Here is a 72,089-nt window from a genome sequence, read left to right as displayed (position 1 = left end):
ATCCTTGATACTAATGATGATGAATCAATAAATCACTACAGGTAGTGAATATGAGTGAAAATGCATGTTGCCTGCTGAAAATGAGTTGAAATCACAAGAAGAGAGTCAATATTATATTTGGGTCTTACAGTGTTAAAACATGACTGCTGGTGGCCAAAACAGCCTTATTTCGACGAGAGAAGAACAATTTCAGCCAATCCTTGATACTAATGATGATGAATCAATAAATCACTACAGGGATTGAATATGAGTGAAAATGCATGTTTCCTGCTGAGAATGAGTTGAAATCACAAGAAAAGAGTCAATATTATATTTGGGTCTTCCAGTATTCAAACATGACTGCTTGTGCGCAAAACAGCCTTATTTCGGCTAGAGAAGAACAATTTCAGCCAATCCTTGATACTAATGATGATGAATCAATAAATCACTACAGGGATTGAATATGAGTGAAAATGCATGTTTCCTGCTGAGAATGAGTTGAAATCACAAGAAAAGAGTCAATATTATATTTGGGTCTTACAGTATTCAAACATGACTGCTTGTGCGCAAAACAGCCTTATTTCGGCTAGAGAAGAACAATTTCAGCCAATCCTTGATACTAATGATGATGAATCAATAAATCACTACAGGGATTGAATATGAGTGAAAATGCATGTTTCCTGCTGAGAATGAGTTGAAATCACAAGAAAAGAGTGAAAATGATATTTGGGTCTTACAGTGTTAAAACATGACTGCTGGTGGCCAAAACAGCCTTATTTCGGCGAGAGAAAAACAATTTCAGCCAATCCTTTATACTAATGATGATGAATCAATAAATCACTACAGGGATTGAATATGAGTGAAAATGCATGTTTCCTGCTGAGAATGAGTTGAAATCACAAGAAAAGAGTAAAAATGATACTTGGGTCTTACAGTATTCAAACATGACTGCTTGTGCGCAAAACAGCCTTATTTCGGCTAGAGAAGAACAATTTCAGCCAATCCTTGATACTAATGATGATGAATCAATAAATCACTACAGGTAGTGAATATGAGTGAAAATGCATGTTGCCTGCTGAAAATGAGTTGAAATCACAAGAAGAGAGTCAATATTATATTTGGGTCTTACAGTGTTAAAACATGACTGCTGGTGGCCAAAACAGCCTTATTTCGACGAGAGAAGAACAATTTCAGCCAATCCTTGATACTAATGATGATGAATCAATAAATCACTACAGGTAGTGAATATGAGTGAAAATGCATGTTGCCTGCTGAAAATGAGTTGAAATCACAAGAAGAGAGTCAATATTATATTTGGGTCTTACAGTGTTAAAACATGACTGCTGGTGGCCAAAACAGCCTTATTTCGACGAGAGAAGAACAATTTCAGCCAATCCTTGATACTAATGATGATGAATCAATAAATCACTACAGGTAGTGAATATGAGTGAAAATGCATGTTGCCTGCTGAAAATGAGTTGAAATCACAAGAAGAGAGTCAATATTATATTTGGGTCTTACAGTGTTAAAACATGACTGCTGGTGGCCAAAACAGCCTTATTTCGACGAGAGAAGAACAATTTCAGCCAATCCTTGATACTAATGATGATGAATCAATAAATCACTACAGGGATTGAATATGAGTGAAAATGCATGTTTCCTGCTGAGAATGAGTTGAAATCACAAGAAAAGAGTCAATATTATATTTGGGTCTTACAGTATTCAAACATGACTGCTTGTGCGCAAAACAGCCTTATTTCGGCTAGAGAAGAACAATTTCAGCCAATCCTTGATACTAATGATGATGAATCAATAAATCACTACAGGGATTGAATATGAGTGAAAATGCATGTTTCCTGCTGAGAATGAGTTGAAATCACAAGAAAAGAGTCAATATTATATTTGGGTCTTACAGTATTCAAACATGACTGCTTGTGCGCAAAACAGCCTTATTTCGGCTAGAGAAGAACAATTTCAGCCAATCCTTGATACTAATGATGATGAATCAATAAATCACTACAGGGATTGAATATGAGTGAAAATGCATGTTTCCTGCTGAGAATGAGTTGAAATCACAAGAAAAGAGTCAATATTATATTTGGGTCTTACAGTATTCAAACATGACTGCTTGTGCGCAAAACAGCCTTATTTCGGCTAGAGAAGAACAATTTCAGCCAATCCTTGATACTAATGATGATGAATCAATAAATCACTACAGGGATTGAATATGAGTGAAAATGCATGTTTCCTGCTGAGAATGAGTTGAAATCACAAGAAAAGAGTGAAAATGATATTTGGGTCTTACAGTGTTAAAACATGACTGCTGGTGGCCAAAACAGCCTTATTTCGGCGAGAGAAAAACAATTTCAGCCAATCCTTTATACTAATGATGATGAATCAATAAATCACTACAGGGATTGAATATGAGTGAAAATGCATGTTTCCTGCTGAGAATGAGTTGAAATCACAAGAAAAGAGTAAAAATGATACTTGGGTCTTACAGTATTCAAACATGACTGCTTGTGCGCAAAACAGCCTTATTTCGGCGAGAGAAAAACAATTTCAGCCAATCCTTGATACTAATGATGATGAATCAATAAATCACTACAGGTAGTGAATATGAGTGAAAATGCATGTTGCCTGCTGAAAATGAGTTGAAATCACAAGAAGAGAGTCAATATTATATTTGGGTCTTACAGTGTTAAAACATGACTGCTGGTGGCCAAAACAGCCTTATTTCGACGAGAGAAGAACAATTTCAGCCAATCCTTGATACTAATGATGATGAATCAATAAATCACTACAGGGATTGAATATGAGTGAAAATGCATGTTTCCTGCTGAGAATGAGTTGAAATCACAAGAAAAGAGTCAATATTATATTTGGGTCTTACAGTATTCAAACATGACTGCTTGTGCGCAAAACAGCCTTATTTCGGCTAGAGAAGAACAATTTCAGCCAATCCTTGATACTAATGATGATGAATCAATAAATCACTACAGGTAGTGAATATGAGTGAAAATGCATGTTGCCTGCTGAAAATGAGTTGAAATCACAAGAAGAGAGTCAATATTATATTTGGGTCTTACAGTGTTAAAACATGACTGCTGGTGGCCAAAACAGCCTTATTTCGACGAGAGAAGAACAATTTCAGCCAATCCTTGATACTAATGATGATGAATCAATAAATCACTACAGGGATTGAATATGAGTGAAAATGCATGTTTCCTGCTGAGAATGAGTTGAAATCACAAGAAAAGAGTCAATATTATATTTGGGTCTTACAGTATTCAAACATGACTGCTTGTGCGCAAAACAGCCTTATTTCGGCTAGAGAAGAACAATTTCAGCCAATCCTTGATACTAATGATGATGAATCAATAAATCACTACAGGTAGTGAATATGAGTGAAAATGCATGTTGCCTGCTGAAAATGAGTTGAAATCACAAGAAGAGAGTCAATATTATATTTGGGTCTTACAGTGTTAAAACATGACTGCTGGTGGCCAAAACAGCCTTATTTCGACGAGAGAAGAACAATTTCAGCCAATCCTTGATACTAATGATGATGAATCAATAAATCACTACAGGGATTGAATATGAGTGAAAATGCATGTTTCCTGCTGAGAATGAGTTGAAATCACAAGAAAAGAGTCAATATTATATTTGGGTCTTACAGTGTTAAAACATGACTGCTTGTGCGCAAAACAGCCTTATTTCGGCTAGAGAAGAACAATTTCAGCCAATCCTTGATACTAATGATGATGAATCAATAAATCACTACAGGTAGTGAATATGAGTGAAAATGCATGTTTCCTGCTGAGAATGAGTTGAAATCACAAGAAAAGAGTAAAAATGATACTTGGGTCTTACAGTATTCAAACATGACTGCTTGTGCGCAAAACAGCCTTATTTCGGCTAGAGAAGAACAATTTCAGCCAATCCTTGATACTAATGATGATGAATCAATAAATCACTACAGGTAGTGAATATGAGTGAAAATGCATGTTGCCTGCTGAAAATGAGTTGAAATCACAAGAAGAGAGTCAATATTATATTTGGGTCTTACAGTGTTAAAACATGACTGCTGGTGGCCAAAACAGCCTTATTTCGACGAGAGAAGAACAATTTCAGCCAATCCTTGATTCTAATGATGATGAATCAATAAATCACTACAAGGATTGAATATGAGTGAAAATGCATGTTTCCTGCTGAGAATGAGTTGAAATCACAAGAAAAGAGTCAATATTATATTTGGGTCTTACAGTATTCAAACATGACTGCTTGTGCGCAAAACAGCCTTATTTCGGCTAGAGAAGAACAATTTCAGCCAATCCTTGATACTAATGATGATGAATCAATAAATCACTACAGGGATTGAATATGAGTGAAAATGCATGTTTCCTGCTGAGAATGAGTTGAAATCACAAGAAAAGAGTCAATATTATATTTGGGTCTTACAGTATTCAAACATGACTGCTTGTGCGCAAAACAGCCTTATTTCGGCTAGAGAAGAACAATTTCAGCCAATCCTTGATACTAATGATGATGAATCAATAAATCACTACAGGTAGTGAATATGAGTGAAAATGCATGTTTCCTGCTGAGAATGAGTTGAAATCACAAGAAAAGAGTAAAAATGATACTTGGGTCTTACAGTATTCAAACATGACTGCTTGTGCGCAAAACAGCCTTATTTCGGCTAGAGAAGAACAATTTCAGCCAATCCTTGATACTAATGATGATGAATCAATAAATCACTACAGGTAGTGAATATGAGTGAAAATGCATGTTGCCTGCTGAAAATGAGTTGAAATCACAAGAAGAGAGTCAATATTATATTTGGGTCTTACAGTGTTAAAACATGACTGCTGGTGGCCAAAACAGCCTTATTTCGACGAGAGAAGAACAATTTCAGCCAATCCTTGATACTAATGATGATGAATCAATAAATCACTACAGGGATTGAATATGAGTGAAAATGCATGTTTCCTGCTGAGAATGAGTTGAAATCACAAGAAAAGAGTCAATATTATATTTGGGTCTTACAGTATTCAAACATGACTGCTTGTGCGCAAAACAGCCTTATTTCGGCTAGAGAAGAACAATTTCAGCCAATCCTTGATACTAATGATGATGAATCAATAAATCACTACAGGTAGTGAATATGAGTGAAAATGCATGTTGCCTGCTGAAAATGAGTTGAAATCACAAGAAGAGAGTCAATATTATATTTGGGTCTTACAGTGTTAAAACATGACTGCTGGTGGCCAAAACAGCCTTATTTCGACGAGAGAAGAACAATTTCAGCCAATCCTTGATACTAATGATGATGAATCAATAAATCACTACAGGGATTGAATATGAGTGAAAATGCATGTTTCCTGCTGAGAATGAGTTGAAATCACAAGAAAAGAGTCAATATTATATTTGGGTCTTACAGTATTCAAACATGACTGCTTGTGCGCAAAACAGCCTTATTTCGGCTAGAGAAGAACAATTTCAGCCAATCCTTGATACTAATGATGATGAATCAATAAATCACTACAGGTAGTGAATATGAGTGAAAATGCATGTTGCCTGCTGAAAATGAGTTGAAATCACAAGAAGAGAGTCAATATTATATTTGGGTCTTACAGTGTTAAAACATGACTGCTGGTGGCCAAAACAGCCTTATTTCGACGAGAGAAGAACAATTTCAGCCAATCCTTGATACTAATGATGATGAATCAATAAATCACTACAGGGATTGAATATGAGTGAAAATGCATGTTTCCTGCTGAGAATGAGTTGAAATCACAAGAAAAGAGTCAATATTATATTTGGGTCTTACAGTATTCAAACATGACTGCTTGTGCGCAAAACAGCCTTATTTCGGCTAGAGAAGAACAATTTCAGCCAATCCTTGATACTAATGATGATGAATCAATAAATCACTACAGGTAGTGAATATGAGTGAAAATGCATGTTGCCTGCTGAAAATGAGTTGAAATCACAAGAAGAGAGTCAATATTATATTTGGGTCTTACAGTGTTAAAACATGACTGCTGGTGGCCAAAACAGCCTTATTTCGGCGAGAGAAGAACAATTCAAGCCAATCATTCAAACTAATGATGATGAATCAATAAATCACTACAGGGATTGAATATCAGTCAAAATGCATGTTTCCTGCTTGAAATGAGTTGAAATCACAAGAAAAGAGTCAAAATGATATTTGGGTCTTACAGTGTTAAAACATGACTGCTTGTGGCCAAACAGCCTTATTTCGGCGAGAGAAGAACAATTTGACCCAATCATTGATACTAATGATGATGAATCAATAAATCACTACAGGGATTGAATATGAGTCAGATTGCATGTTTCCTGCTTAGAAAGAGTTGAAATCAAAAGAAACTGCCAAAATGAAAAGAAAATAGTTGAAGTCACATGAAAAGAGTCAAAATGACAAAAAAATGTTGAAATCACGAGAAGTCAAAATAACGAGAAAATAGTTATAAAAAACGTGATAACTATATTTGGGTTTTACAGTGTTAAAACATGACCGCTTGTGTCCAAAACAGTTTATTTTGACGAGAGAAGAACAATTTGACCCAATCATTGATACTAATTTTGACTGTTTTCATGTGACATGCAATAGAAATTATTTTCTCTCTATATCTTCACAAAAGTTATAGTTAGTTACGTCCAAAACATGCTTCTCTCGTCAAGAAAACAACAATTTGACCTAATCATAGAAACTAATCATGGAAGAGGAACTTCAATGAAAATGTTCACTATATAACTTTAAATTACACACTATTTACACATTCTAGCCTTAGCCTCCGATAGTAATACATATTTTTATTGTATTGGAAACTAAAGTGCAAAGATATATTGCTGTATCTAAACAACAATAACTAAAATGATGAATCAAAAAATGACTCCAGGGATTGAATATTCAATATCTAATGTTTCCTGCATAGAAATTAGTTTCCAACTGTATCCATTTAAAACATAACTGCTTATGTCGAAAAAAGCGTTCACTGGGCGAGACAAGCCTCTTTTAACCCAATCATTGATACTAATGATGAAAATATCAATACATCACTACAGTGATTGAATATGAGTCCAATTGCATGTTTCCTGCTTAAAATAGTTGAAATCACAAGAAACTGCCAAAATGAAAAGAAAAAAAGTTGAAGTCACATGAAAAAAGTCAAAATGACAAAAAAAGGTGAAATCACACAAAAAAGGCCAATATGAGAAAAGAAGTTGAAGTCATGAGAAAGTATTCAAAATGAAAAGAAAAAAGTTGAAGTCACGAGAAGAAGTCAAAATAACGAGAAAATAGTTATAAAAAAACGTGATAAGTATATTTGGGTTTTACAGGGTTAAAACATGACCGCAGTGTTATTTCGGCGAGAGAAGAACAATTCAACCCAATCATTGATACTAAAATAATAGATCAATAAATCACTGATGATAAATCAATACATCATACAAGGAATTGCATAGGAGTGCAACTGCATGTTTACTGCTTAGAAATTATTTTCTCTCTATATCTCCACAAAAGTTATAATTGGTTATGTCCCAAACATGCTTCTATCGTCAAGAAAACAACAATTTGACCTTATCATAGAAACTAATCATGGAAGAGGATCTTCAATGAATATGTTCACAATATAACTTTAAATTACACATGATTTACACATTCTAGCCTTAGCCTCCGATAGGAATATAGGAATACATATTTTTATTGTATTGGAAACTAAAGTGCAAATATATATTGCTGTATCTAAACAACAACAACTAAAATGATAAATCAAAAAATGTCTCCAGGGATTGAATATTTAATATTTAATGTTTCCTGCATAGAAATTAGTTTCCAACTGTATCCATTTAAAACATAACTGCTTATGTCGAAAAAAGCATTTACTGGGCGAGACAAGCATCTTTTAACCCAATCAAGGGGTGCGTCCCACGTTCCTTAATTTTCGCCTCCTCTATCCTCTATCCCCGCTTGAACCGGAAGTTCTTTTGCGGGCGCCATCTTTAAGACCGTCCCAAAGCTCTTATTTGTGATCGGAGGATAGAGGATAGAGGAGGCATATCGGAGGAGGCACAAGCGAGGATATTTATTTATTTTCCTCTCTTTTCAACTCAAAACTTCTAGAAAGTTAATTTGTTACTGTTATTTGTTACTGTTAAAATAGTCCTAATTAAATTTGCACATTATTTAATTTACCTATCTGTTTGATGTATTTGTATGTCCTTGAAAAACGACCTTAAATTCTTAACAGTCAATGCAAGGGGTCTAAGAGATAATCTTAAAAGAAAAGCTACTTTTTTGTACTGTAAAAACAAAAGTCCACATTGTGTATTCCTACAAGAAACTCACTCACAGAACTCTGATGAAAAATTCTGGTCATCTCAATGGGGGGATAAAACATTTTTTTCACATGGCTCAACTAGATCTGCAGGAGTTGCAATCTTATTTAATAACTGTCCTGGGAAAATCATAACAACTAAATCTGATAATGAGGGCCATTGGATTATATGTGTGTTGGATTTAGACAATCCTTCGCTATTTTTGGGAAATATTTATGGTCACTGTAGCACAACATTAAATAAAAATCTTCTCTCAGATATCAAAGAAACAATATTAGAACTTAAAGAAAGACATCTTACAGAAAATGTAATCTTAGGTGGTGACTGGAACATGGTTTTGGATGAATGTAAGGACAGATGTCCCAGCAAATTCACAGATCTCCATCCTAACTTAGTATTATCTGATTTCTGTAACACTTTATGTCTTCATGATCCATGGAGTGAAAATAATCCAAATCATCAACAATTTTCCTGGTTCAAACCAGATGCCACAATCAAATCTAGATTAGATTACTGGTTAGTAGCAGACACAATGCTTAATCAAATATCAAACTGTGAAATATGCCCTGCTCCACTTACTGATCACTGCTGTGTTGATTTATCTGTAACGCCTATAATGCAGTCCAACAGGAGAAAAGGTTACTGGAAGTTGAATGCCAGTCTACTAAAACATGTTGAGTACAATAATGGCATCAAAGACCTGATCCAAGAAATATTACAGGATAACCCCATACTTTCATACACTCAAAAATGGGAGTTTATAAAACACAAAATATGCCAATACTCAATCTCCTTCAGTAAACGCATTAAAAGGATACATAGTTTAGAAGAAGAAAATATCATAAAGGAAATACAGTTGGTCAGTAACAAACAATTATTAACAGAGAACGACAAAAATAAACTTTCTTCATTACAATCTAAACTTGACAAAATATATGAAAGAAAAGCCAGAGGGGCGTTTATCAGATCAAGGTCTAAGTGGATCGAAGAAGGGGAAAAAAACGACAGGAGAGGAATTCTATTAAAACTCTTACAATTAATGATGTAGACTGCACAGACCCAAAACTTATAGCAAGAGAAATAAGTATGTTCTATCAAAACCTATATAAATCATCCTTCTCCATAACAGATTGTGACTTCTTCCTGAATAAAATTAAGAATTTTGTTCCACAAATCGACAGTGGTTTCAAAGAAGAATGTGAAAAGGTTCTTACTATAGAAGAGCTAAATAAAGCTGTTATGTGTCTAAAATTAGATGAATCTCCTGGCCCTGACGGTCTAACAGCTAACTTTTACAGACACTTCTGGAGTTTGCTCAGAAATGTTCTTTTTGAAGTCTTTAGAGAAGCTACAACTAATTTTTCACTGCCAGTTATTATGAAACAAGGAATCATTACACTTATACCAAAACCAGGAAAAGATAGTAAATTATTAGATAATTATCGTCCAATTTCATTACTAAACTATGATTATAAATTACTGACATACATTTACACTAACAGATTAAAAGGAGGCCTGGATCAAATAATTAGTGAAAGACAGATCTATACATAATAATATAAGACTTGTGCAAGACCTTTTAGATTATCGCCATCTGATAGAGGATGAAGGATTTATTCTATTCCTTGATTTCTACAAAGCGTTTGATATGTTAGAGCATTTTTGTTCAAGGTCTTACATATGTATGGATTTGGCCCCAATTTTTGTAACATACTAAAATCCTTTTATAATGATACAACCAGCTCAGTAGCACTCACAAATGGCACATCCCCGAGATTCAACATTAACCGAGGAGTTAAACAAGGCTGCAATATTTCCCCATTCTTGTTTATTATGGCAGCAGAAATGCTTGCAATTTATATTAAAAATGTGGATGTTCCCAAACTAGATGTTTTTGATGAACAGATTATTATAAATCAACTAGCTGATGATACCACCATCTTTATAAAAAACTTGGAACAAATCCCCAAATTCTTTGAACTACTTGATACTTTCTCTAAAGCATCAGGCTTAACACTTAATCGCCATAAATGTGAATTAATGGCCATACATGACTGAAGCCTTACAAATGCTTATAACAGATAACATCAGATCCTCTGTGAAATATCTTGGTGTTCATATAACCAAAGATGAAAAAAATCGTGAAACATTAAATTTACAAGACAAAATTACTCAATGTAAATCCAAACTCAACATGTGGTTACAAAGAGACCTAACTGTCTTTGGTAGAACATACTTAACTAAAATGGAATCCTTAGCTCGATGTATTTACCCTGCATACTCTTTGCCCATATCTAATAAATTCATTAAAACTATTAACCAATTGAACTTCAATTTTATTTGGAAAAACCGGGTACATTACATTAAAAAGTCAGAAATGGTCCAAGAATATGAAGATCTGAAATCTGAAAGCTATTGATTTTGAGTGTTTAAATGCTATATTAAAATTAAAGTGGCTAAAATCTTTCCTGATGAACAAAAACTGTATTTGGTATTGTCTCCCCAGAGGTGTTTTTAAAAAAATGGGTGGTATAGAGTTTGTCCTCAAATGTGATTTTCAGGTTGAAAAATTGCCAACCAAACTGTCCTCATTTCACAAACAGGTTTTATTATGTTGGAAACTCATGTTCACACACAATTTTACTCCTCATCAAACCCCAATATGGAATAACAGATATGTCACGAGCAATGGCAAATCTCTCTTCTTGCACAACTGGATGGATAAAAATATCTGGTCCATAACTCATCTAATTAAAGACCAGGGACATTGGCTCTCTTACACAGATTTTTGTTTAAAATATGATTTAACCTGCACACAAGCCCAGTTTAATAAAGTAATTAAAGCAATCCCTGAAGCAGTTAGAAGGCTAAGATCTTAAAACATAAATACGCACTCTGGCGTGATAAATCTTCCTGCACTTCATTTCTATGGCCTTGACTTTCTGGCTAGAGATTGTTCAAACTTAGCCATGCGTGTTCACCTGACCAAAATTCTTTTCCCAATACGATCAAACAGAAATTCCATTATCCAACTATTTCCTAAATCAGACATTAACAAATTGAGAGCCAAATATCTTAAGTATCCTGTAAGCCCCAAAACAAAAGAAGTTCATTTCAAAATCATGAATAATATTTATCCATCCAGTGAACTGCTAAGATTGAGATTTGGTATTGATCACAACAACTGTGCTTTCTGTGATACTGAAATTGAAACTACTGATCACTTGTTTTTCCACTTCATACACTCTGGGACTTTTTGGGAGGATCTGCAGGACTGGCTATCAACTAAAATCCAATTTACTCATCCCACAAGAAAAAATGTTGTGTTTGGTATTATTTTGAAAGATGCCAAATGTGATTTGATTGTAAACAACCTGATAATCCTGGCAAAATTCTTCATCCACACATCCAAATGGAGAAAAACAAAACCACTTTTTAATGATTTTAAAAAGACTCTTGTGGACAATCACCTCAGTTCCTTAAAACTAATGACGCACAAACATGCACTGTCTCTCCTTGCAGCGTATGAAGATCTTAATATTCATAGACCCCTAATTGTATGATGTTTTGACCTGTTTACCTCCCAATTTGTATTCTTTATTTTTTTTACTTAAGCTTTTGTTTGTTTTTTTTATTTATTTTTCTCTTCTCTATATTATTTTATATATATTATTTATTATGTGCCCTGCTGAGAGATGTTACTTGTTGTTAATATGCCATGACATTTTGTACATGATTCTACACGAGAGCATTCTATGCGGAAGTCTTTTAGCGGTGGCCCCGCCCCCTGACTTATTGAATAGACGCAGCAGCTGATCGGACTGATGTTATACTTCGCAACATCGCTGTAGTTTCATACCGGAGTGAAGACAGATCACAGATTAAACTAAAGTGTGTTACCATAAGTTTTATATTTTATTTAAATGATTCACCATGTAGTTAAAATCTGTTTTATTGTGACTCTGAACAACAAAAACACCACAAACATATTTCTACATTTATAATAAATTAAGAGAAAGATCGCTCTAGAAATTTGTTTTCCTTTTTGTGATCTGTTTTTTCCACCATACAGATTTATTATGGATATTATTAAAATAAAATAAAAAAATCAGTAGAGAGTATGAGAGTCTGTCCGTCAGCAAGAAACACTTTTACATTGTTTGTCATTTTCATCAGTCCCACGTGAGGCTGATCATTCCTGAGTGACATAATTTACATTTTACCTTAATCATCCAACCTAATAAAATATTGGCCGGTGTTCAGAGGCCACAATCATGTTCTGGGATATTAAATCATTAATTTATCACCAGGATTCGTCTACTACGACGGCGTATTAGGGCCATGTATGAAAAAATAAATAAATAGGGACCCAGGGGAGAGGGGCCCAGCCACCATGGCATGATTAAAAACACATAACATGAGGTGATGTTACTACATCACCACATTTCATTCCTTTCTACCTGCGGGATGTCTCTTCTTCTCCATCACTCTCTCTGTTTTGGGTGTTTTATCAGAGTGATTGTTTATGAGTGATCCGACTGACGCTCCCCTCCTCCTCGCGTTTTTTTTCATACTTGGCCCTAATAGTCGTCCTAATACAGAAGCAAATAATAATAAATAAACTAGAAAATTTCCTCTGGGGAAATTCTGAAAGGGCCACGGGGGCTACTGCCGGTGTGTGTACACTATGATGAGATTCTTCAGAGATTTCAAACTATGCCCTTTAACCTCAAAGTATGTGCAAAGCATGTGTGTGTGTGTGTATCTGTAACTGTAATCACATCAAAGATCAAAGGCAATCAGATCAAAGCAATCAACAGAATTAACTTACACCTGTTATTGAAAGAGTGACAGCAGCCAGAGGTGGACTGGAATTTCTGGCCTTGAACAGAAAGCATTTTTGGCAAAACCATAATACCTATCATTGATCCGACTTCACTTTGAGCGTCCCTAGTTCTTCCTGAACGTCTACATATGATTTTTTTAAAGAAAAATAAAAAAATAGCTTTGTTAGAGCGATCTAAAAAAACTGTTCCATCTTCCTTTTTTCCGAAATCTTCCTGCGTTTTTAATATGGGACCCAATGAGGCTGTTGGTGGTGTTGGTGGATCATCTGTTCGTCGTACGTCCAAACTATAACTCTGACAGCTTTACCAGAGGATTGTGAGTGAGAAGACAAATTTTCCTACATTTCTATGTATAAATTATTTCTGTAGAGTGGAATTTGCGGCCTGGAGCGCAGTTTTCAAATTTATTTTTTGACAATTTTTTCTCTCCCTCTACACTCTGGCGATGATGTCACACACACCCCGAGGCCCTAATTATATAAAGGCATTCCCCTGACCCTGAACTGGACACAGTGTGTATAAATACACAATGGAGGTTGTTATTCATGTGCAGGTGTTTGTTAAACAGAGAAAACACTTATTATTATTTTTAGTGCATGTCTCCAGCTGTTAAAGCGACTGACAGCTGATCCAGCTGTGATCTGCTGCCGCCGTCATTAGAAATGGATGTCGCTTCACATGACGCTTCGGAGGGAAGGACGTCCCATGTCTCTTGAATCGTTTCCTCTCTCCTCACTTGCGTCTCTCCATGCATCCCCGGTGGGCGGGACTAAGACGCAAGTGAACGGCGCAAGTGAGGGACGCAGGGATGCCAAATAGACGACGTGGGATGAACCCAGGGGGCGGGGCCACCGCTAAAAGACTTCCGCATAGGATGTTCTCGTGTATCCTCGCTTGTGCCTCCTCCGATATGCCTCCTCTATCCTCTATCCTCTATCCTCCGATCACAAATAAGATCTTTGGGACGGTCTTAAAGATGGCGCCCGCGAAAGAACTTCCGGTTCAAGCGAGGATAGAGGAGGCGAAAATTAAGAGCTTTGGGATGTACCCAATCACAGTGGAGGGAAATCACACAAAGGAAGTCAAGAGCCTGAAACGAGAGGGGAAAGGTAAATACAAAATAAAACAGGAAGTGAAGGACAAGACTAGACATGAGTGATTATAACTTGACAAAAAAGTGCTCAACAGAATTAACAAAACTTTCCGTGACATGACCCCTTTATTTTGGTTTATTTTCTTTACTCATTAAGTCACCTTAAAATTGTTGTGTATATACTGTCAACACATCTTTATCTTTGCAAATCTGTCGTGTATATCTCATTAATTCTCCTTAGCTCCCAGAGCTAATAAAAGCTGTTCATCTAAAACCAAAATATAGTGCAATTAAATGTCAATCAACAAGCTAGCCATTTAGGCTAACATTAATGTTCGCCTAGTCCGAGGCAAAGCACATTTTGTAACTTAATTTTGATTCCAAGATGCAAGTCAGCATTCATTTATTTATTTATTTATTTATTACCTTTCTTTGACACTAGTCACTCTAAAGGTTAATTCTGGTATTTTTTCTAACTACATTAATCTGTTTGGTATCTTAAGTGTTACACATATGCCTTGAAAATGGCCATGCTGGTGTTGGGCTAGGCATCTGCTTTAACCAGGATGAGGGCCTGGGACTCCTTGCTCTGGTCCTCATAAACCTCCTTCATGGAATGGCCCTGGAATTCACCAAACTCCACCATCCAGCAGCCCTTGTCTCCAGTTTCCCGCGCTTTAGCCTGCATTTCCTGTTTCTTCCTAAACTTCTCCAGTTCCTCTGTCATCTCGCCGATGTGTGACTGTGTGCAGGAACAGCTGCTTGTTATCCGACAGAGGGGTTTCCTGCACTCTTTCCTGGGAAACAAGCCTCTGCAAATACAGTGCATAGCCAAGAGAGTTCTCCAGCAGCCATCTAAATCTCTGGCCCTGGTTTGTGCCAAACTGAAGCTCGCAGTGAGCCAGCACCAAAACTTGTCACTGGGGTCGCTGCCATGGCCAATGACAAAAGTACTGGCCTCTGCCAGCACCTCTCCTTTATGTTTAGCCCTCCCAGACTTCACATTTTCAACCTTCTTCACCTGGTTGACTTGGGTGACTGGCGGCGGAAAACAGGATGTTTTCTAAAGTTGTCAACATTACTACCCAAAAACGGCAGATTATCACATCAAAACGAAAAAATAGCACAAATAAGCCGATGTTCATTCATTACTTGCCATCTAATTGAGCAAAATGTGTCTGAGACACAAAAGCCGGTTAGATCTGTCATCATTCACATTAATGGATTTGTAGTAACTGTATTCTACATTGGACACAGTTCGGACACATCTGCAATGCTGCACTTTCCAGTGTTTTACAGTTATTTCGAATAAGATCGCCACCACTAGTGTATAATTGATTTATAAAGCAGTAATGATTTATAAAGCAGTAAGAACAATCTTGGGCTCTAAAAAAGTAGCATCATAAATGTGAACTTTTACTGTTCTGTATTTTATTGTGTAGGATAGAAGGTCCGGGTGTGTTGAAAACGATGGTTGATAACCATCATATTTATTCGGCTTACCCAGCAACATCCAATTTGTCCCCTGAAAATTGTTTCAGGGGACAAATTGGATGTTGCTGGCAGCCGTAATGTTTTACAGCGGGGAGATCCAAGAACTACGTCACGTCTAAAAAAGCATATCTCACCTTCTGATTTATTGATTAAAAAAACGCGACTGTCATACTTGGAAGCTGCCACTGACAGGGATAAGCAAAGTGAGGGAACGGAACGTCAAATTCAAAATGTCACGGTGGGAGAATGTGATTGGTCAAAATTAAGCCACATGATTGGCTAATGTGGACTTATTTGTTGACAGGATGCGCAAGCGAGAGGTAGAGGGATCGATGCCCATATTCTCCAATAGGCTTAAGCTTTAGTGCAGAAGACAATGGGGAAAAATCAGTGCAGTATCAGAAATAAGTTGGATTGACAGAGGATTTAATGAAATCAAGGTAGTATTAGGGAAGTTTTCTTGCTCTCTTTGAAAGGGTGTATAATGTACCTTTCTCAGAAGGCAAGTTGATTCCATGAAATACCAGCCCATCATCAATCAAGGAATTTCTTGTAAGATTTGCTCCCTTTGCCAACCTTTGTTGGTTTCCTATCATGACTACAAAAGTCTAACAACGATTCCCTCAACAGTCTGGCGTCTGTGATGAATGCAGCCCTGTTTTGGCGTGACCTAAATTGCCCCGTGTTCAGTTTATCCTTTTGTCATGCAGGCCCCGTTTACACGAGGACGATTGCGGGTAAAAACGACAAAATATTTTATCTGAAGTGCCTTTCGTTTAGACGGTGACGGCGTTTTTCGGGCTTAAAAACGCAAAAATCTGAAACCACCTTCCAAAGTGGAAAAGTTAAATACGATCCGCCGCATCGTGTCCGTCTACACTGCCAAGACGCAAAACGCTGCTCAGATCTACTCATGTCATGTATAGTGTTTACGTCACATTCATGCTCCACTACAGAAAAATAAACAAACGTGGGATTATTTCCATGCGTCGGACCTTCAAGCTGCTCTGGCAGCTCTAATAAACTTACAGGAGTCTTTCCACCAAATGTACAGGATATGTACAGATAGTATTACTGAACAGAGAAGGATCTGTAATTACCTCTATCACATTTTGGATGCAGCAATTTGTTGGAGGCGAGCCAGACGGCTGTGAACAAGATCTGGGAGATCTAGTGGATGGTCGATAACTTTGTGGAAGGAGTAGCTGATGAAAATGTGTGGCGTGAAAGCCCAAAGATGCTCTTATCGCTTTAATTGATGCCGCCTGGCATGCATACAATCGAATTTCACACACTTTTGCGTCACCGTATGCACACAGATTTCCTCCAGAAAATGCTCGTCTAAACGAGGAATAAAAAGTGAAGACGCGACGCCACTTTTGCGTCTTCTGTTCAGACCGTCCTCGTGTAAACGTAGCCGCAGTGAATACCACTGGCTGTTTGTCATAACCCAGCAAGTTTTGCAACAGCAAAGTGTAAGCTGCAAGTGCTCTACATTTGTACTCCCTTGGGAGTTTCCACTGCTCTCTCTGGTTCAAATGCTTTGCTCGATGATGTTTGAAAACTATAGGACTTATTTTAATTGGTTTCCAAGGAACCCAGGTAAATTGGTGTATCATCTGCAGAACATTCAAACAGCATGCTGTACTTTCTAAGAAGTGACCCCAAGGAGAGAATCTGTAGGGATAAAAGCATTCGCCAGAGAATAGATACCTGGATGACTCCAGATGTCCAGAGCACAATGGATTATACTATACAAAGGATTCATACTGCAGCAGTATGTTGACTGTAAACACACCTTAAATCTCTGTTAGAATTATTTTAAGACTCGGGAAGACCAATGGACTTTCTCCCATTGTCACCTGACTTCATCCCTAATGAATCTTTATGAGGATTTAAAAACTAAAGAGGCAGGGTACACCCTGGACAGGCCTCAAAACTATCACCGAGCAGACATAGAGACAAACTGTCATTCATGTAATTTATCAATTTATCCTCTTCTTTGTAAGGATGAGGATGTGGGAGGATAAGAGAAAGAACACAAGCTGGATTCAAACCCTTGGATTCAAACCACTGTGTAGCCCCTATACAATGATATAGTTTGTCAAATTTAAAAAAGAACTTTAATAGTCAATTTGATTATTGGGGGGATATTCATTGTGTATATTAATAGTCGGTAGATTAATCATTAGAAACATAGTTGTTACATGGCAGCCCTAGTTACCTCTCTGACACAAGTCCAAGGCTGGACTCCCAGCTGGAGAGACACTATTATATATGCTGCAAGCCCTCCTCTCCTATAAAACAACCCCTAAAGATTCATTACAAAAACATTTCTGCAGCAGAGGAGGAGGGAGACACTGGTTTGTGGGGAACATCAATTACAACAGTGAAGACTGCAGCAATGTTTGTCAATAAAAAAATTTAAAAAGCTACTAAGATAAAGGATTTCGCTTGTTTGTATGCATTTTGTTTTTGAATAAACAGAACAAACTGTACTTGAATAAACTAATTTTGATGGGGAAAAAATGGTGTGGTCACTCATATTAGCATTAGGTATACTTAATTTTTGGGGGGCTTGACGGCTCACATTTTAAGGACAAAATGCCCTGGTGTCTATCATGTCTATCATGCTCTCATGCACATATTTGTGAGACTGTGCTGCCCTCTAAAGGACAATAGTTGGGGAAAAAAAACCTCAGAGACGTTACGCAGATCAGGGCATGTCCAAAGCATGTGAATCAGATTACAAATAGCTGGCAAATGGAATCTATTTGGATGTACTTTGGATAATTTGGCTTTTGCTAAATGAATACTGTACTTAAATTGCATGAGCCCATGACTACTACACAAAGAGAAATCAGCTTACTAAATCCCTTAATGGCCAAAAAAAGAATAATTTCAACTCATGCTTTAGATTCACATAGAAAAAGGCAGAAATGCATCTACCGGTGGATGCTTCCAAATTTTTGATTTCATCCACCTCCAAATTATGGAAATCCTAAAATCATATAAAAATGTATTTAATAAAATTGAAATTATTGACGTTATCAATAATCTTTCATATGAATATGTGTTTTTGGAAGCTTAATGAATCCCATAATTGCACTGTGGATCATAAAGCTTCTAACCTTTAACCTTTATATTGTCTTGTCCTATGACAAAAAGCAGAGAGCACTCTAAAAATAAATGTTTAGACTCAACAAAAAAAATCAACGCAACAGTTTCCATTAGTCTTTCTTAGTTGTGACAACTTAATTTGAAATTACATTGAACCAACAAACTATATTACTTTGGGCGAAATAGCTTTTCCTTTTCAGTCAAAGATTCTATTAAGTACAGCTTACTTAATAACAGTTAGCCTAAAGGCAAGTTTTTAAGTTGATAACTCATAAAAACTCCAACTGGCTTTACCATATTATTATAAAGTAATTTTATTTGTTGTCTAGTTAATTACAATAATAATGCACACAACTTTTTAAGTAGCAACAATATAAAAAAATCTGTTGCTCCAATTAGATTTTCTTCAGATTTTTTTTTTTTTTGGTAATGTAGTAGCTTTTCAAGAAAGACAGTTCAACCACTGCTTTTGCAATTAACTTCTTTTTTTATTATTATTTTGAACGTAAATAAGTATGACCACCTCAAAATCACTGTCTCCATGGATAAATACTGTAACAGCAAAAGCCAAGTAGAGGCCAATTGAACTTTGCAAGTGTTCCAGGGGTAGACCTGTCTCCGATGGAAATTTTCATCATGTGACTTTCAAAGCTGGTCTCGAACTCTTCATTGTCCTTGTAAAGCAAAAAAAGAGGGAATTATTGTCTTCCATGTTTTACAATTGACCTTCAGTTTGTTTGTATATCATGATAATTTTCTTGATGCTTTTCAGGTTGCATGAAATAACTGAACCAGTAAACAGTCATGTGTTCATCTTTTCCTTTATATTGCTATTAACAGCCATTTACAATGCTGATGTGGTATGACGTACATTTTACTTTTCCAGCTTAATTTTAACCTAGGGTCTGAGATCAAATAAGCCACTGATAGCCACATGCTAACAAAAGGACCATACTTCAGTATTACTAGTACTATAGTACAAATAGTGTCCCAGCCCAGTGTGTTTGACCCTGGGTTAAGATTATGCCGGAATTTCCCTCGAACTGCAATCTTCGGCATCTGCGTTTACACTATGCTCAATAAGGATTTATCTCTATTTCATAATATTACATTACTTACCCCAAACTCTCTTCTTTCTCTCCAAGGTATACAACCAGGCACCGGATGGTTACTTCTCTCCTCATTTCAATTGTGTTGTGCTATATGAAAAAAAGGGTGGTGATGGTGTTAGGATATAGTATTCAAATTAGTATCATCTACAAGAGTGCATTTAAAAAAGAGGCAAACTCTAAATAATTACCATACCTCAAGAAGCATGCCCGTAATCTGCTTGATCCTTGCTCCTGAAGCTCCTCCTCTTGATGAAACCACATCCATTAGTTTCTGGGTGCACTGGTCCAGTTTGGCCATGAAAGTCGCTTCCAGGTTTACAACACTGACAAGTGAAGGAGAGAGTTTCTGAGTGCTGTCTTGACAGATGTGATCTAAGGCTACCCCATGTTTTAAATGAACAAAAACACTCGTGGTGAATACATGGCAGATGTTCCCCACCGTGGCCATGACGTAACCTGTAGTGCCGTAGCAACCCAGTTTGTGTGGAGGTTTCAAATTTACACAGTTTGCACTCAAAACCCATCTTTGAAAACAATGGGAAATTTAACAAAATGTAAATCTGATTAGATTGTCTAAAGTATTTTAAGATTACATCATTACAGTCACATGGCTATTACAAACACATGACTAAAATATCTTTCTCCAGATTCTAAACAGGCAGACAAAATAAAAGAAATAGTTTGCTTACCTCTTTGATTCCTCTCACAGAAACATCAAACCACACTTTGCCCTCAGTGGAACAACACAGCTATACAACAAAAACAAAACAAAAAATTAATTGTGGTTGTGACAGTGGGGTAACATTAGAATGTAACTGGTGGTTAAACGGTTAAACAGCAATTACATGACTAAAATATATTTCTTAATATATTTTAAAAAGGCAGACAAAATAAAAGAAATAGTTTGCTTACTTCTTTGATTCCTCTCACAGAAACATCAAACCACAATTTGGAACAACACAGCTATACAATTTTTTTTTAAATTGTGGCTGTGACAATGGGTAACATTAGCATGTAGCTGGTGGCCGCATGCAATGAGCTAAATGTGAATAATCCTTTTCCCAACAGCTCTCTCTTGCTGGGCACACTGGCTATTATCTGAATGAAAGTCACTGAAACAAATGTAAACCCAATACTTCAGTAGAACTATTAGAATTAAATTTTATTCACCATGAAAAGTTGCTTTTATCAAGGTTGTTCAGCCTCCTAACACACCGTCTCTACTCAGAACTAGTCCAGGCACGTTGTGTGGAAAGGAGAGGGAACTTAAACTTGTAAAGTCAATGTTGAGAAAAATTAAGTTATCAAGCTAAGTTTTTTAAGTTACAACAACTTGAATTTTGTTTCAAACCCACCAACAATGAAATTTGAGTATAAATTATATACAAAATTAATTTGATGTAATTACCAACATTATTATTTGATCACAACTTAAAAAATAAAGTTTGCAACTTAGAAAGATTAGTTAAATTAACTAATTACAATTTTTAACTTGCATCCATGTATTAAATCAAGTGGTGTTAACAGGCCCTCTGAGTTAGTTTTTAGAGTGAGCCCTCAGCTTCTTACACACAGAGGAAATTACAGAATTATTTCCAGTTAAAACCACTAGAGATTACATGACTCAGTTTCACATAAATACAGACATTATCTTACCATGTTGAACAGCCTCTCATTACATTTAAACTGATGTATTTGAAACTCACAGACTCACACTCTAAGAAATGATTCAAGGAGCATTTACACATTTACAGATGTGACAGTAATGCTGAATGCTGTTTACTTCTTTAAAATAAATTAATATTTGACTCACAGACTACATGGTTTAAATATAATGTAATAAGTATACAATAAGTGTAAAATCAGTCAGTACAACACAATTTTTAAGTAAATCATAAGCAAATTTGCAGTTATATCCTACAATTATATCAATTATATTTACTCAGTTTGTTTAGTGATTTCTACTCAGTTTTTCCACATGGTTAACAAAATATTTCAGTTACATTTACTCAATTGATGTGGTAATTGAGCCAAGTCAATTCATTCAGATTAATGGATTTGTACTTGAAAATATTACTTAAATTTACTCATTACTCGTGTTTTGTTTAACCGATTTGAGAGCTTTCAAATCAACTCAATATTTTTAAGTGTAACAATGTTGCACTGATTGAATTAAGTAATATGCAGTATTATTTTTTTGAGTGCACTTGAACATAATTTATGTTGGTTAATTATTTGCAGAAAGCACAACACAAAGGACTTTTTCAGTCATTATATATCCATACTGTAATATATGTAAGATTTGATTACATAAGAATGGGTTTCACCTGGAGCTCTATCTGGGTAACGATATCGTCATTACCTAGATAGAGCTCCTGGTGAAACCTGGAGCGTGTTGTGAAACTAGCAAGTCATAGTGAGACAGAGATGACTTTTGACTTCTCAGTGATAACACTCCAATGTGTCAGCAAAGGCTTGAGTTTCCTTCTGGCAATGCCCAGCTTTTCCAGGGCACCTGAACACCATCCCTAACTATAATGTTCACAAAGAACACTGTCTAGATCAGTAGTTCTCAACCTTTTTGAGTCGCGACCCCAAATTTAACATGCATGTTGTCCGTGACCCCCCCTCACTGAACAGAATCTCACAGTTCAGATCATACAAACTCAGTTGATATGACGAATTTTGAAGCAGACAACAACTTAAACATGTCTCTGTCTGTGCATTGATATATATTTTTTATATTTTATTGTTACTTTTAATCTAAGTCCTTTGCTATACGTTTAAAGGTCCATTCTGACCTCCTGAGTGTGTAACAGTCAGCTTCAAGCCAGAGACTCCTTGGAAAGTAATATCTTGATACTTTGGGATTTGTCAGAAAAGACACAAAATTACCCCAAAAAGAATCCAATTGACCACAAAATGACACAAAATGATCAAAAAGGGTCACAAATTGATCGGAAAAGACACAAAATGGCAAAAAAAGACACAAAATGACAAAAAAACCCACAAAATGACAAAAAAAGACACAAAATGAGAAAAAAAGACACAAAATGACCAGAAAAGGCACAACATTACCAAAATGGACACAAAATTACCAAAAGAAGACACGAAATGACCAAAAAAGACACAAAATGAGTAAAAAAACAAACACAAAATGACCCCAAAAAAAAGACCCCAAAAATGACCAAAAAGACTAAAACACATGAATGAACATGAATGAACATGAACACTTTAACACAGTGGAGACAGAGCTGATTTCCAAAATGATTTGGCGATCCCCAGAAATCATCTCGCGACCACAATTGGGGTCGGGACCCCAAGGTTGAGAATAGCTGGTCTAGAGTAGTACTCTAGAAAACTGCTTGGTGTTTTTATTTGTGTGAATTTAAAACATACATACATATGAAATCGGCCATAATACAGGAAAGCAGAGAGTTACACGACTGAGGAAGAGGCCAGACTGTGTCCACTGTGGTTTGTTCCTGCTCTCGTCCCAGCATTCGCTTCACTTCCTTATTGGAGGGCTGTTGAGTAAAAATTATTTTGTTTTCGCAAAAGTTGGTTTGTTGTTGCAAGATACTCTTAGAAACAAAGTACAAAAGTACTGAAGAATTTGATCGTTAGATTCATTTTTTAAAAATGTGTTTGGGTTTGTCCACCAGAGTGAGTTGAAAAATGACTAAAAGGTAACACAATACACCACGGAGAGATACAAAAAAACTAACTAGAGACACACAATTCTTTTAAATCTTTTATTGACATTGATCAGTCAATGACACAAGATTTTCAGTTTGAGAGCATAATTTGTCTTTCTCGTGCTCAGATTTGTTCTCCTCATGCTCACATTTTGCGCTCGCACTCAGATTTCTGCTGCTTTCTTTCAAAATGTGTGCGTGCACTTAAAAATCACATGCTTGTGCTCACATTTCTTCTTCTTGGACACAAACATTTCGCTCGCACTCAAATATGTCCTGTGCGCGCTCAAATCTAAAGTCTACGCGCTCAGATCTCAACTCTGCACTCTCAAAACTTTTGTGCTCCCACCCAGAACACGCACGTCCTCTCAGGTTGAGGTGTCTGCTCAGACTGAACGTGGCCCCGCCCTGCGCTTAAAATAGTGTGTTTCACCAGCCAATAGGGAGACAGCTAGATTGTGACCCCGTCTTAGGTGCGTTCCCTCGCCTTTTTGAGCGCTCCGTCGGGGCGGGTATATGGTCTGTTTGTAAAACTGCTTCTCTCTTAAAATACACCAATTTACCATATTAGCCAGCTATTTGAATCGTCACCTATTTAAGACGCAGCATATTTATGTAGAATTAATCTTAAGTAGTCCTAAAAAGAGTTATCGTAGTTTAAATTATATATATATATATTTTTTATTATTATTTATATATATATTTATTGTTTTTTATTTTTCACCTGTACAGTGGTGTCACGATAGTCCAGTGGTAAAGGACGCTACTATCTGTTGCATTTTAAACCATGGGAAGCCGGTTCGCATCCCGTCCGCTGCACTCTTGCTACATGTCTTATTATGATTGAAATTTTTAATTGATAAATTAATGTAACAGTAATACAATCCGTGTAACCAGCTGCTTCTCTTATTGAAACGTTTAACAAGAGATGATGGGTAAATAGACTTGGCTACGTGATTAAAAAGGTATAATGAAAAATACGCTATGATGATGATAATGATTTGAGGATAACATTGGTGCGTGTAATGCAGTGTATCACCGTCCGATTTACGCGGTCATAGCCAGGGAGCGCGTAATTAGGCTAATGTTGGTAATGCTTTCACAAGAAGAAGACTTTGAGCAGGATTCGGAGCGCGGCAGCGAATGAATGGGAGACGAGATGGATGGCCAAAGACCTCAAGTAAGTTCATTGCTAAATGTTGCTACAACTCAAAACACATCTATCATATACAGTAGTTTCAATAACAGTACCGTAATCATTGACACTCGTACTTATCAACATATATAGCGGGCCTTCATTGTAACATGTACAACGAAAGTACAATAATTGGCAACGTATGATCGTACCAGCGGCAGGTCGGCACACATAATGATGCGCGAGCTGAAGGGAATCCCCGCTGACGTCACTTCATTCATAATGAGTTGCTGTCCCTAATGCCGACAAAGGCCCGCTATGTATGTTGATAAGTACGAGTGTTTTGAATGCAGAGTGCCAGCGCAAAATTTGAGCATGAGGAGAACAAATCTGAGCACGAGAAAGACAAATTATGCTCTCAAACTGAAAATCTACACAAATCTACAAAAAATCATACAATTATCACAAGCAGAAACAAAAATTACAATCTTTTATTAACATTATTGAAGATAGAAACAACACACAACATGACTACAACAGGACACAAAGTGACTTATGAGACAACGACCACAAAGAGACATAAAATCAAAGACACAAACAACAAATACAGAATTACCACAAACTACTAGACTTTTAATGGCATTACACACACATAACACACAAAAAAAGACAAAACTATGAGACACACAACCGGAAAGAGACACAAAATGACCACAGAGACATAAAATCGACTACATCTATCGTCTTTCAATGATGTGGTTTTTGAAAAGACCAGCATCATCCGTATCAGTTGGCAAATGGAGACACTGGTACTCCAATACTTAACCCCTCCTTATTCCTTTGGTTGTATGAGGATGTACAGTAGTGTTCAATATAATAGCAGTCCAATGTGACTAGCCAGATTAATCCTGGTTTTTAGTATATTTTTTATTGCTACATGGCAAACAAGGTACCAGGAGGTAGGTACTTTTTTTGAACACACCCCTTTCAACTGATTGCCCAATTGCACAGCCTTAAGAGTGTGCAAATCATGATTTCTGGGTCTTGTTGGTTTTCTGAGAATCTACTGCACCTACTGGTACCTTGTTTGCCATGTAGCAATAAAAAAGTGCCCCCGCGACCCGGCCCCGGATAAGCGGACGAGAATGGATGGATGGAATAAAAAATATACTAAAAACCTGGATTAATCCGGTTACTCACATTGGATTGCTATTATATTAAACATTATTGTAAATAAACAGTACCTAAAATGAATGGGCAGGGAGGTAGCCGAATCCCAGGTGCCTGTCAGCTTTGAACCTATCAGCACAGCATGACAAACAATTGAACAGGCCTCTGATTCACTGGTGTTTGCTATTCCAGTCGCACATAAAACAATCAGATTGTATTACTGACAGATTGTCCCCCATCAAATGGATATCATCCAAATAAAACTAATAAAAACCTGGGTTGTCATGACAGCTGTGCAGGTGACAGTGTTTTCAGATGTGAGTCTGTGAACCCAACAAAGGCTTCACACCAGCCCAGACACTATTGATCAAGACCGCCACTTGAGGCTGAATAGTCTCACACCCAGAGGAAATTATGCTATTATTCTCCCACAGCTGTCAGATGTAGATGACATGAATAGACTGTATCTTTGTATCAGCAGCACTCAAAACATGCAGCCTCCTCATCTGTTTGTTAGTTGACCAATGAGTGATAAAAGGGCCTTGTTTAATATTGAAAATTATTAAAAGAAATCTAAAATATTAAATGAACCAGTAAATGGTCAAATAGTTAAAAAAAAAATGTAAAACTCACTGTTATGTCATCATTCTAAGGCAATCTACATTTTAACCCATAAGAACCCAGATCTATTTATCCTTGAAGGAAAATTATGGAGGATATATACCACAGACCAAGTTGACCACATAGAACACATTTATATATACATTTTTTTTTTAAAACAATGTCAAAGATCTGCGATGTGACATATATGTTACATTGGGCGTTTATGGAATTCGTTTATATTTCTTATTTTAAAATAAATAAACTGCATACCTTTTCTGCTTACAGAAACACAAATTTGCCCTTTTCTTTGCATCTCCACAACATATATCAAAATTGTGACAGGATAGGATTATTTTTGGTTTATATTTGGTCACATGTACTTTATATTGAACAGCAGAGCATATATTAATTTAAAATAATTTAAACAGTGAAAATAATTGAGTTGCTATTATAATAACTATTTTTGTTATTGTGACAAATACGTCACATCAGGTTTTCGATTTTTAGGTTAAATTTTACAAAACAAATGACCGGACTATAACTTGCTTTAAAAAATTAACAACTAAAATGGATGCTTCGGATGTACTGTAGCACCAGGAAATCAGGTCACTGATCAGATCACTGGTCATCCTTTTTCTAGTTTAGGTCTTCCTTTTAAACAAACATGAAACTGCAAAAGTGAAACAAGTGAAAAAGTCTCACAAAAGTGAAGTTAAATGTATTCTTTATTAAATCTTGATAGAGAAGTAGTCTACAGTGCTTTGACACCAACAAACAAATCATTTATACTGATGACCAGTCTCTCACCGACAGCAATTAGAATACTGTCGTCTAGAACATTGAATATAAATTTTACATACATATAAAGCAGAGGCAAACAGCAAGATGCAACAAACAGGCTTTAAATTAATTTAGCACAAACTTGTGAAATTTTCTTTTTAGTTTAAAACAAAATTCAGTACAATTCAGGTTGCATTTTCCATTCAATTTGATATTTTAAGTGTTTTGATGCAGCACATGGAGGTTTGAAAGGTGTTGATTTGCCGGCCCTTGATCTCTCTGCAGACTTGTTTAGATAAATACTTTGGAAGAGATAAATGGAGTTCACTTTAAGGCAGAAAAACCCTGGTGCCTCTACATAGCAAAGACAAATATTGACAGCTACATGCACCTCAATTTCATCCTAAAGAGGAATACGTTTGGAATGATGAAGGCTCAACTGAAGAAATGTGACAATATTTAATCTACACACACACAAACCAGATTAAATAATACGTTTCCATAAAAAGCTGGAGTTCAGAGCCGTGCATCCATTCAAACCCTATTTGTGTGACAATTTGAATCCTTTTTTACAAAAGTCAATTTCAGTCTGTATAAGTATTGGGGTTGGACGAAGGGTTTGGGCCTCAATCAGGTGCTGCTGCAGAGGTACATCGATCCTCGCCCACCTTCGTATTTGAGGTTACGAGCGAGAATGTCACAATTAGCCCAAACGCACATATATACTCAGCAGTAATGTGTGTGTTGGTACTCCTCTGAGAAGGACACACTGATGGAACCCAGGAAAAATATCAGCAGAGTAACCCCGCTGTTCAGCAGGCTGCTCTCATGTCAAACTACCTCAGCCAGAGCTAGGGATTCAACCTCAGTTCTGGCTTCTTTCAGTCACCTCGAAGCTCCCAGCCAGACCAAATGAGTGTTTTCTCTCATTCAGACACTGGCCACGGTGTTAGGTTTGTCCTGAGAAACAGCTGCTCTGTAAAGTGAGCAGCTGGAGGTGAGGCTGAGCTTAAAGGTTCAACTGAGATGAGAGGAGTTGGTAGAGTCTAATGTGAGAGCAGCCTGCTAAACAAGCAGGGTTTAACCTCAGCAGCCGGCTGCAGTGATGTCTCCGCCGGAGCTCTTTGTCACATCCAGAGTGGTGAAGACCTAAAAGGACATGGAAAAAAAACACATCAGGGCCCTTTGTTTTTTTTGTTTGAAGAAGAGCAAAGCCTTTTTCTCCAAGCAGTAAATGTGAAGATCTTCTAGCTGACTTCCTAACAATAGCACTTGCCTTCAGCTGAGGTTTCCCTGTGAAGCAGTGTCTCATGGCGTCCAATCTAAAAACCCAACCAAATCCCCAAACTTCTTAGATCAACCTTTTGTTGCAAGTCTTTCTTGTACGTCCAGTGTACAATTGGTGGGGCGACCTCATAGTCTCAAGCACTGAAACTATAGTTGTTTGTTTCCTTTTTCAGAAAAAGTATTGCTATTGCTATTTTTCTTCAAACTTCTTCTCAATTTTTATTAATGACAGGCCTCTTTTATAAGTTGGGTGTCTTACCGGTGTTATGTCAAAGTCTTTCTCCCCCGTTGATATGTGTACCCCTCACCTTAACCTGCACCAACCTGACCCCAACCAGTCGTCCTTTAAGTTGCTTAACATGACCCCAAGTTTACCTTAACCCCAAACAGTTCTCTCTACAAGGCCTAACCTCAAACATAAATCCTAACCCCAACCGCGGAGGTGATGCTACGGAGAACACCATTCAGGAAACATCATTTGACGGGTAAGAGATTTCCACACAACACCTGTATTTTGAAGTTTGGCCACACGAGTTAGTACTATAGGGTCCTGTTATATGGTTGTTTCTCTCGCTGTCCTTGTCATTCTCTGTAAAGTCGAGCTGTTTACGCACGTTCTTCTGGGCTTTTTAGTAGTTTAGACATTTCAAATCCTGCTTAAAATGAACATTCAGCGTGCTGTTCATTGTTTGTTTACATCAGAGTACTTCCAATATGGCCGACATCCAGGTAACTGGCTACAATGCGCTGTGTAAAACACTGTAATAAGTGCCGGTCAGAGCTGCTCGGATTTTATATTTTTTAATAAAAGCCTCCTTCAAATAATAGCCTGCCCCTATTATTTGCCGGGTCCCAAACTGATTTTTTATTAATAGAAGCCCCAGCTACTATTTGAGGATATAGGGTAAGTGAAATTCTGTTGCATAATCCTGTGGCTTCTTGACCTCTCAACACGTTTTCTATTCTTCATTATTTGGATTTTATGCAGTCTTATTGTGTGAAAATGTAATATAAAAAAACAAAAACATCAAACAAGATTTTCATTAAGCAGTCTAACGTGCTGCAATTATCACCATTCTACATTAACATAATGAATGTGTAATGTCCAGGTCTTTAATTATGTTAATGAATGCATCACGTGTATGGAAGTAACAAAAAATACTTATTTAGCTTACAATCTACATAACCAAAGTAAGATTAAGAAAAAGTGCTTCTACCAAATAAAAAAACAAAGTCAGGACTCTAAAAACAAACATAATTCTAGAAACTGCTGCCTGTGGCTGGCCCGTTTTAAACATTCTGATCAAATGTGTGGCACAACAAAGTCATTAACAGACATCCACCACAGATAGGACACACACACAATTCTGTTTGGTTCATTAGGTTTGTTATGCCAAAGGCATTTTGCTCAACACCATTTTGTAATTTCCTGCTTAGCTTAACTGATCAGTCAACAGAACACTATTACAACATGTTGGAATAAAAACTTTTGCAATTTAGATTATACTGTGAAATGTTTGCTAGGTACTGGGCTCTAGCCGTTTCAAATAATAAAGACCTTCCCAGCCTAAAAAGTCAGCAACTCTAGCCCCTGGCCAACTCTGAACAACGAGCCATGTTTCCATGGCAGCATTCGGTGAGTGTGTTCGACCCACACTGGTATTCCAGGTTTGATCCTTATCCTGATATGGATCATATTTGGTACATGACATTTACAGTGGGGAGAACAAGTATTTGATACATTGCAAATTTTTCAGGGTTTCCCACTTGCAAAGCATGTAGCAGTCTGTAATTTCTATCATAGGTACTCTTCAACTGTGAGTGATGGAATCTAAAACAAAAATCCAGAAAATCACATTGTATGATTTTTAAATAATTAATTTCCATTTTATTGCATGAAATAAGTATTTGATACATCAGAAAAGCAGAACTTAATATTTGGTACAGAAACCTTTGTTTGCAATTACAGAGATCAGACGTTTCCTGTAGTTCTTGACCAGGTTTGCACACACTGCAGCAGGGATTTTGGCCCACTCCTCCATACAGATCTCCTCCAGAGCCTTCAGGTTTCGGGGCTGTCGCTGGGCCACACGGACTTCAAGCTCCCTCCAAAGATTTTCTATTGGATTCAGGTCTGGAGACTGGCTAGGCCACTCCAGGACCCTGAGATGTTTCCTATGGAGCCACTCCTTAGTTGCCCTGGCTGTGTGTTTTGGGTCGTTGTCATGCTGGAAGACCCAGCCACGACCCATCTTCAATGCTCTTACTGAGGGAAGGAGGTTGTTGGCCAAGATCTCACGATACATGGCCCCATCCATCCTTCCCTCAATACGGTGCAGTCGTCCTGTCCCCTTTGCAGAAAAGCATCCCCAAAGAATGATGTTTCCGCCGCCATGCTTCACGGTTGGGATGGTGTTCTTGGGGTTGTAGTCATCATTCTTCTTCCTCCAAACACGACAAGTGGAGTTTAAACCAAAAAGTTCTATTTTTGTCTCATCAGACCACATGACCTTCTCCCATTCCTCCTCTGGCTCATCCAGATGGTCATTTGCAAACTTCAGACGGGCCTTAACATGCGTTGGCTTGAGCAAGGGCACCTTGCATGCACTGCAGGATTTTAATATTTGACGGCGTAGTTTGTTACTGATGGTTTTCTTTGACACTGTGGTCCCAGCTCTATTCAGGTCATTGACCAGGTCCTGCCGTGTAGTTCTGGGCTCATTCCTCACCTTCCTCATGATCATTGATGCCCCACGAGGTGAGATCTTGCATGGCGCCCCAGACCGAGGGAGATTGACCGTTGTCTTGAATTTCTTCCATTTTCTAATAATTGCACCAACAGTTGTTGCCTTCTCACCAAGCTGCTTGCCTATTGTCCTGTAGCCCATCCCAGCCTTGTGCAGGTCTACAATTTTATCCCTGATCTCCTTACACAGCTCTCTGGTCTTGGGCATTTTGGAGAGGCTGGAGTCTGGTTGATTGAGTGTGTGGACAGGTGTCTTTTATACAGGTAACGAGTTCAAACAGGTGTAGTTAATGCAGGTAATGAGTGGAGAATAGGAGGGCTTCTTAAAGAAGAACTAACAGGTCTGTGAGAGCCAAAATTCTTACTGGTTGATAGATGATCAAATACTTATGTCATGCAATAAAATGCAAATTCATTATTTAAAAATCATCTACTGCGATTTTCTGGATTTTTGTTTTAGATTCCATCACTCGCAGTTGAAGAGTACCTATGATAGAAATTACAGACTTCTACATGCTTTGCTAGTGGGAAAATCTGAAAAATCAGCAGTGTATCAAATACTTGTTCTCTCCACTGTATATGGGACATGAGAAATGTGGTTATTATTCAGAGAACAGCAGGGCTCATAATTAGGGGGTTTCTCAGTGTTATGGTTTGAGTAATACGAAGGGACAGAGTTTTTAGAAAGTGCAATTACGTCTTACACTTATTTTTATTTAATCAAAGATTTTACACTGCCACACAGATGGCCTTCGGACTCCAACACTTCATTTGTCAGATGGAGAAAAGTCCAAATGGACTGTTGGAGCTATTTAGTTCTTGTTAGTATTTAGTTGTCTGTTTAGTTTATTATTAACAATGAGTATTGTTTTTTATTCTAGACGTTTGTTTATTTTGATAATATTTTTGTTTTGCTAGTTAATTGTTTAGTTTCATCATCATTACTGTTTAGCATATTTAGTTTACATATTTTTTGTGTTTTATGGAATTTGGGTTGGCACCATGGGCGCCTGATGTTATATAGGTAGGTGGGTAGGCAGAGGGCCGTCATGCACCTGGGTAGGCCTAAAGTTTTTTTACCAGCGCGAAGACAGGCAGTTTCTTTGTTCTTTTTGTTTGCTTGCTCGCAATGGATAAAATAAACCTTTGGAACTAATAATCATGCATGGACATCACCTTCTTTGCCTGCGTACACCACACGCTCATGGTGCATCAGTTGCATTTTGATTAAGTTTGTTTTAAGGTTAATTTTGTTATTTTTTCGGACAAAATTGCCACTACATGGACCAAAATGAGTCATTTTTCATCATCCTTATTGACGAGCAATTTAGATTGTAGACGAGTCGGATCGAAGCCGGGTCCAGTTCGCACCAAACACAATCTGGGTTCGCTTCAACCCAACTTTACGTTTTTTTGTTGTTTTTTTAAAAGATATTTTTGGGGGGAGACAGAGGGGAAGACATGCGGGAAAGGGCTCCGAGTCAGATTCGAACCCGGGCCGCCAGCTTACGAAGACAATGCCCCTGTGGTACACGCTCAACCAGGTGTGCCACCAGGAACGCCCAACTTCACGTTTTTAAGTTTTCAAGTTAAGTTACAATTTGCCTTGGATTCTAAGCAAATTAATCCTGCTTAACAATGATCAAGCAACCAACGTTGTGCAACACATTCATTTAAACTAGTTTAGTTTCTAAGCCACAGTCAGAGACGATAGGCCAGGATTTGCCAAAAGTGAACACAGTGAACCAAACCAGACTGCAGCCTTCTGATAGATGGACGGCAACAATCAAATACATATAGATGAATTCAATTTCGGATATAGAATGACAGAGTTGCCTTCTCACCTCAGCACAGGTTGGGTGGATGCCGATAGTGCCGTCCAGCTGCTCTTTGGTGGCACCACATTTCATGGCTGCACCGTAGCCCTGCGTCACCTCTCCAGCATTTGGGCCTAGATAGTGGAAACCGATGACTCGATCCTATAATGTTACAGTGGCAACAAAACCATCATTCAGGTGACACAACAAGGGGATACAAGTTCCTGGTTGCTCCAGGCTCAGATTTAAATGTGTGTAAAAGTAGTAATAATCCTACATTGTCCAATTTATTGCAGATGAGCTTTCCGTAGCATCTGTTGTTGTCTCTGCCAGGCACAGTAAACTCCAGAGGCCAGAAAAGACTGTGGAACACCTGAACATAGAGAGCAGAAAAACAGTGATGCCTATTACAGTGTGAACCCCAAAGCCTCATTCTAGTGGGTAGTGAGTAACATCAGTTTAACATTCAGTTTCAATTAATCATATTTAGGCAGCCTGTCACAAAGTTCACACTTCGGTGAATTAGATACATAAAACATTGTGGTGAGTGTGTGCGCGTTACCTCCAGGTTGTCCTGCCCATAGAGCTCAATGGCTCTCTCCTCTGACAGACCACAGGAGCCGTACTCCAGTGGGGTGAAGACAGTGGTGGGAACGTTCACGTAGTCACACTGGACAAACACAAACGGTATGTTAGAGGAAATAAAGCCTCTTGCTGGCATATTTACTGTCAAATAAGGAAGCCATATTTTAATAAGCTATTGTAAATATAAGATATTAGGTTTTCCAGTAAATTTAGACTACCACAAGTGAAAATAAAAAAAGGCACAAAATTGCTAAATTTTCCCCTTTTTTCTGTGGCACACTTAGGTTAAAAAATATTTTGATAATTTGAGTGACAAGTTGGAGTTTTTACATAGGGCTGCACAATTAATCGAATTTTAATCGTGATCCCGATTTTGGCCACCACGACTAAATTAACCTGATCGTCGGCGATATTTTCATTTTAAAATGCGGTTCTCCTACATATCTAATCAATCACTTTCTACACCAGTAATCCACCAACCACCAGGGGGCGAACGAATAGTTAAGATTTCACGTAGCTGCCTAAATAAATAACGAGCGAGCGCTAAGCAGGATGTGACGTAGTACTCGACGCCACAACAACACGCTCCATTTGTAAAAGCCGGCAAAGCAGGCAAACTTAGCTGCTATATTCAGGGCTTGAAGCAGAAAAAAATCCTGTGCCTGAATTTTTTATGCAATCATTTATGACATAACACAAGGATAGATGTTCAGATCAACAGATCTTCCACGAATCAGAATTGCGGGTACATTTCGCGTCTCCCAGGAAAACCTTTGATATTTTCCCCTAAAAAAGTATTTACTGGATCTGTTTTAATTAATATTGCTAATTATATTGAATGTTCACCAATAATAATGTTTGGTATGTATTTTAGGAACAATTTATATGTAATATATTCATTAAATGATTCTCACCCACCAATTATTGGCTGTCTTCAGCTTGTGATTCACATGTTCATATTGAATTAACATAAAATAATTCATTAAAATTAGCAGTTTTTTTGTGCTAATTCTAGAAATACTTATACTTACAGTTGCACAGAGTATTTATTTTCTGTAATACATGGGATTTCAACATTAAAAATATATATTTTTTATCTGTCCCTATGATCTGGTCACCTCTGTTATCTCTGTTATAAAACCACATAAAAACCCTACAGCATTCAAATAAAAAACAGGTGACCTGCACCCAAATCTTCCTCTTGCAGAAAAGATTTGAATTATAATATTAACTATGGAATGTTAAACTTTATCTTATCTTTATCTTAATTATATGATGAAAATTCATAAAATGATGGTTTTATTCATGACATGTGGTAGCATTTGGAGTTAAAGCACAAAATGGTGGAAAATGTCAACTCTGTTATCATCAACTCTGTTACATGTGGCAACATTTTAATGATAACAGAGTTACTGTTTTTGGCCTTTTACGCATAGATAGTCAACTCTGTTATTCATGTCATCTCTGTTCACATAGCCGTCAACTCTGTTTCACACAGTTTTGTTTAAAAAAATTCTAATTAAATATGTTTTATTGTTGACAAACTCTCCAGAAGCTGTGTCATAACTAACATTCTCACTACACATGAATTATCAAAGCGTTTCATTCATTTTTGGAGCAATATTTAGAGAAAATCCAAACTGTCTTAGCAACTTTCCAATTAAACGTGTCAATGTTTTTAATCCTGAAAAAAGAATCTTTATCTTAGAAAATTTAAAGTTGAATTAGCTGATGTAAAGACAAAAGTTATCTTAGGAAAGACATGGTTTTAAAATGTATTACATCTAAGTACTATACATATTTACCCCAATTTGTCTGCAACAGAGTTGACTGATTTTATTGTTACTACGATGATTTTCAGATATTTTAAACATTAAATTTAACACTTCCAGCATTTGCCAAGCTTAAACATGTAAAGTATTCTCTTTGGGAATTAAAAAGGTTTTATGATAAAAAATAAAATAAAATTCTTATTTTTTCTAAACTTCAAATGTACCCGCAATTCTGAAATGGGGCGTATACGGCTGGCTCGCGACGCTGCCGTTACGTGCCCGGTGGGAACCGATGCCGGGCAGAGGACGGAGCAAACCCGCGGCGGAGCCCTTCCGCGCCCGGTGAAAATCCCCAGTAAGAATGATGTGTGGGAGAGCGCACGCACGGACCGTATAGCCGTGTTTTGACTACCACCGGGAAAGTCTCAGGCCACACCCTCTCTAATGTCCGCTCACTCTGCGTGTCTCCACAACAAGTTAGCCCCCAGAGCGATTTAGAGACTCTGGAGGTGACGTTTGGTTTTCGCCGTCGCGTACTGTGCACAGCAAATTATCATAAACAAAGCAGCATGGCTAATTATTATGCACAGTGTCTCCGCTGATCATAAACATAGTGATCGTGAATTAACGGTACGCGCTAACTGCGCACAGAGTGTCCGGTGCTTGTTGTAAACAAACAGATCGCTAAGTGAACACCACCTCCTGCAGCAGCAGCACATACACACTGTACTGATACATAGCTAACTGGCTAATGGCCTCCAGCTCGTTAGCGGGTCGTTAAAAAGAGAGTAAGAAGGAGTTGTTGGATTTGTCTCCAGTCACTTTCTCGAGAAATAGTAATGACGTGGGTCTAAAGCACGCTCGCCGATGAGCCGCCTTCTTCTTCTCCGGCAGGCTATACGCTATCCACCGCAATGCTGCCGTCCCCGGTCATATCCAGATCTAACTAACTAAGGGTTTTTGGTGGGTTTAAAAAAAAAATCCCGCGCCGGATTTCTTCGGAGGAGGTCTTCAAGCCCTGTATATTTAGCGACTTTTCAGAGCCCCTTAGCGATTTTTTTTAAAGCGACTGGCGACAAGTCCAGTGACTTTTTCTGGTGTTACTGGAAACTTGTTCTTAATCTTCTTAACAAGCCGCAGTGGCTGGCGCCTCAACTCGCTCTTAACGAGCCATTAAGAGTGAGTTGAAGCGGCACAGTCCTCCTGCAGCAGTCTCTCCCAGCTGCAGAGCCAGAGTCTGCAAAGTCTTGCTAATAGGCTAACAGTTAGCTGTGAAGCAGTACAGTGTGTATGTGCTGCTGCTGCAGGAGGTGTTCACTTACCGATCTCTGTTTACAACAAGCACCGGACACACTGTACACACACTAGAAACTGTTCCTATTGTTTGTTTAAAAGTAGTGTAATAAAAATACAGATGTTTTCCCCAACATGATGAATAATCGTGATTATCATTTTGGCCTTAATCGTGCAGCCCTATTTTTACATACTTCAAGTAAAAGTCAAATTAATTTACCTACACTCTCATAGAAATGATCATTGGGATTGTATGCGTAAATTCAAGTGTCTCCAACAATGATGTACCTTGAGTGTTGAGCCCCCGTAGAGGCGTCGTGCCAGCAGCTTCCCAGCCTGGATGGCAACAGGTGTCAGCTCCCACTTTCCTTCCAGAATGTCACCAATGGCATAGATATGAGGCACATTGGTCTGCTCTTCGTCGTTCACTGGAATTTTTCCATTCCTGGGAGGATGGTACGGAGAGTTTAATGAGAAAGAACAAAACTATAAATCAAACTTTATTTATATAGCGCTTTTCATACATATAATGTAACACAAAGTGCTTTACAAAAAATAAGAATAAAAACAGACAATAAAAATGATAAACCCACACCTCCCATCCCCACATACACATCCGTACATACACATACATGCACATAGACACGTACGCACACAAACAGCACATATTGACTGACAGTGTAGAGACATGGCAAGGCACCGAGGATCCAGAGGAGGAAAAAGCAACCTGTGAGAGCATCTACACTGAGAGGTGGCAGAGCCCACAGCCATAGAGGACGCCGTCACAGAGACCACCACGACCCGGGTAGACCGGGGCAGACTCCACACATGCCTAGTCCCCCGGGCCAAGGGAATCTCCAAGACAACATCCCTACGGGTAGACCCAACACACACCCCAGTGTGGGGGGCCCCCATGAGGGAACACTGGAGTTAAAAACTAAAAGACTAAAAGACAACAGGACAGGATAAAAACTAAAAGACAACAGGACAGGATAAAAACTAAAAGACTAAGGGGCGTTTTCACACCTGAAAGTCCGAACCAAGGTCCGAAACAAGGTCCGTGTTCTGTTACATTGTATACATTTGGTTTTGGTTTCACACTGCCAAAGGAATAACGGACTTTACAAGACAATTCTACTGGACAGGTCATCTCCCTGTGTACTTCCGCGGCTCATTTTGTTTCGGTTACGCTGCGTTGTTAAGCCGGGCGGCATCTGACGTCAGTGTTACTTCCTTAACGCGTTTACACAAAACAAATCCAGGCGAGACACCTTTTACCTGTGGTAATACTTTTGCTGGTCTTTTGCTACCAGCAGCACCAGCTTAATGAGCAATATGCGAGAGTGCTTGGTATTCCCAAGATGAAAAACTGTATCGCCGTCGACAGGAGACGAGGAGAAAACAGCTCACAATCCTGCGAGTTATGGCAAAGTCCTTTCCTGTACCGTACTTCGAGAGCAGAAGAAGAAAAAAAACCTTCCTGTCATTGATACGAAGGTCCGAACTATAAAAAAAGTTGTTTTCATCCTGCAAAAGGTTTGGACCTTGGTTTGTTTGGTCCGGACCGAGACCACCTCTTTTGCTCGGACCAAACTTTGGTCCTTTGGTGCGGACCGTGGTCCGCAGCACCTTTCACACCTGGAATTTTGGTTCGGATCAAACTGAAAAGTCCTAAAGTCCGAACCAAACGAGATAGGTGTGAAAGTGCCCTAAAAGACAACAGGACAGGATAAAAAAAAAAGACAAGACAATAAAATACAAACAATATGATGAACAACTAAAATAAATAAATAGTAAACTAATCAGTTAAAAGCTAGACCAAACAGGTGAGCCTTGAGCATCCTTTTAAAAACATACATTTATTAAACCCAACTAGATGAAAACAGTCAGTCTTATTCACTAAGTAAACATTATTGGCCCACATCAAATTAATTTCCTTTTGTTAGTATTTATTCATACTTCAACATATGTGGCCAAAACTGTCATATTTGTGACAGGCCAATAAGACATTATGTAATATAAGAATGTGTTTGAGGCGATGACTGTACAGAGGAGTACTGGAGGCCTTCTTGAAAACAACTAAGATGGCTGCAGCATGTTTAACCACATGTTGCAGCCACTATTGCCAAACACCTGAGTGCGTTCAGGGATTTGGTTGGGAGAGGGGAAGGGTGTACAGTGTATCAGCCATTTTGTAATGCTGCTGAATAAATTATCTACATCTAACAGCTTTTAGTGCTGGTGTCATCATGTTGCATTTTCTACTCCTAATAAAATTGGACTCAATTTCAGTTGATGTCTTTGACTATTACAGCTGAACCAGTGAGGACACTATGGAAAATGAACCAGTGAGGACACTATGGAAAATGTAAATAAAAACCAGACTTGACAATATACAGTAGTGTTCAATGTAATAGAAGTCCAATGTGACTAACCAGATTAATCCAGGTTTTTAGTATATTTTATTGCTACATGGCAAACAAGGTACCAGTAGGTGCAGTAGATTCTCAGAAAACCAACACAACCCAGCATTCGTGATATGCAGCTCTTAAAGCTGTGCAATTGGGAAATTAGTTGAAAGGGGTGTGTTAAAAAAAATAGCAGTGTGGCATTCAATCAGTGATGTCATCAATTTTGTGAAAAACATGTGAATCAGGTGGCCTCTATTTAAGGATGAAGCCAGCACTTGTTGAACATGCATTTCTCTTTGAAAGCCTGAGGAAAATGGGTCGCTCAAGACATTGTTCAGAAGAAAAGCGTACTTTGATTACAAAGTTGATTGGAGAAGAGAAAACTAATAAATAGGTGCAAACAATTATAGGCTGTTCAGCTAAAATTATCTCCAATGCTTTAAAATGGAGAGCCAACCAGCAAAACCAGAGACACGTGGCAAAAAACGGAAGACAGCCATCAAAATGGATGGAAGAATAAGCAGAATGGCAAAGGCTCAACCAATGATCAGCTCCAGGATGATCAAAGACAGTCTGGAGTTACCTGGAAGTGCTGTGACAGTTAGAAGACGTCTGTGTGAAGCTAATCTATTTACAAGTAGGCCTGGGACGATAACAAATTTTGCTGGACGATATATTGTCCCACAAATTATTGCCGATAAACGATATTATTGTCAACATGATAATATATCATAATAATGCACACCCTTTCAAATACAATACACTTTTATTTCTCAGTGTTTTTTACCATTGTAATTGTAATTTTAAGAACGTTTAAATATCCTAAATAAATAAAAACTTTTTTTTTTTTTTTTAAAAGGGCAGCATTTATTTTGCGATGTAGCAAACTCCACTTTCTGTGAGCGCACAGCGTTTATATTTACTTTGTCGACCAGTGTTGACTGTCGGGACGAAGGCTCTGCATCTCCAGGTGCAGTTTTTTTCCCCAGCTGGGAAAACTGGGTCGGGTGGTTCTGCTTTAGATGGGCATGCAAGTTTGTTGTGGTGGCTTTTTTTGTTGCCACCACTTTTGAAAAAATTCTGCATACAGGCTCGTCCGTGTGTTGATGGGCTCACCTTTTTCATTCGGTTTGAAACCGACATATTCCCACACCGGGGCTGTGGCATTTGGCTTTGCAATCATCTTTTTCCTCGCGTTGCTCCGCACGAGGCTCACCTGCTGCACTCTGTGTGTAGCCAATGATAGCGGCCCAGCCTTCTCCACAGAGACAAAGAAACTGGATGACTGACAGGAGGGTTCACTCCGCTCATTCTGCTATGGAACAAAAGCGCCCAGGTGCTGAGATCGAGCACAGAGTGAACCCTCTTGTCATCCAGCCTGCTTGGAGGCAACAGACGAGGAAAACAAACACGCATGTGCATGGCGATATATCGAGGCCGGCAAAATTATTGAGTTCATTTAATTTATCGTGCGATTAATTGAATTATTGATTATCGGCCCAGGCCTATTTACAAGAATCCCCCGCAAAGTCCCTCTGTTAAAAAAAAGGCATGTGCAGAAGAGGTTACAATTTGCCAAAGAACACATCAACTAGCCTAAAGAGAAATGGAGGAACATTTTGTGGACTGATGAAAATTGTTCTTTTTGGGTCCAAGGGCCGCAGGCAGTTTGTGAGACGAGACCCGAACTCTGAATTCAAGCCACAGTACACAGTGAAGCATGATATGGGCACGTTTCTCCTACTATGGTGTTGGGCCTATTTATCACATATATCATGGATCAGTTTGCATATGTCAAAATACTTGAAGAGGTCATGTTGCCTTATGCTGAAGAGGACATGCCCTTGAAATGGGTTTTTCAACAAGACAATGACCCCAAACACACTAGTAAACCAGCAAAATCTTGGTTCCAAACCAACAGCATTGATGTTATGGAGTGGACCTTAATCCAATTGAGAACTTGTGGGGTGACATCAAAAATGCTGTTTCTGAAGCAAAACCAAGAAATGTAAATGAATTGTGGAATGTTGTTAAAGAATCTTGGAGAGAAATAACAGCTGAAAGGAGCCACAAGTTGTTTGACTCCATGCCACACAGATGTGAAGCAGTTATAAAAAACTGTGGTCATACAACTAAATATTAGTTTAGTGATTCACAGGATTGATAAATCCTAGAAACAAAAAAGTTTGTACAAAATAGTTTTGTGTTTGTAAATTCAACGGCAGACTAGTGTTGTCAAAAGTATCCATACTCAAAAAAGTATCGATACTAAAATGTTATATCCGGATACAATACTCATTTTCACAAGTATCGAGTATCTGAAGCTTGTTATCATTGTTGCAGATTCTTTTTGCACAACGGTTTTTTTTATCATAAATATTTAACTAGTGGTTCTGTTAATTTTGCATTTTTCTTGTTAATAAAAATATTTCTATTAAATTTTGGGGTCTTTGTTTTTATCCTTGTGGTATCGAAAATGGTATCGAGTATCGGTATCGAGTTGAAAATTTTAGTATCGTGACAACCCTACAGCAGACACTGCTATTTTTTTTGAACACCCTAATTGCCCAATTGCACAGCCTTAAGAGCGTGCATATCACGAATGCTGGGTCTTGGTGGGAGAATCTGGTTTTGAGAATCTACTGCACCTACTGGTACCTTGTTTTCCATGTAGCAATAAAAAATATACTAAAAACCTGGATTAATCTGGTTAGTCACATTGGACTGCTATTATATTGAACATTACTGTATTATGAGAGAACGTGACTGTTAACTGCTCAGGGAAGATCAACTGCACTAAAAGCTTTTCAGGAAAAAAAGATGCGTTTGTCATACTTCTGACATTGTTTTCTGGCCATGACATGACATGATTGATGAAAACAATCCCAGATTAACAACGGATGTGGTTCAAAAATATTTTTTGTCTTTACTCGTTCAGGGACATATCAACAATACACCATCACATCTCATCTCCGCACGCTGTAATCGGTTAAATTTTTCCATTGTTCAGCCATATGTCATTTTTGGTTGCTGAAATTGAAATAAAGAATAAACAGAACTCCCAGACTAATTCACAAGTGTGATTTCGTCTGGCAATTTCAGGCTGCAACACAATACCAGAGCACTGTCTATACATCAAAAAGCAGTAACGAAATTAAGTGGGCCTAAGGTTGTGATGGGCAGCATGAAGAAACAGAAGTGGAGTAGTATTTCTATTGGCTATATATTCTACACTGTACAACAGCAGAACAAGCAAACCGGCTGAATGCCCCTGAACCCACTGGCCCTCTGGCTGTGTGTCAGCTTTAGAGTACTACTGAGGTCATAAGACCTGCTCCATGTGACCCACTGAGTGCTCTTTTAAGCTGGCCTCATGCTGTCTTAATCCCTGTTGGCCTCATAGGCTAAACCCTTCTGTCATTCACAAAACAAAGGAGAGACAACATCCTCAAAGAAAAGGCTAGATTTCCCATGCTTCCAAAATGCTTTTTAGTTGATTTTTTTTTTCAGAATTCGATGTGGTTTGTTTTTATTTACATTTTATAGTGTCCCAACTGCTTTTGAATTGGGGCTGTATTAGTGAAATATATCAACCCAAATTGAGTCCAACACATCAACTGTACTCAAGTGACCTTCATTTCACTAACCGTGACACTGCTGCATTAACAAGGTGGAAGTCTGTTGAATTAGCAAATTCTTTTTAAAAAGGGCAAATTATATTGACCATGATTTCATGCTTAAAAGCAACAAAAGGGTGAAACATCCAAGGGGTATGAATACTTTTGCAAGCCACTGCATGCATGCATGCGTGTGCGTGTGTGTGTGTGTGTGTGTGTATATATTCACAGCAGTTAGATGTATATAATTCATTTAGCAGCATTAAAAAAGCAGCTGATACACTGTACACCCTTCCTCTCTGCTGACCAAATCCCCAAAGGCACTCAGACACTACGCCTGCGGAGAGCCATGGGACGGCAATAACTGCTGAATCACCATGACTCTACTACAGTCTTAAAGGCACAGGCCACCCAATGGAACTGCATGGGCAGATGTAGGGGAAAAAAAGATATACAGCGAGATAATAAACTTACTTGGGGTTGACTTTGACCTCCGTCTTGTCCAGGCCAATCTTGTCTGTGCATGCATCTCTGCCCACTGCTATCAAAACCTGGAGAACAAGGAAATGGTTTTATAGTTTAAAGTTTTTCCCCAGTCCTTGCTGCTGGGAAGCTACACATATATATATTTTTTTTTTTTTACAAAAAATAGTAGGCTTGAGACAAAATGTAAAAAAGTAGTCGAAACAAAATATATTTAATCTCTTGGTGTAAAATCATTTAAGAATGGACATTTTTTAACCGTTCAACCAGGACAACAGGGCAGCTCTGTTGCTTTAACAGGAGCTAGGTTACACAGACTCACTTTAATGCCGAGTAATCATCCAAACTCACAAGTTGGTTCACCTGCTATGTTGGTAGCATTAGCAGCCATAACTGCTACATTAATGCTAAAAGGTGAAACGTATGAAACAGACATTTGGAATTAAAACTTTCTATAATTAAATAGACAGTTGTATTAATTCATTTTAAATAAAATTGTTAATTTTTTATATTTTACACAATTCATTCATATATTTATTTCACAACGTATAACCTGATATTCTCTACACAATTGGCATGTACATAAAACATCACAATGACACAGTAATAATGAAATGATCAGTACGTACAGTGTTGTACTCTCCCTCGATGATCTCATCGGTTTCTGTGGACTTAGCTGTCACCTTCAGCCTGCCAGGAGTGCCTGCTTCGAGCTCCTCTATCTGACAAACACACATGCAGGAAGGTCAAGATAAATATATTTGTGATTCCATCAAATGTCTTGCTGAGAGATAAAAAATAAAAGACACAAAATGGTCCAACAATAAATCAATCCTTTAATTAAGATAAATGTTTTAAATCTGTTTCTTCCTTGAATTAAATAGATGTACAAGAAAGTACAATGTATGTGCAGACAAAAGACTCCCTAATGGGCTGAGACAAGGCTTCACATTAAATCATTAAAAAAAAAGACAATCACAAAACTAGGCCTGCAAGCAGGACTGAACAGGACCGAGCACAGTGGAGCCGTCGGGGGAGGCCACGTTGGGCGCTGTGGGCTCAGTCCCTATGCGAACCAAATTGCGTGTCTCCTACCAATGTGCTCGGGGTAAGTGCCAGCAGGGGGCGCTATGACTGTGTGTCAATATTGACACGTGGGTGTGTTCCGGGCTGGACCCTCATCACATGTGAGAAATTTGGGACAGATTGGACAATGTATGGTCAAGTTATCAAGTTTGGTGTTAGATGGCGAGACGCCATATTTAGCCACACCCACATATTGTGAAAGTCAGTAAAGGTCTTGATAAGATTTGTGATGGTACTGACCAATTTTGAAGTCAATGGGATTAAATCTGTTGGAGGAGGTATGTAAAGTATGCAACGTGGTCATTTTATGAAAGGGGGCGTGGATAAAGCATAAGGGGCGGGGCTTTATGAAAAATTGTTATTTAGAAGTGTTAAGGGCTGGACTCTGATGAAGCATGAGACGTTTGGATCAGATCAGACAAAGAATGGAAAAGTTCTAACGATCTCGTGTTTTATGGTTGATAAAACAGAGAACAAAAAGTTGATCGGGTAAATCTGTAGGAGGAGTTCGTTAAAGTGTGCGGCATGGAAATGGGAAAAATCAGCAGGAAACGCCATTTTCGATCCAAGATGGCAGACTTCCTGTACGTTTTAGGATATGGGTTCTTGTTACATTTCGATGCGTCTTGCGTACGTAGAAAATTTTGTGTCTCTACAACATTCCTGTGCGGGGGGCTTAATTTTCAGTCATTTTGCCACGCCCATTCCTGGGACAACTAGTAAATTTGAGCAGAGATGTGTGTATATTCCAAAAATGGTGAGTTTTTAATATGATAAAGGCCCCAAAAAGGCGATTACAATTCCGGAATAATAATGGCGCTTGCACCGTTAGTGCTCGGTCCCTTACAATTCTCAAATAAAAAATTTGTCACTTAAACAAATGCTGGATTTTTTATGGATTACAAACATTTTAACTGACTCCAGCCATAATGAAATAAACATGCTTAACTTTACTGTGTGTGTGTAAATGAAAGTGCTGCCACAACTAAAACATTATCTACCAAGTCTAGTTAGCACTCACCTTTGTGGGAACATATTTGCGGAGGAACTTGACACCGTGCTCCTCCATGTGCTCTCCGGCACGGTTGGCCATGTCCTGGTCGAAGCCTCTCAGCAGGATGGACCGGACCATGACAGTGACATCAAGACCCAGACCGGCCAGGAAACCACCACACTCCAGAGCCACATAAGACGCCCCGATCACCAGGGTCTTTCCCGGGCAGTATGACAATGAGAAGAGGTCGTCACTGGTGGGCAAACGACTTTAAGTTAATTCCTCACAAGTCCATTCGTTCTAAATAATAGAGTTTCTTCTGCAAAAATAATCACAAGACTGTGGAATTCAGATATATTTTCCAGGTTTAACACATGCTGTGTTGTTTGAAAATTAAATGTGCCAGTGACACTCCTCTCTACACACTTAAGGGCTTGCCATGCAATAAATTAATATGCTTTACTATACATAACACTAGAGTACAATACAAAACATTGTCCATACAGGAGTGCCCAGGGTGGGGATGTGTCTTATGTCACACAACAAGCTTTTGGTTGAGGTCTGTGGGACTAAGTAAGCAGCATGAGACAACTTGTAGGTTGCCAAAACAGCAGCATAATCACTAAAGACAGAGGATAATCTTACAGAACATTTAGACAGCTGGAAGATTAATGGCTGCCCTGAGGCAAAGCCACCCGTGGAGGATACAAGCGTCCAGATCATCAAAGGGTGTGTTCAGTCTGTTCAGTGTCTGCAGAGATCACGCAGTACGGCAAGAGACACATCTTCAGACATCTGCAGAACCTAGCCTTTCATCTTAAAAACTAGCTCTGTATGGGCCTTCCAGTCACAGTCTGTCATTAGTCTGTGATGGTGGTGTTACAGCCAGCGTGTAACTGCCATTGTGTTCTCACCTGGTAATACAGTACTCCTTGTCTCCAGGGATGCCCAGGTAGCGGGGCCTCTCACCCGTAGCCAAGACAAACTTAGCCGCTGTGTAAAATGTCTCCTTCCCTCGTTTGTTTGTTGCCTGTCAGAAAATACAAACAGAAGGCCTGAGATATTAAGTTACAATATGGAATGCTGACTGACTCATCAAGCAGAATATTTTTTTGCAAATGATGTAAAGGATGCTTTTTACATTTTCTTTGGGTGGAGCAAGCGATATTTTCATTTTCATTTATCCTTTATTTATATCTCGAGGAATCATCGGGGCAACCCCTCATTTACAATGATGTTGAGAGTACAGAGAAAACACAAAACAGCACAGACAAAAACATATGCAAAAACATTAAAAACAGTTACAGTGAAAGGCAGTATTATCATAGTTTTAAACTGGCCCATAGTTAGGGACCGAGCACTGAAAGTGCAAGGACCCTATTGAAATTGATCCGTTTATTAGGGACCGAGCACTGAAAGTGCAAGAACCCTATTGTAATTGAAGGAATTATTAGGGACCGAGCACTTAAAGTTTTGGATTATGCTGATATCTATAGACATGCCTCTGCCTCCACTCTCACTGGACTCCGTTTATCACTCTGCACTCCCATTCATCACTGGTGACAGTTACTCCACCCATCATTATTTCTAGATTTACCAATCTCTCCAAGAAATCTTGTCGAGTGAAATTATCTATCCATGCAGCAAGATCATTTCCCTCAGATTTAGTGTTTTTAGACACATTTTTTGCAGTGAAAATGCTGTTTTTCAAATCTCCTAAGACTAGAACCAAGCCAGCAATCTCAGTTAAAGTACATTCAAGGTTCCTTTATATCACACATTCACCTTGATTTTGTGTGGTTCAAGGAACTCTGCATAGGCATTGACATAGTTGACATTCTTGTCTCTTAGTGCTACCCTGTAGCCCCAGTTCAGAGAGCCAATGTAGTTGTTCACCGCCGTCTTCATCGTGTCCCAGTTGTGTTTCACTGCATACAGACAGATGCCCATCAGTGAAATCCATACAATAACATGTACAAACTGCTGACAAGGCTTGCCATTGATTTACCACGGCAAACCGATGTGATGTCCCCCCTTCGTGACCTCCGGGGTCGCTGCTCTGAGCCCTCACCTGTCTCATCAAACTCCCAGCCATACTTGCGTGCGTCCTGCAAGGAGGTGCCCAGCATGGCCGTCTGGTGCATCAGCTTCTTGGGAATGCAGCCCACATTTACACAAGTCCCACCGAGACCTGGTGACCACAATAGTATACATTAACAAGACGTGGAAATTGTCAGTAAACAAATTAGATTCAAATATGTACTGCATCGCATGTTCAGTAGTGTTCAAAACTAGAACATTTCCTCTGGGGAAATTCTGAAAGGGCCACTGCCTGTGTGTGCACACTATGATGAGATTTTTCAGAGATTTCCAACAATTAATACTAGTATTGTTATGATACTATATTATATACAAGGAGCAAACCTACATCAAGCGTTCATTTTCAAGTATTTATTTATACAGCAACCTATGCCCTTTAACCGCCTATAATTGTTTGAACCTCTTTATAAGTTTTCTCCTCTCCAATCAACTTTTTAATCAAAGTACGCTGTTCTTCTGAACAATGTCTTGAACGACCCATTTTCCTCAGGCTTTCAAAGAGAAATGCATGTTCAACAAGTGCTGGCTTCATCCTTAAATAGAGGCCACATGATTCACATGTTTTTCACAAAATTGATGACATCACTGATTGAATGCCACACTGCTATTTTTTTTTAACACACCCCTTTCAACTAATTGCCCAATTGCACAGCCTTAAGAACTGCATATCACAAGTGCTGGGTCTTGTTGGTTTTCTGAGAATCTACTGCACCTACTGGTACCTTGTTTGCCATGTAGCAATAAAAAATATACTAAAAACCTGGATTAATCTGGTTAGTCACATTGGACTGCTATTATATTGAACACTACTGTATCTCACTAGTAGAAGTGTTTCATATGCGCTCGCCCTCGTGTGACTGACTCGCACTCAAATCCATTTGCTAATCTAATTTCATTAAATGTTGTAAATGGCATTCAGTTTAGAGTTTGTAGGCAGAACTCACAGGGAAATTAGATTGTACACTATATGCATCAATCTACAAACTGTAATGTGCGTGCCCCAGACTGACGGTTCAGCATGAATACTTAATACCTACAGCTCTACTCACTAGGTATTCTCAAGTATCTTACCCCAGCTGGTTCCCTTTGGTGTGGGCACAACATAGTCCAGTACCATGACCTTCTTCCCCAATAAAGCAGCTTCCTGTCAACAGAGCCAATGTTACATTATATGAATCCATAATTTATTAAAGCATTTCTGCAGTCTGTATTCAAGATAATGGCTAAAGTAACTCTATGAGTGTGTTGTATTTAACTGTGTCACCTTTGAGCAGGCCAGGCCCCCAGATCCTCCTCCGATAACGATCAGGTCATAGTCATAAGTTTCGTTGTCTCCACTCAGTAGCTGCTGCAGGCTGCCGTCTTTATGAGCCTGACACAAATATGAACATGATGCTGCATCATCATTTCAAATATAGTTTGAATGACAAAGAATTAAATATTCAAAGAGCTTTCTCAAAACAAATGCACCAGTACTTCTGTCTTAATAGGAAATTCATTATTTACACTGACAGCGCTCCTTCTTATGTTCTATTAGTTTGGGGCTCGATTCCACATGTAAATATTTCACAACTTACTGCACTGAGTACACATCTGCAACAGCATATAAAAATGAAAGTATCTGTCATGGCAAAAGCTAATACTAGCAGATACTGGTTGAATTTAAATTAAAAAAACTCACTCTCTCACTTGTTATAAGCTGACAGAGATTCAGGTCAGACCAGCCACCTACACTCCATCTAAAACAAGGTAACCTGCCCATGGGACTACATACTAGGGGTGTGCCATATCGCATTGTTCACGATAATACCAGTATACTTTTTATATGATAAAAAGAAACATGCATTCCGCGATCATGGAAACATTCGTACTTTATAACCAGGCCTGGAATTTCATCATTTTAGGGGCAAGGCCACTTGGCTTTTTGTGTTGTCAATATTTGAGGGCAAAAGCCAGGGCACCAAGGCCATAAAATAAAACAATGATTTTAAGTCCATGTTCATATTGAAACTAATTTGAGGAATAGCAATGACGCTTCTGAGGAAGATTGGAGTCTCGGTTGAAACTGTCAAGCAGGTAAAGAAACATCTCCTTGTAAAGTAAAATGCATCAATCTTGTGCACTTTGAGAGCTAAATGAGAGCAGCAGCACACCTCATAACATTTTTCACAGTCAGGAGATACAGTATTATAGAATTTTTGGTATCGTATACTGTGTCATTTTTAATTGCTGTCAACATGCTTTCCACTAGGACATGGAGCAGCCACTGTGGAAAAATAGCTGGCTAGGATTTTTTCCATCACAGCCAAAATTTGGTGCCTCTCACACATTCTAATGCAACGATTCCATCATATACACTGATCTTAATCAGTGTATATTTTAAGAATGATTTTAAATGAGAATAAAAGGTTCTTGTATATTATATTCAAGGCATCTTATTTTGACAGTCTTCTTGAAAATTATTTGGTCGATTCTGTTAACACACTGCGCTCTTATTTTGAAAGCTGCATGCGTTTAGCTACAGGAAGTTATTCAAAACAGTGAGTCACAATTTAGTGTGATTCAAACAACTTTAACTGTTAGCTAATGTTAGCTTGCGGCTACCGAACGGCATACGCATTTGGACCTCTGACCGCCCGGACAGGTATCTATAGCTATAGCTGTCTATAGTATTTAGTTCGGCGTGCGGTGACGGTGAGACACGGAGCGATCATGTGGGGACGAGTGCGTGTGTAAGTATGTGAATGCTCGCATGTCTCGGAGGAGGACGGAGAGGTGGGTCGGGGTTTGACTGACCGACTGATGACAGACACTCTGCAACACGGCAAAATCACTTCATAGTATAGATCATGTAAAAAAACTTTCAGTAGCTTGAAATGTGATGTTAGCGCAGCACATGAGAGTCTGGCGGGACAGATTAGAGTGCGTTTGATGAAGTCTCCTTGTTTGTTTGATATGTTTTTTAAGGGCACGAGGCCAAATTGCTAGGGCACGAGGGCCCTTGTGAAATTTCTGCCCTGTTCATGACGTAGTGACGTCAAATCATTGCATTAAAAAAATACTGATTTATACATTTATAAAAAAATGTAATCACATTCTTTACGTTAAATCTTGATGTGAAAAGTAGCTAAAGCTGTCAGTTAAATGTAGTGGAGTAAAAAATACAGTATTTGCCTTTAAAATGTTAAGTAGAATAAAAGTTACTTAAATAGAAATACTCAAGTAGAAGAACCTGAAAATTTTACTGAAGTACAGTACTTGAGTAAATGTACTTAGTTACATTCCACCTCTGCCATTTGCAGTATTATTTATTATTTTCTAATACTTCCATTTTGCACTGAAGAGTCATGGTTAATTTTTTTTGTATTTGGCAACTGTTGAGATTTGCACTTTGCATGACAATTTAGATTTATGGTTAATTTTTAAATTTTGTTGTACGATATTTATTAATAAAGACTCCTCATACAATTAAGAATATTGTTATTACAAAAACACCCTGAAGTATTGTCTTTTAGAGCCATATTTCCCACACCTACTACGTGGCAAACAGTAGAGAGAAAGGGGAGTACAGGTGGTTACAAAGTAAACAAAATGAGAGTTTCCTGCACCAGGCACACCATCTTCCTGCATCAGGACACCTGAGAAGGTATTATCACCGGGGTTTTCCTGCATCGAGGTCAACACGGGCAGCGACCTCTGTCAAATTTCATCCTGCCTCCAGCTCTCTGCAAACTCTGAGGTGTCTTCATGACAAACAACATTTCCAAACAAGCGTTGCAGTTGGTGGATTACAGTCATTTGTAACTGCAACTGCGGGATAAGGCCGATGTGGTGGTAGGGCTGCACGATTATGGCCAAAATGATAATCACGATTATTTTGATCAATATTGTAGTCACGATTATTCATCATGTTAGGGAAAACATCTGTATTTTTATTGCACTTCTTTTAAACAAACAATAGGAACAGTTTTTAGTGTATGTACAGAGTGTCTGGTGCTTGTTGTAAACAAACAGATCGCTAAGTGAACACCTCCTTCAGCAGCAGCACATACACACTGTACTGCTACAGAGCTAACTGTTAGCCTATTAGCAACTTGCAGACTGGACGCTAAGGGATTAACATCCCCTCTGGCTCTGCAGCTGGGAGAGACTGCTGCAGGAGGACTGTGCCACTTTGACTCATTCTCAGTTAAGAGTAAGAACGAGTCTCCAAAAGTCTCCAATAACACCAGAAAAAGTCGCAGGATTTGTTGCCAGTCGCTTTAAAAAAAAAAAAAGTTGCTAAGGGGGTCTGAAAAGTCCCCAAATACAGCAACAAAGTTGCTAAGTTGGCAACACTGCTTCGCCGGCTTTTACAAATGTACTTCTACTGGTGTAGAAAGTGCTTGATTAGATATGCAGGAGAGCCGCATTTTAAAATGGAAATATTGCTGATGATCAGGTAAATTTAATCGTGGCGGCCATAATCGTGATCACGATTAAAATTCGATTAATTGTGCAGCTCTATGTGGTGACGCTATTGTAATCAGCGAAGCGCTTCGGGAAAGTAGCTGCCAAAACGGAAAAAAGGCTGTGCATTTAAGGCTGGACCGCAGCATGGGGGCCATTGTGCAAAATCAAAATGACAATTGTCATTTTCTTCAATAATATAGTTATCAGTACTAACATGTTGCTTGTAAAAAAAGTGGCTGGAGCCAGGTGAAAGGTACACATGCACATGTCTGATAGTCAAACCTCCGCCTCATTCGAGCCAATAAAACCAGTCAGTTAGCTATCTTCTCACATTTCTGGTATTTGCTTACAAGGAACAAGGAGCCTGCATGGCTTGGCTCACTAGTATGAACTCTTGGCACACCCAGATGTTTTGGTTACACACCTTCCACTCCTGCTATGTCTGCTGGAACAAAAATCTCATGAGCATTCTTTTCTTTTGTGGTTGCAAGGGAAGATAACCTTTAAAAAAAAAAAACTAAAAAAAACCTGGTGGGTTGAGTTTCAGCATGAGCCAACCAGTCTTGTTGCACAGTTTCTAGCATTTCAAAAAGCCACCTGATTGCGCAACATTAACAGTAGTGTATGAAACAAGAATTAGGAGCATCAAGGAAGAAAATCCCTTTCAAACAGACAATAAAATACACAGGCTTGCTTCTCACCTGCAGTGTTTTGTCACAGCCGCCTATGTGTGTCTTATTGATGAAGACATTGGGGACACTTTTCTGTCCAGTCATCTCAAGCAGCATCTCCTGGTAGTTGGTTCCATCCTCTGGACAGAAGGGTTAATAGTTAACAAGGTTGTTGAACACTATTCTGTCAATCGATCTACTTTCACATTGTAATGCATGACACAAACCAAAGGCAAACGTTAAAAAAAAAAAAAAAAAAAAAGGGGAAACATAACATGACACATTTGTCTTACCCAGAGTTCATTAGTTTGTCTCAGAAGTTATTTCTTCACAATTAAAGTGCTTGATAGTTATAAGCACTTCTTAGGTGAAACTATGTTGATGTTTGTATATTCTGATTTATCATATTGTTAATAGGGATCAAGTTCACCAATCATTCACTGAATAATCATCAGCATCACTACATATTAGGGTTGTCAAAAGTATTGATACTCAAAAGAGTATGGACACCCTGGCCTTTACAGTGAATTTCGACAGGTTAGTGTCTTTCGTTTCAAACTGACCTATTACTGATATTATTGTGGCCGAGGCCCGCATTAATGTTGCCCGTGTTATTATTAGCCATTAGCCGCAGCTAGCAATTAAAGGCTGATGTCACGTTAATGATTATAAGCAACGTAAATAAACAAATAAGGCACGTGGTATGCCCATATTACGTTAATTGACACAGTGTCAGTATACATAAGCATAGAGTTAATAAGTTTACATAAATGTTGGTGACTGAAAAGTGTTATTTTCTCTCTTGAAGTCCCAGAATGAAGCAGAGAAAAGTCGACCTGCAACCAAACAGCAACACACACAGCCAACTCTACTTCTTTTTAATCAAGCTTTCCTAATATTGTGCACAGCTTACAACCTCAAAATATTCTAATTGTTATTGTTTATTGTATTTATTTATTTTCTGCACTACCTCAGACCTGAAGCTTGTTGTCATAGTTGCAGTTTCTTTTTGCACAACTGTTTATCTTATTATAAATATTTAACCTGTGGTTCTGTTAATTTTAACATGTTGCATTTTTCTTGTTAATAAAAATATTTTAATACATTTTGGGGTCTTTGTTTTTGTCCTTGTGGTATTGAAAATGGTATCGAGTATCGAATATTTTCCTGAGTATCGGTATCGAGTTGAAAATTTTAGTATCGTGACAACCCTTATACATATGGGTGGTTGACGTGAACTCAAATTCAAAGTGAAAAAAATAATAATTCAAAAATATATGTCAAATGATATATAATTATATTCCCTTATATGTGAATAATTCAAAACTGAATGTGTCCATTTCTAATTCTTCACATATTATTCACTTTTTGGTGTGGTAGTCCTAAAATGTGTCCACCGGTGCAACACAATAAAGAACGTCATTATTTAATTCAGAGAATGTTGGACAGATAAGATAGATAAGCCAAAGGCATATTAGTTTGTCCCAATTATATTTCCACATCAAACATACCCCCAAAAAATTCAGAATTATGTTATTTATATACTATAAGATGTACACATAGAGACTTCACCCAAATGCCTGGGTTACGTTCATTATAACTGGTATAAAACCCAAGGAATCTTCATTTCATCCTTATAGCTGCATAGTGATGATAACATTATTGTACTATCCCACACTTTTTACATACATTTTTCATTAAAATACCTTTTCCACTCACAATTCAATTTGTTGCACCACAGGACCTTCCGTTGCACCATTGGACAACAGAGTACTAGTATGCCCATGTCGTGTACAAAGTCAAATTAATTATCAAACATTGTCAAATTTACTTTCTGCGTCTCTCTCTCAGGAAGTTCTCTTTCCTCTCAGGATCTTCATTCAGCCTCTCCCTAAACTTCCTAGACCTTTCTTTGGTGGTCATCTGAGCCTCTCACTTTCAACATGGAAATCAAACTAGCTTTAACAAAACAGGGAAGGAAGGTTTGAGTTGTGTTGTCCTCAAATTCTGAGGTTAAAGGAACACTCCACCGTTTTTTCATATTAAAACATGTTATTCGAGTAAGTAAGACGAGTTGATACAGACCTCTTGCGTCTCAATGCGTGCACTCAATCGCCCTGGCGCGCGGAGCTACTTGGATAGCACTTAGCTTAGCCCAGTTCATTCATTGCGGTCCAAACAGATGGACAGTTAGAAGCGACCAAACTCCTCCACGTTTTCCCTATTTAAATACAGCTACACGAGTAGTTAAACGACCAAGTATGGCGACACAAAATAAAACGTGGCGCTTTTCGAAGCGGATAAAAAGGATAACTATAATGTATGGCGGAATAGCACTTGGGAGCACTTCGACTCGGCGCAGTAATATCATCACTTCCGCTCCCTCTCACTTCCGTCAGGAGTGATGATATTACTGCGCCGAGTCGAAGTGCTCCCAAGTGCTATTCCGCAATCAATGTAAATTGATAAAAAATATTCAGATCAATACTTAAACTGCGTTGTACCAAAGGACTACCTTATGACGACCAGTTCCAACACTGCACGGAAATAGTAATATTATGAAAATATTTGAGACAGAACTGATCTTGTGTGCAGTCCACCTGCTCCAGAGATGTCTCCTGTCCTTCCTGATTCTGGAAGGACCCCTCTCAGTAATGGGGTGGTCACATTAATGCCTGTTTTATATCTACATAATGGCGTTGCTCCAGGAGGACACCAGTTTTGCGGACAAAATGTAATGTGTCATAATAACTCTACATAGGGACCCTAACACTTATATCCTCTAGATTCATTAAGTAAACACTCGTATGACATGCATTCAAGTATTTTAATGTATTTAGATTAATTTTTCATTAAATTACAGTTGTTTTAAGATAAGTAATGCTACCTAGTACAGTTGCACCGGTGGACAAAGGTCATGTTCAAAACAGAATATTTGCATAGTTGAAGAACGATACTCATTGTTTGCAGATGGATTAGATGTAGAAGAATTAACTGCATATTAAAACATTAATTTTAATGAAATATTATCAAATTTTAGTAATATTTGTCACTGGGAACACAAAAATTGAGCGTCACGTCAACCACCCATATGCTCTTCAACATACAGCTGAGACTGTGACAGAAATAACTCTGAGAGAGCAGAGGCCAGGCCAAGGTATCTTCAGTGAGTGACTCAGCATGTTTTGTGCTGCTGACAAGCGAACTGTCTGGAGTAACACAACATCCGTACTACAGGCTATCATTGCTATCACAATTCTGAGCTGTATTAGCACAGAACTGAGGATTGAAACTTAACCATGATGTTTGATATTCACATAACATTCAATTAGAAGGCAACACCGGTAACACGTACCTAGCATTACAAATGCATTTACTACCTGGTTTATAACACTATAATGAACTTTTAGGAATATGTTAAATATATATAATAAAAATCAAGTAAGCATGCTTCAAGAACAGTCTTCAACCTGCCACTGGACTTTGCAACAGGTTTCATAAGACTTAACAAAATGAGACATGACATATAGCATTGCACTTGTACTACAAAGTGAAAAAAATCTCCATCTTACCTATGAGATCCAACTCCACCACATTACACTCGACATTCAGCTCCTTGAACAAGTCTTTCACCTACAAAGAAACATTATGAAAAATTAAACATCAATTTCCTCAGTCACATGGTGTGTATTCTCAAACAAAAGACAGCAACACATCGCCAAACACCCGTTCCAATGATCACATATTCTCTTGAAAAGAAAACCAGAATCGCAAATGCAAAACCAGCAGCAAACAAACAAAAAACCGGTTATTCAAAGATTAAAAGACAGATTCATTTTGCAATTAGACAAATAATTTGATTGCAAGTTTTGAATTTTGTCTTTGACTTTATTTTTATTTTTGCTTAAATACTGTATTTGAAATTTTAATTATTTTTTGTTTGAATTTGAATAAGTGTTGTTCGAACATTTGGCACAAATCTAACTCCATACATCTGAACCTGCTCGTAATGCTCTACATCACACATTAAAACGAGTCACCAAACATGACTTTGTTTCAGTATAATCCTAGTAAACCCCGTCTGTGTGTAAAGTTTTGTTGGTGGAAGAGAATTTAAAAAGGACAACAAACTAGTGTAGAAACGTGGTGCTACTTTAAAAACAGGATGCGTCCAGCGCGTCTTATAGTCGAGGTGTTAAGTGAGCTATGAAATATAAATTATGTAACTAACTTTTCTACTTTTCTAAATGTGTCCGTCTTCTGATAAGCGGCGAACACGTTTGTGACTTCACTTAGTGATATTTACTGCACCAAATAACATTGGAAGGTAAACAGATGTTTAAGGACTCGGGATTAGTTGTTTTGAGGTTTATTCATAGTAAAGTTCACATTCAGCCTCAAACTAAGTGACGTCGCTACCAGGGAGAGCCAGCAATTAGACCGAGCCCGTGGACTTCGCGAGAGAAGACTGAAGTTTCCGAGCAATGTCTGCCCCTTCGACAAAACCAATGGCTTACCTTGACACAATACGGACAGTAGCTTTTACTGAAAACCATTACTTGATTGGAGTCAATGAGGTTCTGTATCCGAGACTTGAGTTCATTCTTCCCGGTGTCATTTTCGATGGGTGGCATTTTCACTGTATTTCCGTCTGCCTGCGCAGGGCAAGCTTAAACACACGGCTGAGGAGAGAATTAGGAGAAAGCCCAAATTTGCGCACTATCTATCTCTTAGTAACCGTCTGAGTGTGGTTCGCTGTTAAATAAGGCTTTAGAAAGCAGTAGCACCGCGGGTAGACCTCGGTACCTCGGTTCCTCTCCCTCCGCCGTCTGCAGCTCGTCTATTAACCGCGCCAAACGGACTTTACCATTTCTTGGCTTGCTACTTTGGGTGCACTCGATTTGAGTCACCGTTCTCACTGGATAGTCTACTGCTCATCATAGACAACAGCAAGGACTCCACCCACACGGTCAGTCCCGTGCTTCAAAACACGCGCATCTACAGCAACGTCACAGGGTTGCCTATTTACATGCCGTAAAAGCACAAGAACAAGAACGAGAGGTTCATTTAAAATTTTCATAATATTTACTCATGTAATAAATTGATTTCCAGGTTTGCTGATGTAAGCGAAATGTGCACTTTTTGTGGAGGTGAACCAGAGACAACTTAACATTTATTTTAGTATTGTTTGCCCATTGTCATCTATATTTTGGAGGGATATGGAAAAATTCCTACTCGATAAGACTGGACAGCCCATCATTTTTGAACCTAAATATATTATCTCAAAATTTGAATCTAATAACAAAACAGTATGCTTTATAACAAATCTTATGCTTCTGATGGGTAAGTTTCACATCCACAAGATGAAAATCCCTACCTAACTTTAGTGTTTTTACAATAGAATTTTCTATCTATTATCGATATATATTTTGTATCGAAACTTTAGAGCTGATGTTAAATAAGAAATGTGAACGCACTCTTTAAACTCTACACTTTAAAAACGTATTTTCAGAAACTCCAGGATCATATAAAGGGAAGCACCTTATACCCTGTGTGCCTTATTTCTCTCATTTTTAATAAAGATCTGGAAAAAAGAGTAAAAGCACAAGAACTACAATAATTCCCCCGAAATTTTCTCATTTAACAAAGGTATTTGATCACATTTTTACATTAAAAATAATAATTAAAAAAGTCACAGTGACGAAAACAGGTACAGGTACCTCTGGAGGAAATTAAGAAAGAAGTGAAGCGATGAATTACATGTTTCTCTTAAAGTTTAATATGCTATTACTATCAACCAGCTGTGTAGTAATTAATTATGTGGATGCTCTGATCATCACAGATTTATATGTCTACATTACGTTTTGACTTTTTGTTTATGAGCAAATAGTAGGTCATTTAGCGTCATCTGCCGGTGAAAATAGATTATGACAAGTATCAGGTGCAATGGTTGTCCTCATATAGCCCCTTAAAAAAGGGGTATCCCCGTGATAAGCCTATTTATGTCTCACCATAAGCTATTACCATGATCATTTTCCCTTTTAACCGTGAACAATAGGGCCTACATTCTCCGCTCCCAGGACTTTTATCAACTTAAGGTTCCTAATGTCAGAACAGAGTTAGGGAAGAAAGCTTTTAGATTTTCAGCTCCGAATACTTGGAACTTATTGCAACAAGAGCTCAAACTCCAAAGCCTGATATCACTAAATGTTTTCAAATCCATGTTAAATTCCATCACATCCAGACTTCAGGAGTGTAGATGTTTTATTTGAGTGCAAACTCTTTTAACCATTTTTTTTTTTCAATTCAATTGTTTTTGTATGTATTTGTATTGTTGACCAATGTTTGTGACTATGTGTTGAAACGTTCTATGTGCTGCCGTTCTTGGCCAGGTCTCCCTTGAAAAAGAGATCTTGGATCTCAATGGGACAAAACCTGGTTAAATAAAGGTTAAATAAATAAAAAATAAAAAAATTTGAGCATTTTTATTATTCATTAACACACAGCAAATTTGCAGGGTCAGCCAACAGACTTTATGGACTTTCTGTAATTTAGAGACATTTGGGGACCTGGACCACTTATAAACTAAAGGTGCTTAATATAATGCTGATTGGAAAAATTATAAATCAAAGAGTAACCAATACGTTTTCTTCAAATCAATGTCAGTGTAGTGTACTGTGGCAATGTGGTCACTGAAAATAATTTTAAAAAAAAGGGACCCCCACCATTTTTCGATCACAAAGACAACCTTTATCATCTCTATGGGGAGATTCCAGTGTAGTGTGTTTTTAGTATTACAGTTTGAAAATGTTAATAACAAGGAATGATCAAAATCAAAGGGCGAGGCCGAGTTATTCTAACCCTAATTAAGGACATGCTCCAAAAAGTTGAACTTTAGATACATCCCCTCAGAGCCACAAAGGACATAATGTTTTACAGGCTAAGAAACTCTGTCAAGCAAACTAGCCTTCATGTGTAAAACTGGCAGACAGCACCTTTAAGAAATTTAAATAATCTTATTGACAAATTAACTAATATTTGCCTCTTGATTCCCTCTGTTCCTTAATAATCGTTCACAAAACAAGCAGATAGCACACAAACCTGTAAGTACTGATAATGTAGGGCCATAACCAGGAGTTTAGAACTGAAGTCACAATTCCATATCTCTCCAGTGCCACCCCATCTCCTTTGAAAATAATCACTGACCACCATAAAATTCTGTATATTATTTCTTTATCATTTCATTGTTTTCTGTAATCCCCATTAGACTGACATTACTGATTGTTTTCACTTGCACAACTCTCAAAAACCAACTTACCCCCAAGGCAGGGTTGACATGGAAAAGAGATACTTAACCACATTTGTCACGCAATCCATCATTCAGATGCTCAGTTTTAAAGCTACAGTGAATATATTGGTATCAGTTGAAACTGGAAGACCCAAGGTATCTGTGAGGGACAGAGTCAGTCAGCAATGAGGACAACAGGTAGTATATTCAAAAAAGGGCTGTTTATTTACTCAAAGTATAAAGTAACACATTTTTCAAACAAAGTAATAAAGAATTGGGCCCATAAAAGAGGTCAAACTAACAAAACTGTACAACGGTCAACTGAACAAAACAAACAAATTAATAATTGAAATTACTAACTGTCTAAAGAAAGTAAACAGTGAAGTATTAAATCCTCCCCATGGTGTGCTGGCCTTTTGGGTTGGCCCAATCAGCACCCTCTTCCATAAAAGGACTGAGCTTGAGGGGGCGGATCCTTTTGCCTGCATTCCCAGCTCCCAGCAGCAGCAACAGCACTGGTAACTCAAAAGGAACAGAATTATAAAACTATACCAAACAGACTGTACAAAAGCTAACTAAATGTACGCTCTTCAAATAGAAAACTAATGTACTGTCAAAATAAAGTGTGTTGTATGAAACAAAAAAATCTGTGAATTATTTGAATAGTAAGTTAGTATGTTAAACAAATGTAGACAGATTACTTAATTGAATGTATAATGTGTATGAGCCAAAATACAAAAGTTAACTATAAACAAATGTATGAGTGCTGAGGGTTACCGACATTTATGGCTGTGTGGCCATGGCTGTGGCCATCACACCCCCCCCCTTCGGAGTCTTCGCTGGGACAGCGGGAGAGATAGTCTGCAGTGGTGTTATCTTTACCAGGGATATGATGTACTGTGAACCGGTACGGTTGCATGGCCAGGTACCACCGGGTGATTCGTCCATTAGTATCCTTCATCCTCGCCAACCATTGCAGAGCCTTATGGTCAATCTCCAAAGTGAACTCTCTCCCCAGTAGATAATACTTGAAGGAGTCCAGGGCCCACTTCACTGCCAAGGCTTCTTTTTCCACAGTGGTGTAGCGGACCTCTCTGGGGAATAACTTCCGGCTGATGAAAGCCACAGGATGCTGGTCTTCTTTTGGTCCCTGCAGAAGCACAGCTCCAACACCCCTCTCAGACGCATCAGTTTGCAACATAAAATGTTCATCAAAATCTGGACTGTGAAGCACAGGGTTCTTACTGAGAGATCTCTGGATGTCCTTGAAAGCCTCCACTGCCTCGGCTGTCCACTGGACATGGTTAGGGCATCTGGAGCCGGTTTGATCCGTCAGAGGAGCAGCTCTGGCTGAGAAATTTGGTATAAACCGATGGTAGAAGCCAGCCATTCCCAGGAAAGATCTCAGCTGCTTCCTAGTTTGAGGGAGAGGGCACGACTCAATTGCATGGACTTTATGAACTTGTGGTTTATTAACCCACCTCCAATGGTGAACCCGAGGTACTTGGTCTCCTCTCTGGCAATGACACACTTTGCTGGATTGACTGTCAGGCCTGCTGACCTCAGGCGTTCCAGGACCTCTTCCAGGTGCCTCAGGTGCTCTTCCCAGGTGGTGCTATAGATTACAATATCATCAAGGTATGCACATGAAAAATCAGAGAGCCCACAGAGTACCTGGTCCATCAATCTTTGGAAGGTTGCAGGGGCCCCGTGCAACCCAAATGGCAAGACCGTACACTGGAACAGCCCCCAGGGGGTCCGAAAGGCCGTCAGCTCCTGAGACCGCTGGGTCAGGGGCACCTGCCAGTAGCCTTTGCAGAGGTTGATCGTGGTCAGGTATTTTGCCTTCCCCAAGCGCTGGATAAGGTCGTCAATCCGTGGAGTAGGATATGAATCAAATTTTGACATCGAGTTTAGGTACCTGAAGTCGATACAGAACCGGATTGTTCCATCCTTTTTTGGGACCAGGACCACAGGATAACACCACTCACTTTGAGGGTTGGATTATCCCCAGAGACAACATAAGGTCCACCTCTTTCTTCAGTGACCCCAGGAGGCGCTCTGGTATCCTGTAACTCATACGCTTCACAGTTGCATCGGGTTTCAGTACAATATCATGCTCCACACTATCTGTGCGACCAGGGTACTCTTTGAAAACTTCTGAGGTAATCAAAGTCTTTACCCGAGTCTGCTGGTCCTCAGAGAGGTGGCCCACATCCAAGTCAAAGGTCATCAATGCCGGCAGGAACTGATCATCCACCTCCTCTTCCTCTTTTACAGCCTGGATCAGCAGCACACTTGCACCCTCCTCTGTCCTTGGGACCCACTCTTTCAGGAGATTCACATGCACGAACACGGCTGGAATGTTGACGCCCTGGGTTGGAGACCTGATAGGTGGTAGGCCCCAGCTTCTTCAGGACCTCAAAAGGCCCCTGCCACTTTGCCAACAGCTTGCTATCACTGGTTGGCAGCATGATCAGGACCTTTTGACCCGGTTCGAAGCTTCTGTCGGGCTGATTGGTCATACCAGGCTTTCTGATGTTTCTGCGCCTCTGCCATGTGTGCCTCCGCCAGTTGACTCATCCTCTGGAGTTTCTCTCTCATCTGTACCACATAAGAAACAACATTAACAGGCCCTTCCCTCCTGTGATCTCCCTTCCAAGTCTCCCGCGACAAGGCCAGAGGACCCCTTACCTCATGACCATAGAGCTGTTCGAAAGGGGAGAAACCTGTAGAAGCTTGAGGTACTTCCCTGTAGGCGAAGAGGAGGTAGGGGAGCCATTGATCCCAGTCAGATCCAGTTTCATTAACAAACTTACGGAGCATTTGTTTGAGGGTCTGGTTGAACCGTTCTGTCAAACCATCCGTCTGTGGATGGTATGGGGTGGTGCGTACACTCATTATGCCCAGGAGCTGGTAAACCTGCTTCAGAAGGTTAGACATGAAGTTAGTACCTTGGTCTGTTAAAATTTCACGTGGAAATCCCACTCTTGAAAAAAACTGAACCAAGGAAAAACCCACCGTTTTTGCTTTAACAGATCTCAATGGAAAAACTTCAGGATATTTGGTACCGTAACCTGTTATGACCAACATGTAACGATTTCCTGATTTACTTTTTTCCACCGGGCCAACAACATCCATCCCTAGGCGTTCAAAGGGAGTCCTGATGATGGGGAGTGGCTGGAGAGGAGCTCTCGTGGGGCCTCTCATCGAGGTCTTTTGGCACTGAGGGCAACTCCTGCAGAACTGAGCAACATCTAAACTCAAGCCTGGCCAGTAAAAATGATGCCTAATGCGAGCTGTGGTCTTATGTTTACCCAGGTGGCCAGCCCAGGGAATCGAGTGGCCCAAGGTAAGTACCATGTCTCGGGCCACCTGTGGGACTACTAGCTGCTTAACCTGGCCATGCTGACGATAAAGAACGCCACTCTGCAGAAAATACTCCTCTGTCCTGCCATCAAGCTCCGTCTCCGGCTTCCTCTCCTTAGCCTTCTGTAAAAAAACAGACAATGTTGGATCCTCCTGCTGCAGTTGCATTATGTTGTCAGGTACTTTCAAACCTAAAGGCATGTCTGGAGCAGCCTCAGCTGATGGCTTTACAGTGGTGTGTTGGAATTTCTCTTGCCTCTTCTGGCTACGGGGCTTCCGACACTTCCCGGGCTGTGTCTCAAGCTCAACACCATAGAATGGCAAGGTACTGAGAGCTGGGGAATCTACATCCCCCTGCTTAGCTTGTGCTCTGGTGACTGCAACATTACAACTTTGCATAGGATTTAACAGATCAAAAAGAACAGGCAGGTCATCACCCAAAACCACTGGAAAAAGCAAGTTATCTGCGACTCCAACATTTAACAGATAGACCTGTCCATGTACTTCCACGTACATGTCGGCAGTGGGATATGACCTCTCATCACCATGTACACAGCAGATGGGAATAGTGTCTAGGGTGCAGATGGTATTAGCTGGCACATATTTCCTGTGTACAAGAGTCTGAGTACTGCCAGTATCAATCAGGGCTTTAACATGTTCTCCATTTATCTTGATATTGGTCATTTTCATGGACTGCTGAGGCTTATCAACATTATGGCGTGGAACAAAACATATTTGAGTGAGCTTAGCAGGATTCTTTGGGCACAGCGGTTTAATATGGCCTTCCTGTCCACACAGGTAACAGGTGGGTGTTTTGCTGGGAGCTCTTGATTGCGTTTGCTGGTTCTCCCTTACAGGAGGCTTACCCACACCTGCTGATGACCTCTGGTGGTGTTGAGGAGTTACAGGCCTCCTGATGTCCTTCCCAGCCATGTTACTCCATGGCTGGTTCCTTTTACGGGCAGCCACAAACACGTCGGCCAAACTGGCAGCTTCAGCAGCTGATTGTGGGTAACGCTCCTTTACCCACACCTGGAACTCTGGAGACAACATTCTCAAAAACTGTTCCATAATGATTATTTCACCAATTTCTTGCACAGTTTTACTTTTGGGCTGTACTCATTTCACATATAACTCCTTCAGTCTAACATACAGTTTTTTAGGGCTCTCATCAGGCCCAACATCCACAGAGCGAAACCTCTGCCTGTATGTCCCTGCAACCTCCTCCCTTTGTTTTATCTCCCGTGCCTCCTGCTGCCCCATAAAGGCCTGAATAATGCCTGCCAGATCTCTTAAAGATGGTTCTCTGTTCTCTTCACCCTCAGTGCCTGATGCTGCTTTTAATGCTTCACCTTCCGTCTCTTCTTCACTCCCATTCTGAGGTTCCAACTCTGTATGGGTCTTCTTGAGGTCTGCCCGACCTCCTCTTGCCACTCTTCCTCCATGTCTCCACAAAATGGAGGAGGAAAAAAATTTCCTCCACAAAATGGAGGAGGGGAACAAAAAAAATTGCCTGTGTCCCCAACTGGCTGATCCCACCACTGCCACCAACTGTGAGGGACCGAGTCCGTCAGCAATGAGGACAACAGGTAATATATTCAAAAAAGGGCTGTTTATTTACTCAAAGTATAAAGTAACAAAATTTTCAAACAAAGTAGTAAAGAATTGGGCCCATAAAAGAGGTCAAACTAACAAAACTGTATAACAGTCAACTGAACAAACTAACAGAAGACAAACAGTCCTGATGACTAAACACAAGAGGGAACTTATATAGTGGGTGATCAGCCCATAATAAACACAAGAGGGGGTTAACAAACATTAAACACAAAAGACTACAGCTAATTTATAAACAAAGCAAATCAGGAGAATAAACTCGGTAAAATAAACAATCTATACTAACCAAACAAAAATTAATAATTGAAATTACTAATTGTCTAAAGAAAGTAAACAGTGAAGCATTAAATCCCCCCCATGGTGTGCTGGCCTTTTGGGTTGGCCCAATCAGCACCCTCTTCCATAAAAGGACAGCTTGAGGGGCGGATCCTTTTGCCTGCATTCCCAGCTCCCAGCAGCAGCAACAGCACTGGTAACTCAAAAGGAACAGAATTATAAAACTATACCAAACAGACTGTACAAAAGCTAACTAAATGTGCGCGCTTCAAATAGAAAACTAATGTACTGTCAAAATAAAGTGTGTTGTATGAAACAAAAAATCTGTTTGAATTATTTGAATAGTAAGTTAGTATGTTAAACAAATGTAGACAGATTACTTAACTGAATGTATAATGTGTATGAACCAAAATACAAAAGTTAACTATAAACAAATGTATGAGTGCTGAGGGTTACCGACATTTATGGCTGTGTGGCCATGGCTGTGGCCATCACAGTATCCATTGGTACCAACCCTGTCATATCCAACCAACCGACCAACCTACCAACTGACCAAGCAACCGACCAATCAACCAACCAACAAACTGACCAACCAACCGACCAACCAACCAACCAACCAACCGACGGACCAACCAACCAACCAACCGACCGACGGACCAACCAACCAACGGACCAACCAACCGACGGACCGACCAACCAACCAACCAACCAACCGACCGATGGACCAACCAACCAACCTACCAACTGACCAACCAACCAACCGACGGACCAACCAACTGACGGGCCGACCAACCAACCAACCAACCAACCAACCAATCAATCATCAATGTTGTTTGGAAAGCTAAATACATTTTAGCAAGGATGGCCATTTTCAATGGGGTTCCTTGACCTCTGACCACAAGATACCTGATTTATCACATAATGACAATCCCATGAAGTTTGGGAAAGAAACCATCATTGATCCAACTTCCCTTTGAGTGTCCTGAGTTCTTCCTGAAAGTCTACATATGTTGTTTTTTTTAAGAAAAATAAAAAAATCAGGGCTTCGCCCCACAGCATAACTGCCCCACAGTATAATATATACTATACTATATAATATATACGCTGGATTTTTTCTTCTTCCTCTTCCGGACGCAATTTCGTCCTGCTACTAGTCCTACAACTTGAAGAGTTGCAGGCCAGAAATTCCAGTCCACCTCTTGCTGCTGTCACTTTCATTAACAGGTGTCAGTTAATTCTGTTGATTGCTTTGATCTGATTGCCTTTGATCTTTGATGTGATTACAGTTACAGATACACACACACACACACACACACACACACACACACACACACACACACATATTTTGAGGTTAAAGGGCACAGTTTGAAATCTCTGAAGAATCTCATCATAGTAAATAAATAAATAAATTTTCTAGTTGGAAATACAATACTTATTGGCAATGTGTCCAGGCCTTCTAGTCAGTGTCCATAAAGATGTTATCCCAATATGCTTTTCTTCGTGGAGTTATTTTCCTCTTTTCATAAAAAGTATTACGTAAATGTTTGTTTTTGCACTTTGAATTGTTAGTTTGTTTTTGCAGAACAGACGAGAGGAGAGTAAAATCCTTTTGACTATTTAAGACAATAATGAAAGAGTAACATGATGTACATCGACCTTCTCTGTTCAGAAATCACAAGCTGCAAAGCAGTTAGCTGTAACCACTTCCCAGAAAAGGATGCCTAACCTACTTTTACACAGAGTTTTATAATGTAAATGTGCGACTATCTGATTGGTCAAAACTGTTGGGGCAGCACCATGGTTTAGACTCGGTCCACCCATTTCGTTGGCACGCAGGCTTTTTCTAGCCTCTTGGTGCTTCAGCTTCCGGTCAGCGCCCTGTGGAAGGAAAAACCTAACAGCACACTTCTGTATCTTGTCTAGTGTTCGTCAGTATCTATTTCCACCTGGGCCCGTGGCCTTGAATTGGAGCATAAAGAGTGCTTCAGTTTTTTATCTGCTTGCCCTCAAATTATGTGGCGATGTGCAAAGTGTTATCAGTATATCCTTTCTGTTGATACTCCTTATTTCTGTGTGCTGTGCCTGGCATATAAATGTGTTTTATAAATGTGTCCAAGCAGCATTCTTGCTAAAAGTCATAATGTGATTATTGCTATTTTTTATTAATCCCTAACAGAATCCGTTATTCTCTCCATTTATTCTTAGTGTTTCTTGGTACTGATAATGGCTTCTCATCAGAAGAGAAAGGCCAGTAGAGATTTATGCTTTATGCCAGCTATTCTCAACCTTGGGGTCCCAAACCCAATTGGGGTTGCGAGATGATTTCTGGGGTCAGCTCTGTCTCCACTGTGTTAAAGTGTTCATGTGTAATGTATTTTGTGTCTTTTCTGGTCATTTTGTGTCTTTTTTTGGTCATTTTGTGTCTTTTTTTGATCATTTTGTGTCTTTTTTGTAATTTTTTTTTTTGGCCATTTTGAGCCTTTTTTTGGCCATTTTGTGTCTTTTTCGGTCAATTTGTGACTTTTTGCGGTCATTTTTTGTCATTTTGTGGTCAATTTGAGCACTTTTTTGCTTAATTTTATGTAATTTTTTTGTCATTTTCTGTCTTTTTTTAATAAAATATATAGTAAAATATACGAATGCACAGACAGAGAGATGTTTTAGTTGTTGTCTGCTTCATTGTTTGTCCATAATTTGTCGTATCAACTGAATTTGTATGACCTGAACTGTGAGATTGTGTTCAGTGAGCGGGGGTCGCAGACAACATGCATGTTAAATTGGGGGTCGCGACTCAAAAAGGTCGAGAACTAATGCTTTATGCTACCTATACACCAGAAGACTTTGAAAAGATTTGGAAAGACTCCAGGAAGACTATCAGCTCACATCTAAAGACAAGTGTTGAGAGTTTTTAGTCTCACACTGAGATTCTACAAATACTGTGAATCTTTCAGGGTCACTATTTACAAGAATAAAACTAGATTCTTTTAGCAGTTTTTTCCTACCATGCAATTTTTCCTATCATACTCTTGGTAAAAACTAACAAAATGGAGGAGAAGCAGCTTTTGGCTCCAGCTGCTCTAGTGTGTGCAGTGGTTTGTGTTGAAAAAATAAAAACAACTAGAAACAAAATTACAGGTAAATTTTGGAGTGCCACGGGACTACTGCCGGATGATTCTCGTGGCTTAAATCAGCAGTTAAACAGGGACTCTGTCCTGAGTTCACAGACACCTCATACAAGTCTCTAGGACAAACGGTTCATGAGTTAGTGAAAAGGGGCGTGGCTAATCAAAAGGGGCGGGGTCATCAATCACTAGTTAAATATGGACTCTATGCCAAGTAATCTGACACCTTATACAAGTTTCTAGGACAAATGGTTCATTAGTTATGAAAGGGGGCGTGGCTAATCAAAAAGGGCGGGAATTTACTATGTATTGTTATTTAGAACTGGTCAGCCAGAGGTGGACAGAAACAGAACAGAACAGAAAGCATTTTTGGACGTCTGTGTATGGAACTTGTATGGTCAAGTTATAAGGTCTCGTGTTTTATGAAAAAACGCCATGTCTGTTCAGTGACAGTAAACTGACAGTCTTCAATAAGAATGTCTGTGTTGGAGGGGGGGAGTGGGAAGGGTTTTCGTAGCTAAGCAACCAGGTGGCCAGGTGGAGTCGACCAATCAGAGCAGAGCAATCAACAGAAATTAACTGCCTGTCGAATGTTCGTCGCAGTGACACCAGCCAGAGTTCGACAGACTGCAATTTCTGGCCTCGAACAGAAAGCATTTTCGGCAAAACCATAATACCTATCATTGATCCGACTTCACTTTGAGCGTCCTGAGTTCTTCCTGAACGTCTACATGTATTTTATTTTAAGAAAAATGAAAAAGATAGCTTTGTTAAAAACTGTTAAATCTCATTTTTTCAGAAATCCTCCTCTGTTTTTAATATGGGACACAATGGGGCAGTTGGTGGTGTTGGTGGTGCTCTGTGTCCTACGCCTAAACTATAACTCTGACAGCTTTACCAGAGGATTATGAGTGAGAAGACAAATTTTCCTACGTTTCTATGTACAAATTATTTCTGTAGAGTGGAATTTGCGGCCTGGAGCGCAGTTTTTTTAAATTTATTTTCTGACAATTTCTTCTCTCCCTCTACACTCTGCATGATGACATCATCACTCTAGACTCTGAACATTCCGTGCAATACACACACATGGCGAAATCGCCCTCCCCATTAGTTTGGAAAAATGGAAATGTTTTCGCACTTCGTGTGAAAACTATATGTGCAATCGCTCTGAAATTTCACAGGACTAGAGTTAAATTCAGGCCGTACAATTTCCTAAATCGGTTCGGAATTTTACGAGCAACAGTTTGCGAATGGTGAGGCCCCAAAGTTGGCGCAATGCGTTCCGGATGGGCCAAAAAGTGCACGTTTGTGCACGTTGTGCGAAAACGTGCACGCCGATCACTAATAAAAGTCATTCCACACGCTTCCCGATTAGGGGGCAACTTTTAACGTTTTTACTTTTCGCGATTTCTCAAAGCTGTGAGACTAGTTACGCGCCAAAGTTTTTACGGAAGAATAATCTATATATAATAATAATAAACATGACCAATAACTAGAAAATTTCTAAAGAAATTTTGATTGTGTGCTTGCCTCTGGCACGTGACTCTCGTGGCTTATCAAAAGGGGCAGGGATTAAACAGGGACTTTCTGCTGAGTACACTGACACCTCATACAAGTCTCTAGGACAAACGGTTCACTAGTTAGTAAAAGGGGGCGTGGCTAATCAAAGGGCGGGGTTATCAATTACCAGTTAAACAGGGACTCTATGCCGAGTAATCTGACACCTTATACAAGTTTCTAGGACAAACGGTTCATTAGTTAGTACAAGGGGGCGTGGCTAATCAAAAAGGGTTGGAATTTATGAAACATTGTTATGGAGAACTGGTAAATGATGAACCATCATCATGCATGACAAGTTTGAGGCAGATTGGACAATGTATGGTCAAGTTATAAGGTCTCATGTTTTATGAAAAAATGCCAAGTCTGGGGGGGGGGGCTTTGGTAGCTAAGCAACCAGGTGGCCAGGTGGAGTCGACCAATCAGAGTAGAGCAATCAACTGAAATTAACTGACAGTTCCACCACACTGAGCAGCCAGAGGTCGACAAACTGAAAATTCTGGCCTCGAACAGAAAGCATTTTTGGCAAAACCATAATACCTATCATTGATCTGACTTCACTTTGAGCGTCCTGAGTTCTTCCTGATCGTCTACATATGGTTTTTTTAAAGAAAAATGAAAAAAGAGCTTTGTTAGAGCGATCTAAAAAAACTGTTACATCTCCCTTTTTCAGAAATCTTCCTGCGTTTTTAATATGGTAGCCAATGAGGCTGTTGGTGTGTGTTGGTGGCACGTCTGTGCGTCCTACACCCAAACTATAACTCTGACAGCTTTACAAGAGGATTGTGAGTGAGAAGACAAATTTTCCTACGTTTCTATGTATAAATTATTTCTGTAGAGTGGAATTTGCACCCTTGAGCGCAGTTTTCAAATTAATTTTTTGTCAATTTTTTCTCTCCCTCTACACTCTTGCGATGATGTCACACACTGTGACACGAACATACTAGGAAAAACTAGGAAACAAATTGAGAAAAAAGTCTAGAAATATCTTGAAAAGATTTAGAAAAATTTAGAGAAGGATCTAGAAGCTGATATTGAAAAAAAATCTAGAGGTCTAGAGCTTTTCTAGATTTTTTCAATTATTTTCTAGATTTTTCTTAATCTTTCTCTAGATTTTTCAAAAGCATTTCTAGATATTTCTAGATCTTTTTCTGGATTTTCTAGATATTTGTTTTCTGGATCATATTCTAGATTTTTTTAAAAAGCATTTCTAGATTCTAGAAAAAAAATCTAGAAAATCCAGAAAAAGATCTAGAAAAGTCTAGAAATGCTTTCGAAAAATCTAGAGAAGGATTAAGAAACATCTAGAAAATAATCGAAAAAATCTAGAAAAGCTCTAGGAAACAATTTGAAAAAAAGTCTAGAAATATCTAGAAAAGCTTTAGAAAAATTCAGAGAAGGGTCGAGAAAACTCTAGAAAGTGACATTGAAAAAAACCTAGAGATCTAGAGCTTTTTTAGATTTTTCTTGATTATTTTCTAGATTTTTCTTGAACTTTCTCTAGATTTTTCTAAAGCATTTCTAGATTCTAGAAAAAAAATTAGAAAATCCAGAAAAAGATCGAGAAATATCTAGAAATGCTTTAGAAAAATTTAGAGAAGGATCTAGAAAACTCTAGAAAGTGATATTGAAAAAAAAACAGAGAGATCTAGAGCGTTTCTAGATTTTTCTTGATTATTTTCTAGATTTTTATTAATCTTTCTCTAGATTTTTCGAAAGCATTTCTGGATTTTTCTAGATCTTTTTCTGGATTTTCTAGATATTTATTTTCTAGATCATGTTCTAGATTTAAAAAAAAAATATTTTTCTGGATTTTTTTCCTAGTTTTTACAAGAGCATTTCTAGATCATTTTCTAGATTTCTCTAGATCCTTTTAATTTTTGAAATCTTTCTAGATATTTCTAGATTATTACCTAGATTTTTCTTGATCTTTCTCTAGATTTTTCTAAAGCATTTCTAGATTCTAGGAAAAAAATCTAGAAAATCAAAAAAAAAAATCTAGAAATGTCTAGAAATGCTTTCAAAATAATCTAGAAAATAATCAAGAAAAATCTAGAAAATTATCAAGAAAAATCTAGAAAAGCTCTAGGAAAAACTAGGAAACAAATTGAAAAAAAGTCTAGAAATATCTAGAAAAGCTTTGGAAAAATT

General features: G+C 38.7%; 1 protein-coding gene across 2 annotated transcripts; it reads right to left on the bottom strand.

The window, feature by feature from the left end:
• Positions 1-27,325: 27,325 nt before the first annotated feature.
• Positions 27,326-57,555, bottom strand: txnrd3 (thioredoxin reductase 3). Of its 2 annotated transcripts, none has more exons than XM_059329017.1 (16): positions 57,230-57,555; positions 56,285-56,345; positions 52,743-52,852; positions 48,854-48,961; positions 48,661-48,733; positions 47,498-47,680; positions 47,275-47,417; positions 46,404-46,519; positions 45,517-45,742; positions 44,039-44,131; positions 43,401-43,477; positions 37,187-37,343; positions 33,811-33,918; positions 33,526-33,621; positions 33,276-33,410; positions 27,326-28,547 (listed from the first exon to the last, which is right to left on the bottom strand). In XM_059329017.1, the coding sequence occupies exons 1-16, from the start codon at positions 57,344-57,346 to the stop codon at positions 28,485-28,487; spliced, it is 1,866 nt and encodes a 621-aa protein (XP_059185000.1). In that variant the 5' UTR covers positions 57,347-57,555; the 3' UTR covers positions 27,326-28,484. The 2 variants fall into 2 exon arrangements, with proteins under 2 accessions (XP_059185000.1, XP_059185001.1); XM_059329018.1 differs by having other exon boundaries at positions 47,561-47,680.
• Positions 57,556-72,089: the final 14,534 nt, after the last annotated feature.

The sequence above is a fragment of the Centropristis striata genome, chromosome 3 (genome assembly GCF_030273125.1).
Source record: "Centropristis striata isolate RG_2023a ecotype Rhode Island chromosome 3, C.striata_1.0, whole genome shotgun sequence".
NCBI lineage: Eukaryota > Metazoa > Chordata > Actinopteri > Perciformes > Serranidae > Centropristis > Centropristis striata.
This window is presented reverse-complemented; position numbering and strand designations above follow the sequence as displayed.

Coding starts and splice junctions, on each gene's coding strand:
- txnrd3 (XM_059329017.1), bottom strand. CDS start 57,346: ATGCCACCCATCGAAAATGACACCGGGAAGAATGAACTCAAGTCTCGG. Junction 52,853..56,284: donor GGTGGAGTTGGATCTCATAG/GTAAGATGGAGA, acceptor CCTTCTGTCCAG/AGGATGGAACCAACTACCAG. Junction 37,344..43,400: donor GAGGTCAAAGTCAACCCCAA/GTAAGTTTATTA, acceptor CCATCCTCCCAG/GAATGGAAAAATTCCAGTGA.